Source organism: Drosophila melanogaster, chromosome X, assembly GCF_000001215.4.
Source record: "Drosophila melanogaster chromosome X".
NCBI classification, from domain to species: Eukaryota; Metazoa; Arthropoda; class Insecta; order Diptera; family Drosophilidae; genus Drosophila; species Drosophila melanogaster.
The window spans coordinates 23,236,355-23,307,894 of record NC_004354.4 but is presented as its reverse complement, the minus strand read 5'-3'; the positions used below and the strand labels follow the sequence as shown (position 1 = coordinate 23,307,894).

Sequence of the window (71,540 nt, the reverse complement as noted above, 5' to 3'; positions counted from 1 at the left end):
TTCGAGCCGGATCACCTGGATTTTCAAGTTTGTCCATCAGCGAACAAATTATAAGATAAGTACGAAATTTCCATTCCTTTTAATTGCCGGTCTGCAGCAAAAGGTTCGAAAATCCAATTTCGTTCAATTTGCTGTAAGATTTATTGTCAAATCTAACGGATTTCTCCGACAAAAGGCAATTAAAGAAAAGTACTTATCCATTCTCACGGGCGCCGCCATATTACCCACCGTTCTCCTTTCACCCTCATTCGTGAAAATTTCTAAGTCCAAATTTCCAAATATATTTAAATATTAATCCAGTCCGATAGTGCAAAATTCCAAATGTGAAAAAGTGAAAATAATTTGTACAAAGTTCAGTGAAAATTTCTAAGTCCAAAGCTCTGCCAAAATTGGCAAAAATTCTTCTCTCGTTTCACTGTGTCAAACGCAAGCCAAATTCTTTTCGCAACACATTTTTGCTTTAACTCCGCAGTCCACTTAATACAATTTGCTTTGCTATCGAAGAATACAACAACGAAACAAACAACACATACCCTCTGGCCATTCCAAATAAAATATTAATTAAACATTTACCCGCCAGTTCCATATATATTACATCAACATATACTACATCCATATACATTGCATATATTACATCTACATATATTACATCAACATATACTACATCCATATATATTACATATATTACATCAACATATACTACATCCATATACATTGCATATATTACGTCTACATATACTACATCCATATATATTACATATATTCTATCTACATATATTATATCCACATACATATTGTTTCGCGTCGGCAAATCCAAACCACAAATAAAATTTATTCCAAGTGCCGACGCGGAAAAGGCGTTTTGTTTTCCATCAATTTTTTCCGTAAATTTCCAAATTAATTTCCGAGGAATAAATTAAAAGCGGTTTTTTCTTTTTTTTAACAAATAACTTATTGTTGAAAATATTTATTAAATTATTTAAAATTTTTTTTTTATTGAAAATTTTCAAAAAATTATCCATAAATAAATAATACGACCGCCAAATACAAGTCGTTCACCCGACAAATATTTTTTCCTGTATTGCTTGGATATTAATTTGTGTTTGTTTTAGAAGTACTTACAACGCGGAGAAAAGACTCCAAATCCACCATTCCATTTTCTCCGTTTCCAGTTATAAACAAAAAAAAAAAATAAAATTTTCTTCGTTCTAATAAACATTTTATTTCACCGTGTTCCACATTCCAAGTGTTCCAACCGTAAATAAGGTGGACCTAATTACCATAAATCACAGGTCATTTATACAATTCGCTGTTCACTCCGAGTCACCTGTCCAATTAGTCTAAACTACGGCGTTTCCACTTCGCAATTTCTACACCACTTTCTCACCCATTACATCCTATACGGTCATTTTCCGCTGCTTTTACCGTTCACGGCGGCAAGCTTAAATTTATTAAGTGCAGTCTGAGGAATCTGTCTACTTTTCAAAAGTGTGACCGGGCTCCAAACCCGCTTCCCTTCCATTTCGTATTTCTTCGATTATGCCCATCGGAGACGATAAAAAGAAATTGTCCGCTGACAAACCCAGGTCTATTTTTTCACCACAAGGGCCCAAGAGTCCAAGAATCCCAAGCATTTCGGTGAAAACGCCTGCGCAGATTTCCGACGACTGTGCTACTCCATCCAAAGCCACAGTACAGCGCACAGCTAAAAATATGGCTGCTTCCGATCTAGCGCTAGCCAAATTCATTTCGGTTTCTGACCGCTTAAGCGAATTTGAGGCTCGGATCAACACTCCGGAATCCGCAGCTCCAACCGTCACGATGCTTAGCTTCCGTCGCGACCAAGTCCGAAGCCTATGGGACAAGGTTGAAAAGGAATTCGACCTCTGCTCAGAGTGCCTTGTGTCAGCAGGCGAAGCGGCAGCAAGCAACATGCCTATTCTCAGGGCTAAACACAGTTATTGCTATTCAGTCTATGAATGGTGTGTTGCCCAGCTCGTTGATAAAATCGAGCAGGGCACGTCTCAGTCCATCCCAAACGCGAACGCTGCGCCCCAGGCCTACATTTCCTCTGGCTGTCGGTTGCCTCCATGCGATACAGAAGTTTTCGCAGGCGACTATCATCGCTTGCCGACTTTCCGGGATCTTTTTACAGCCATTTATATCAATAATCCACGGCTGACTCCGGTTGAAAAGTTATTCCATTTAAATGCCAAAACAAGTGGCGACGCGCATGCCATAGTTTCGATTTCGCCTCTCACCAACGAGGGTTTCCGCTCTGCGTGGGAAAGCCTAATAGAGCGTTTCGAAAATAAACGATTGTTGGTAAACAGTAAAATACTGAAAATACTGTTTAATGTGCAGTCGATACCACAGGAATCTGGGGCGGCCTTGAAGTTACTGCAAAGTACTGTTCAAGGTTGCTTGACTGCCTCTAAGACTGTCAGGCATCAACACTGAGAACTGGGACTGCCTGCTGGTATATCTGTGTTCATCCAAGCTCCCGAAGATAACTCGGGAGATATCCCGAAGATAACCGGTCAGCCTACATTAAACGGAAGCAGTTATGCTTAAACTGCTTTGCAAAGGGACATCAGCTTCGTGAGTGCAAAAGCACGCACAATTGTTTTACTTGCCGTGGCCGGCATCACACGTTGTTGCACCGAAACAACCTCTTTTCCAGCAATTCAAGCCCTTCAAATCCTGCAAGGCCAATTTCCGCTAATCAGGCCAATTTCGTTCCAAATTAGCAAGCCGGTGTTCAAATTATTTCGCCACGGGCTCAAGAGCTATCCTTCTTGGCACTGCCATAATCAATATTTCCCATCAGAGGCGACATTCATAACCGAGCGACTGTTCAATCTAATTAGATTGCCCTTCCAGGTGGTTCAAGCCCAAGTCTCGGGCTTAAACCAAACAGTAGCTGCTCAGTCCAAGAAGCTCTGCAGTTTCACCATCCGATCTCCGACTAGGCCCGCGTTGCAGTTGGAGACGACGGCCTATGTCCTCCCTAAACTAGCCGGAAATCTGCCTTCCTACCCAATTCCGCAAAATTTCCTTCGGGATCTTCCCGATTTTCCACTGGCGGATCTAAAATTCTATGAGAGCGCACAAATAGATGTACTTATCGGAGCCGACATCCTGCCTTCGGTGCTTCTGAGTGGAGCAAAAACCAACATCTGTGGCTCTCTCTTGGGGCAAGAGACCATTTTCGGCTGGGTACTAACTGGGCCAGTGTCAGCCTCAGCCCAAAGCAGAATTTCCTCTTTTTCGACACAGATCTCCCAAGCGCACGATAATTCACTGGACAAACTCCTCACAAAATTTTGGGAGGTGGAGGATATACCAACAAAGTTGGTAAAAGAATCCGATTCCATGTGCGAGAAGAATTTCCTTCAAACGACCACGAGAAGCGAGTGCGGCAAATATGTCGTTACTCTACCTTTTCGCGACCCCGAACATATCGGTTCCGGGCTAGGGCATTCTAGGTCTTTCGCGTTGGCTCAGTTCTTAAGAAATGAGCAGCGTCTAAAAAGAGATGAGGCCTTGAAAGCGAGATACGATTCGGTGATCCAGGAATATCTCGACTTAAAGCACATGCGACAAGTTCTTCCTACGAATGATTGCAACGCCTATTATATGCCACATCACGCCGTCTTAAAACCGGAGAGCGTAACTACTAAACTCCGTGTAGTATTCAATGCCTCCAGCCCATCATCGAATGGTACCAGTTTAAATGATATCCTTCATGCTGGCCCTGTCTTACAGTCCGACTTGACCATTCAAATTCTGAAGTGGCGCTATTTCCGATACGTGTTCAACGCCGATATCGAGAAAATGTATCGGCAGATCTGGGTAGATCCGAGACACACTCCATTCCAGCGAATACTTTTCCGTAACAATAGAGGGGATATCAGAGATTTCGAACTGAAAACAGTAACCTTTGGAGTCAATTGCGCGCCTTTCCTGGCGATCCGAGTACTGCAGCAGCTAGCAGCTGACGTAGAACTCAGCCATCCAAAAGCTAGCAATGTCATTCGAAATTTCATGTATGTGGATGATGTTTTAGCCGGAGCGGACTCCACGGAAGAAGCTCAGCTCATGGTGCAAGAGCTCCGAGACGCGCTGAATTCTGCCGGATTTCCATTGAGGAAATGGACCTCCAACCAAAAGGAAGTTTTAGCGGCCATTCAGAGCAACCATCTTTTAAATACTGATTTTCTCGAGATCGATGCAGAAAGTACTGCCAAAACCCTCGGTATTCGCTGGAAGGCAACCTCCGACGAATTCTTCTTCGTCCCGCCAGAGTTGGCTATCGAAACGTCCTTTACAAAACGCCAAGTCCTGTTCCAAATTGCCAAATTGTTCGACCCTGCAGGCTGGTTTTCATGCAGGAGATTTGGCTGCAGGATCTTGGGTGGGACGAAAACATTCCAAATGAGCTTTTTCAGCGATGGCTTAATTTTCTCCAAAGTTATTCGGTTTTAGAGCAGATACGCATTCCACGCTGGCTATCGTTTCATCCAGATTTCAAGGTCGAGCATCATGGCTTTTGCGATGCATCGCAAAAGGCTTATGGGGCGGCAATATATGTCCACGTAGAAGAGGGCAGCACCATTATGGTGCAACTCCTCACCACGAAAACCCGGGTAGCACCAGTCAAAACGGTTTCGCTCCCAAGACTGGAGCTGTGTGGAGCGTTGTTGATTTCCGAAATGGCTGCAGCCATCATTCCGCAGATGCCTACGATTAACTCCGAACTTTACTGTTGGACGGACTCCACGATAGTGCTTGCATGGTTAAGCAAACCAGCGTGTCAGTGGACCACATTTGTAGCCAATAGGGTGACGAAGATCGCCCAGGCCACAAAACCAGAGAATTGGTCTCATGTTCAATCTGAGCATAATCCAGCAGACCTGGCAAGTAGAGGAGTTTTCCTCCAAGATCTAGCCGATAGCCAGTTATGGTGGCACGGACCGACTTGGTTGCAAAATCCACGCAACCAATGGCCAACTCAGGTCGACAACGCTCCGGTGACCGACCTGGAGAAACGTGCTCTAAATGTCCATCTCGCGAAAGCTCCTTCTGAAGAGTTGTTGGCACGTTTCTCCAAGCTAGAGAAAGCTCTACGAGTCCTTGCCTATGTTTATCGCTTCATTCAGCGGTGCAGGAAGCAGACATCTCCATCTGATGTGCATTTGCTGGCCACTGAAATCGCCGCCGCCGAGCGGTTCCTAATTTCGAACACTCAACGCAGAGAATTCCCTGTGGAATATCACTGCCTAAGTGAAAAGCGTCCAGTGCCAAGTTCAAGTGCCATCCTAAGCATGAACCCGTTTCTAGATCCGCAAGGACTGATCAGGGCGTGCGGCCGTGTGGCGGCTTCCGAAAGCCTTCAATACAATAAATGCCATCCAGTGATTCTTCCGTATAACTGCCTGCTTTCTCGCCTCCTTGCGAATTTCACGCATCGCATAACTCTCCATGGTGGTAACCAGTTAATGGTGCGCCTCATCCGGTCGAAATACTGGATTCCGAGAATCAAGAACCTGATGAAAGCAGTGGTAAATTCGTGCAAAGTATGTGTGATCCACAAAAAGCGGTTGCAAAGCCAACTGATGGGTGTCCTGCCCAAAGAAAGAGCATCGTTCTCCCGACCATTCACGTATACTGGCATGGATTACGCCGGTCCGTTCGATATAAAGAACTATACGGGAAGAGCATGTCTTATTACAAAGGGGTATGTGTTAGTTTTTGTTTGTTTCTCCACCAAGGCCATCCACTTAGAGCCTACATCTGACTTAACGACCGAGAAGTTTCTTGCCGCTTTCTCTCGTTTTGTATCCAGAAGAGGGTGTCCACGTCAAGTCCAGTCAGACAATGGCAAAACCTTTGTTGGCGCTGCCACCCTGCTTTCCCGCGATTTCCTTCAAGCCGTAAAAGAGTCGGTGACGAATGCCTATATTCATCAAGAGATGCAATGGCAATTTATTCCTCCGGGAGCACCCCATATGGGAGGCCTTTGGGAAGCAGGCGTAAAAAGCTTCAAGACGCTATTTTACAAATGCACGGCCACACGAAAATACACGTTCGAAGAGCTCTCCACGCTCTTGGCAAAAATAGAAGCGTGCCTTAACTCCAGGCCGCTCTCTCCTATGTCTGAAGATCCGACAGACTTGCTGGCTCTGACGCCAGGGCATTTCCTTTCCTAAGGGGGACCCCTTATGTCCACGGTGGAACCCGAAGTAAAGGGGGAAACGAAATCCCTTCTTAATCGGTGGCAGCATTTAAAGGCTCTCCATCAGCAGTTCCGTGTGCGATGGAAAGAAGAGTACCTCAAAGAACTCCACAAGCGTTCTAAATGGCAGGCCCCGTCCAAAAATCTACGCATCGATGACATGGTCGTCATCAAGGACGACAACTTGCCCTCTAATGAGTGGCGGCTCGGCAGAATTGAGTCTGTTTTCCCAGGAGCTGACGGCAACGTCCGTGTAGTAAACATCCGTACTGCACGTGGAGTTATTAAACGTCCAGTGGCAAAAGTGGTGCTTTTGCCGACGGAGTCTTCCGAATCTCCACAATAATAGGCACTCCTCTCGTCCTTAGTTGTAGTTCACTATCACTAATCATCCGTTATTTTTCATTTCGTTTTCGATCTCCTTTCGACATTCGACTACGCGCAGCATGGCTCCTCGTCAACAAAACGCACGCAGTGCTCGTGCCGTGGAGAGCAGACGTACCCGAGGTATTCAATCCTACCGATGCCGAGTCTGCCGCGGTATCCATCCTCTTCGGAAGTGCGCGAGGTTCCTAAAGCTGAAAAGCGTTTGCGAGCAGTCCTCATTAACAAATACTGCGACAATTGCCTCGCTCACGAGCATTCCACGGGAGACTGCCGAAGCGGTGATCGTTGCAAGAAGTGCGACCGATCCCACCACACGCTGCTCCACATGCACGAGCAGGTTAGCTCGTTGTCGCGGTCGCGAGCGCGCTCGCGTCTCCAACCGGTGCCAACCCGGCAAGCAGCTTCGGCCTCGTCCCAACGTTCCCGTCGGCAAAATCCGCCAACTCAGCGTAGTAGTTCACCGCCACGACGCCCGGAATCGACCACGCCAGGCCCATCGCTCTCGTCGCTGCTGCAACGCCACAGCGTGAACATCCTTCCGACAGCGCTGGTCAAGTTGGATACCGGGACGAAGACCTTCGAGACCGCAGCACTTATCGATCCGTGCACCCCCATGAGCTGCATCGACGGTTCGTTGGCGTCAGCCTTTACGCTTCCGATGACCAATGTTGGCGACAAGAAGGTCTGCACGACGACGATTCGCTCCAGGATCGACGCGAACACTAAGCTGGAGGTCGTGCTCAAGATCGAGCCCAGTATGCGGATCCGCACACCTGTCCGGGCATTGAGCGACACCGTGGTGTCCAAGTTCCGGGACATCATGCTGGCTGATGACCAGTTCCATCGGCCTGCTACGATCTCCATGGTCTTAGGAGCAGATGTTTATCCAAAGGTTATCCAATCCGGATTCCTGACCTTCGACGAGGGAATGCCGGTCGCTCAGAAAACTGTTTTTGGGTGGATCGTGTCCGGTGCCTGCAGCCTGCCGTAGGATGGCTGTGTTGCAGTGATTGCAAGGGGGGCGGAATGTTCAAGTTACGGGGTTTGGACCGTCACCCGCTCTCCGCTCCCTCTTACGCTCTCCGCTCCCTCTTACGCTCTTCCGCTTTTCACCTCAGAGTCTCCAAGGAGTCTCCGCTGCGCTTGGGAGAGCCTTACTAATTAGAATAACCAGGCAGTGTCAAAACTAACCACGCTGAATAAACATACGCCCGGTCGCGCCCGCGCAATTACGAAAAGTCTAGTGTTCGCTTTTCTTCGAGTGTTTCTATTCAGCGTATTTGGAAAATTCCAGGACAGCATCCCCCTACAACCCAACATTTTTGTCCTTCGAGCCGGATCACCTGGATTTTCAAGTTTGTCCATCAGCGAACAAATTATAAGATAAGTACGAAATTTCCATTCCTTTTAATTGCCGGTCTGCAGCAAAAGGTTCGAAAATCCAATTTCGTTCAATTTGCTGTAAGATTTATTGTCAAATCTAACGGATTTCTCCGACAAAAGGCAATTAAAGAAAAGTACTTATCCATTCTCACGGGCGCCGCCATATTACCCACCGTTCCCCTTTCACCCTCATTCGTGAAAATTTCTAAGTCCAAATTTCCAAATATATTTAAATATTAATCCAGTCCGATAGTGCAAAATTCCAAATGTGAAAAAGTGAAAATAATTTGTACAAAGTTCAGTGAAAATTTCTAAGTCCAAAGCTCTGCCAAAATTGGCAAAAATTCTTCTCTCGTTTCACTGTGTCAAACGCAAGCCAAATTCTTTTCGCAACACATTTTTGCTTTAACTCCGCAGTCACTTAATACAATTTGCTTTGCTATCGAAGAATACAACAACGAAACAAACAACACATACCCTCTGGCCATTCCAAATAAAATATTAATTAAACATTTACCCGCCAGTTCCATATATATTACATCAACATATACTACATCCATATACATTGCATATATTACATCTACATATATTACATCAACATATACTACATCCATATATATTACATATATTACATCAACATATACTACATCCATATACATTGCATATATTACGTCTACATATACTACATCCATATATATTACATATATTCTATCTACATATATTATATCCACATACATATTGTTTCGCGTCGGCAAATCCAAACCACAAATAAAATTTATTCCAAGTGCCGACGCGGAAAAGGCGTTTTGTTTTCCATCAATTTTTTCCGTAAATTTCCAAATTAATTTCCGAGGAATAAATTAAAAGCGGTTTTTTCTTTTTTTTAACAAATAACTTATTGTTGAAAATATTTATTAAATTATTTAAAATTTTTTTTTTATTGAAAATTTTCAAAAAATTATCCATAAATAAATAATACGACCGCCAAATACAAGTCGTTCACCCGACAAATATTTTTTCCTGTATTGCTTGGATATTAATTTGTGTTTGTTTTAGAAGTACTTACAACGCGGAGAAAAGACTCCAAATCCACCATTCCATTTTCTCCGTTTCCAGTTATAAACAAAAAAAAAAAATAAAATTTTCTTCGTTCTAATAAACATTTTATTTCACCGTGTTCCACATTCCAAGTGTTCCAACCGTAAATAAGGTGGACCTAATTACCATAAATCACAGGTCATTTATACAATTCGCTGTTCACTCCGAGTCACCTGTCCAATTAGTCTAAACTACGGCGTTTCCACTTCGCAATTTCTACACCACTTTCTCACCCATTACATCCTATACGGTCATTTTCCGCTGCTTTTACCGTTCACGGCGGCAAGCTTAAATTTATTAAGTGCAGTCTGAGGAATCTGTCTACTTTTCAAAAGTGTGACCGGGCTCCAAACCCGCTTCCCTTCCATTTCGTATTTCTTCGATTATGCCCATCGGAGACGATAAAAAGAAATTGTCCGCTGACAAACCCAGGTCTATTTTTTCACCACAAGGGCCCAAGAGTCCAAGAATCCCAAGCATTTCGGTGAAAACGCCTGCGCAGATTTCCGACGACTGTGCTACTCCATCCAAAGCCACAGTACAGCGCACAGCTAAAAATATGGCTGCTTCCGATCTAGCGCTAGCCAAATTCATTTCGGTTTCTGACCGCTTAAGCGAATTTGAGGCTCGGATCAACACTCCGGAATCCGCAGCTCCAACCGTCACGATGCTTAGCTTCCGTCGCGACCAAGTCCGAAGCCTATGGGACAAGGTTGAAAAGGAATTCGACCTCTGCTCAGAGTGCCTTGTGTCAGCAGGCGAAGCGGCAGCAAGCAACATGCCTATTCTCAGGGCTAAACACAGTTATTGCTATTCAGTCTATGAATGGTGTGTTGCCCAGCTCGTTGATAAAATCGAGCAGGGCACGTCTCAGTCCATCCCAAACGCGAACGCTGCGCCCCAGGCCTACATTTCCTCTGGCTGTCGGTTGCCTCCATGCGATACAGAAGTTTTCGCAGGCGACTATCATCGCTTGCCGACTTTCCGGGATCTTTTTACAGCCATTTATATCAATAATCCACGGCTGACTCCGGTTGAAAAGTTATTCCATTTAAATGCCAAAACAAGTGGCGACGCGCATGCCATAGTTTCGATTTCGCCTCTCACCAACGAGGGTTTCCGCTCTGCGTGGGAAAGCCTAATAGAGCGTTTCGAAAATAAACGATTGTTGGTAAACAGTAAAATACTGAAAATACTGTTTAATGTGCAGTCGATACCACAGGAATCTGGGGCGGCCTTGAAGTTACTGCAAAGTACTGTTCAAGGTTGCTTGACTGCCTCTAAGACTGTCAGGCATCAACACTGAGAACTGGGACTGCCTGCTGGTATATCTGTGTTCATCCAAGCTCCCGAAGATAACTCGGGAGATATCCCGAAGATAACCGGTCAGCCTACATTAAACGGAAGCAGTTATGCTTAAACTGCTTTGCAAAGGGACATCAGCTTCGTGAGTGCAAAAGCACGCACAATTGTTTTACTTGCCGTGGCCGGCATCACACGTTGTTGCACCGAAACAACCTCTTTTCCAGCAATTCAAGCCCTTCAAATCCTGCAAGGCCAATTTCCGCTAATCAGGCCAATTTCGTTCCAAATTAGCAAGCCGGTGTTCAAATTATTTCGCCACGGGCTCAAGAGCTATCCTTCTTGGCACTGCCATAATCAATATTTCCCATCAGAGGCGACATTCATAACCGAGCGACTGTTCAATCTAATTAGATTGCCCTTCCAGGTGGTTCAAGCCCAAGTCTCGGGCTTAAACCAAACAGTAGCTGCTCAGTCCAAGAAGCTCTGCAGTTTCACCATCCGATCTCCGACTAGGCCCGCGTTGCAGTTGGAGACGACGGCCTATGTCCTCCCTAAACTAGCCGGAAATCTGCCTTCCTACCCAATTCCGCAAAATTTCCTTCGGGATCTTCCCGATTTTCCACTGGCGGATCTAAAATTCTATGAGAGCGCACAAATAGATGTACTTATCGGAGCCGACATCCTGCCTTCGGTGCTTCTGAGTGGAGCAAAAACCAACATCTGTGGCTCTCTCTTGGGGCAAGAGACCATTTTCGGCTGGGTACTAACTGGGCCAGTGTCAGCCTCAGCCCAAAGCAGAATTTCCTCTTTTTCGACACAGATCTCCCAAGCGCACGATAATTCACTGGACAAACTCCTCACAAAATTTTGGGAGGTGGAGGATATACCAACAAAGTTGGTAAAAGAATCCGATTCCATGTGCGAGAAGAATTTCCTTCAAACGACCACGAGAAGCGAGTGCGGCAAATATGTCGTTACTCTACCTTTTCGCGACCCCGAACATATCGGTTCCGGGCTAGGGCATTCTAGGTCTTTCGCGTTGGCTCAGTTCTTAAGAAATGAGCAGCGTCTAAAAAGAGATGAGGCCTTGAAAGCGAGATACGATTCGGTGATCCAGGAATATCTCGACTTAAAGCACATGCGACAAGTTCTTCCTACGAATGATTGCAACGCCTATTATATGCCACATCACGCCGTCTTAAAACCGGAGAGCGTAACTACTAAACTCCGTGTAGTATTCAATGCCTCCAGCCCATCATCGAATGGTACCAGTTTAAATGATATCCTTCATGCTGGCCCTGTCTTACAGTCCGACTTGACCATTCAAATTCTGAAGTGGCGCTATTTCCGATACGTGTTCAACGCCGATATCGAGAAAATGTATCGGCAGATCTGGGTAGATCCGAGACACACTCCATTCCAGCGAATACTTTTCCGTAACAATAGAGGGGATATCAGAGATTTCGAACTGAAAACAGTAACCTTTGGAGTCAATTGCGCGCCTTTCCTGGCGATCCGAGTACTGCAGCAGCTAGCAGCTGACGTAGAACTCAGCCATCCAAAAGCTAGCAATGTCATTCGAAATTTCATGTATGTGGATGATGTTTTAGCCGGAGCGGACTCCACGGAAGAAGCTCAGCTCATGGTGCAAGAGCTCCGAGACGCGCTGAATTCTGCCGGATTTCCATTGAGGAAATGGACCTCCAACCAAAAGGAAGTTTTAGCGGCCATTCAGAGCAACCATCTTTTAAATACTGATTTTCTCGAGATCGATGCAGAAAGTACTGCCAAAACCCTCGGTATTCGCTGGAAGGCAACCTCCGACGAATTCTTCTTCGTCCCGCCAGAGTTGGCTATCGAAACGTCCTTTACAAAACGCCAAGTCCTGTTCCAAATTGCCAAATTGTTCGACCCTGCAGGCTGGTTTTCATGCAGGAGATTTGGCTGCAGGATCTTGGGTGGGACGAAAACATTCCAAATGAGCTTTTTCAGCGATGGCTTAATTTTCTCCAAAGTTATTCGGTTTTAGAGCAGATACGCATTCCACGCTGGCTATCGTTTCATCCAGATTTCAAGGTCGAGCATCATGGCTTTTGCGATGCATCGCAAAAGGCTTATGGGGCGGCAATATATGTCCACGTAGAAGAGGGCAGCACCATTATGGTGCAACTCCTCACCACGAAAACCCGGGTAGCACCAGTCAAAACGGTTTCGCTCCCAAGACTGGAGCTGTGTGGAGCGTTGTTGATTTCCGAAATGGCTGCAGCCATCATTCCGCAGATGCCTACGATTAACTCCGAACTTTACTGTTGGACGGACTCCACGATAGTGCTTGCATGGTTAAGCAAACCAGCGTGTCAGTGGACCACATTTGTAGCCAATAGGGTGACGAAGATCGCCCAGGCCACAAAACCAGAGAATTGGTCTCATGTTCAATCTGAGCATAATCCAGCAGACCTGGCAAGTAGAGGAGTTTTCCTCCAAGATCTAGCCGATAGCCAGTTATGGTGGCACGGACCGACTTGGTTGCAAAATCCACGCAACCAATGGCCAACTCAGGTCGACAACGCTCCGGTGACCGACCTGGAGAAACGTGCTCTAAATGTCCATCTCGCGAAAGCTCCTTCTGAAGAGTTGTTGGCACGTTTCTCCAAGCTAGAGAAAGCTCTACGAGTCCTTGCCTATGTTTATCGCTTCATTCAGCGGTGCAGGAAGCAGACATCTCCATCTGATGTGCATTTGCTGGCCACTGAAATCGCCGCCGCCGAGCGGTTCCTAATTTCGAACACTCAACGCAGAGAATTCCCTGTGGAATATCACTGCCTAAGTGAAAAGCGTCCAGTGCCAAGTTCAAGTGCCATCCTAAGCATGAACCCGTTTCTAGATCCGCAAGGACTGATCAGGGCGTGCGGCCGTGTGGCGGCTTCCGAAAGCCTTCAATACAATAAATGCCATCCAGTGATTCTTCCGTATAACTGCCTGCTTTCTCGCCTCCTTGCGAATTTCACGCATCGCATAACTCTCCATGGTGGTAACCAGTTAATGGTGCGCCTCATCCGGTCGAAATACTGGATTCCGAGAATCAAGAACCTGATGAAAGCAGTGGTAAATTCGTGCAAAGTATGTGTGATCCACAAAAAGCGGTTGCAAAGCCAACTGATGGGTGTCCTGCCCAAAGAAAGAGCATCGTTCTCCCGACCATTCACGTATACTGGCATGGATTACGCCGGTCCGTTCGATATAAAGAACTATACGGGAAGAGCATGTCTTATTACAAAGGGGTATGTGTTAGTTTTTGTTTGTTTCTCCACCAAGGCCATCCACTTAGAGCCTACATCTGACTTAACGACCGAGAAGTTTCTTGCCGCTTTCTCTCGTTTTGTATCCAGAAGAGGGTGTCCACGTCAAGTCCAGTCAGACAATGGCAAAACCTTTGTTGGCGCTGCCACCCTGCTTTCCCGCGATTTCCTTCAAGCCGTAAAAGAGTCGGTGACGAATGCCTATATTCATCAAGAGATGCAATGGCAATTTATTCCTCCGGGAGCACCCCATATGGGAGGCCTTTGGGAAGCAGGCGTAAAAAGCTTCAAGACGCTATTTTACAAATGCACGGCCACACGAAAATACACGTTCGAAGAGCTCTCCACGCTCTTGGCAAAAATAGAAGCGTGCCTTAACTCCAGGCCGCTCTCTCCTATGTCTGAAGATCCGACAGACTTGCTGGCTCTGACGCCAGGGCATTTCCTTTCCTAAGGGGGACCCCTTATGTCCACGGTGGAACCCGAAGTAAAGGGGGAAACGAAATCCCTTCTTAATCGGTGGCAGCATTTAAAGGCTCTCCATCAGCAGTTCCGTGTGCGATGGAAAGAAGAGTACCTCAAAGAACTCCACAAGCGTTCTAAATGGCAGGCCCCGTCCAAAAATCTACGCATCGATGACATGGTCGTCATCAAGGACGACAACTTGCCCTCTAATGAGTGGCGGCTCGGCAGAATTGAGTCTGTTTTCCCAGGAGCTGACGGCAACGTCCGTGTAGTAAACATCCGTACTGCACGTGGAGTTATTAAACGTCCAGTGGCAAAAGTGGTGCTTTTGCCGACGGAGTCTTCCGAATCTCCACAATAATAGGCGCTCCTCTCGTCCTTAGTTGTAGTTCACTATCACTAATCATCCGTTATTTTTCATTTCGTTTTCGATCTCCTTTCGACATTCGACTACGCGCAGCATGGCTCCTCGTCAACAAAACGCACGCAGTGCTCGTGCCGTGGAGAGCAGACGTACCCGAGGTATTCAATCCTACCGATGCCGAGTCTGCCGCGGTATCCATCCTCTTCGGAAGTGCGCGAGGTTCCTAAAGCTGAAAAGCGTTTGCGAGCAGTCCTCATTAACAAATACTGCGACAATTGCCTCGCTCACGAGCATTCCACGGGAGACTGCCGAAGCGGTGATCGTTGCAAGAAGTGCGACCGATCCCACCACACGCTGCTCCACATGCACGAGCAGGTTAGCTCGTTGTCGCGGTCGCGAGCGCGCTCGCGTCTCCAACCGGTGCCAACCCGGCAAGCAGCTTCGGCCTCGTCCCAACGTTCCCGTCGGCAAAATCCGCCAACTCAGCGTAGTAGTTCACCGCCACGACGCCCGGAATCGACCACGCCAGGCCCATCGCTCTCGTCGCTGCTGCAACGCCACAGCGTGAACATCCTTCCGACAGCGCTGGTCAAGTTGGAGACCGGGACGAAGACCTTCGAGACCGCAGCACTTATCGATCCGTGCACCCCCATGAGCTGCATCGACGGTTCGTTGGCGTCAGCCTTTACGCTTCCGATGACCAATGTTGGCGACAAGAAGGTCTGCACGACGACGATTCGCTCCAGGATCGACGCGAACACTAAGCTGGAGGTCGTGCTCAAGATCGAGCCCAGTATGCGGATCCGCACACCTGTCCGGGCATTGAGCGACACCGTGGTGTCCAAGTTCCGGGACATCATGCTGGCTGATGACCAGTTCCATCGGCCTGCTACGATCTCCATGGTCTTAGGAGCAGATGTTTATCCAAAGGTTATCCAATCCGGATTCCTGACCTTCGACGAGGGAATGCCGGTCGCTCAGAAAACTGTTTTTGGGTGGATCGTGTCCGGTGCCTGCAGCCTGCCGTAGGATGGCTGTGTTGCAGTGATTGCAAGGGGGGCGGAATGTTCAAGTTACGGGGTTTGGACCGTCACCCGCTCTCCGCTCCCTCTTACGCTCTCCGCTCCCTCTTACGCTCTTCCGCTTTTCACCTCAGAGTCTCCAAGGAGTCTCCGCTGCGCTTGGGAGAGCCTTACTAATTAGAATAACCAGGCAGTGTCAAAACTAACCACGCTGAATAAACATACGCCCGGTCGCGCCCGCGCAATTACGAAAAGTCTAGTGTTCCCTTTTCTTCGAGTGTTTCTTTTCAGCATATTTGGAAAAGCCCTACAACCCAACACCATTTTTAACGAACCAACGAAGAATAATAACATAACCAAGACTTTTCTATTTCCGAATCATTAATAAGAGACAATTCTAGATGAAAAATATTTCAATTTTTTATGCTAGACATTTCTCAGTATTATTTGATTGAAAAAGAAAATATTTCTCTTCGTTTTTCACATTCAAATGTGAGATAATGTTTTTCATTTCTTTTTTAATATTATGAATAAAAATCAATATTTTTATCCAATAAATACCATATGCTTATAAAATTTATAAGCAACTTAATTAGCATAGTCTTACAACCCTCAACCATATGTAGTCCAAGCAGCACTCTAAAATTAATTAAAGTACCTAACAGCATGGACTGCGATATGCGTTCAAAATGTCGATGTTCATGTGTCCTGCTGTTCACACGATGACGCACAGTTTGCTGCGTTCTTCATCGACCCATGAGCCGAGTGATCCACCGCTTAGAGTTTTATAATTCATTTTTATATAATGTCAATTATGTTTTTATTGAAAGAAATTAAAAATACACCATTTTACTGGCATATATCAATTCCTTCAATAAATGTATTTTTATACCTAAAATAAATGTTGCGAAATGTTTCATATAAGCATTATGTATCATAATAATCTGGTTGGTTATGGGGTTTGCTATTTTGGGTGACACATACTGCAATTTATATAAAACATTAAACTGATGGATGCCAGGTACAACATTGTTTATTTCAAGATGAACAATACATATTCGCAACGCGAATATACACATACACACAAATTTTAAAAATTAGTTAATATCTACCAATTATATTAACACATATTTCGATTGCCACATTCGAAATTATTTTGTTTATTTTGATTCGACTTCCACTTTCGAATTTTGTTTCTTCGATTTCCATGTTCAAAACATTATTTTTATAGGAAACGCCGTTGTTGTAAGTACTCGCCACAAATACCTTAGGAATGTTAAAATCTTTTTATGAGGTTGCCAAGCCCCACACAATATAAATAAAACCCATCTTCGTTTTATTTTGATTTTAACTTTTGATTCCGTTGAATCATTTTGTTCTTTTTTTATTTTGGTAAATTGTTTTTATTTGTATTATTTCAAATGTTTATTGACGGTAAGGATATTATACAATAATGATCCTTAAGCAGGTTCACCTACAGAAACCCTGTTACGACTTTTACTTCCTCTAAATAATCAAGTTCGTTCAACTTTTGCGAAACAACCGTTTCCGTTTTTATTTCCAACATACTAAATTATTGTATCCACACTTGTACAGTTTTGGTTTAACCAAATATAAGTTAAATCATTTGCATCTTGATGATATATTTAAAATTTATCTCTGTTCATATAACTCTCTGGTAATATATAACATAAAACCAAGCGCACATGATAATATTTCCCAATTTATATGTTATTTTATATTTCTTTCATATAATAATATGAATCCATTTGTATTATACCTTAACGATATAATAATCCAACTTTACCGGCAGGTAATAAACTAATATTTGCCTGCCACCAAAAGTTAACGATAATATATGGAAACGAATTGTTTATTTTCACTTATACATATAATAAATATTCATTTTCATATGTATATGATTTAATTTACTCATATAATTGCCAAAATCATATGAATACATACGTTTTGAACAATATGAGAGGTCGGCAACCACTGCCTTCCTACTATAGTAGTTAATGACGAGGTGTTTGGATACTCTTGATAAAATTCTTTAAAGTTATTATATTGATTATACGATAGGGACAATATCATATGCGTCACTAAATTGATGACGAGGTGTTTGGCTACTCTTGATAAAATTCTTTCAATTCTCTATATTAATTATATGATAGGGACAATATCATATGCGTCACTAAATTGATCAGTCGCGATCGATTACTCGTTGAGTGCAGACGTGCCTACGGACGAGCGCACCGTGTTGTGTATTTTCGAAGTGTTTTTCGCTGTGAAAAGTTTATCCATAATTATTAAAAACGTACAGCCAAGTCCTAGCGTGCGTGTGATTACCGATAGCAAGTTTTTGCGATGTGTTTTCGAGCTGCAAACTGAACTTTTATGTGTTTGCAAAAGTGAAAACATACACACGTGGTCAACCAATCAGCATTCAGAGCCCGGCGAGATCAAGCGTAAGCCTGTTCGCGAACCCAAAAAAGACGAGCTAGACGTCACGCCCAGCACCAGCACAGCCTCGCGACGAAGGTTGGCAAGCAATCTATTTGCCATTCTCTCGAGCGAAGAGGACGACGATGACGACGACGAACAAGGCATCCCAGACGGAGAACCTGGACCTGCTGCCACCAAACCCCCGGACAAACCCAAGCCTACCCCGAGAACTTTCAAGCCACCCCCAATCTTCATCCCGGACGTGACCAACACATCTGCATTGTTGAAGATGATTACGACTCTCGTGGGCCCCAGCAAAGACTTCTCATATAAAACTGAAAAAAACAACAACGTGCGAGTTATGATGCCCGACAAGGAGTCATATACTAAGCTACGTCAGCAACTCGTGGCCCAGAATAAAAGGCATCGCACATTCCAACCCAGAGATGAGAGAGCCTACAGAGTCGTAGTCAAGGGTTTACATCACACCGCTGATCGTGCCGAAATCCAAGAAGAATTGGAAAAACTGGGGCATAAGGTCAGAGACCTCCACAATCCTATTGGGAGGTAAACCAAAGAACCACTTGGGATCTTCTTCGCCAACCTCGAACCTGCTAGCAACAACAAGGAAGTATTCCAGATCAGGAGACTGTGCAGGTCGGTCGTCACCATCGAGCCTCCGCTCAAATTTAATGACGTGCCGCAATGCTTCAGATGCCAAGCCTTCGGACACACCCAGCGCTACTGCTTTCTAGAACACCGCTGTGTAAAATGTGGTGGACATCACGACACACGAGCATGCGCGAAGAAGGAGAACGAGAAGGCATGCTGCCTTCACTGCCAAGCGGACCACCCTGCCTCGTTTAGAGGGTGCCCTGCTTATAAAAAGGCAAAGGCACAGCAAGCCCCCAAACCCAGACCGGCCACCCCTATCAGCAAGCCCTGCACCACCAAGCTCCCAAGTATCTCCAATATGAGCTACAAAGATGCGCTCATGTCTACCCAAGTGCCTCAGCAAAGCAATCCCAACCAAACCCGTCAAACCCCACCTGAAGCTCCGCAACCCAGTAACATGGAACAAATGTTTGCTCGCTTCGAAGGAATGGTCGAAAGGATGATGGAGAAGATGTTCTCGCAAATGACGCAGCTTGTTGCTTCCATCCTCAACGCAAAAGCATGCAAAGCCTAAAAATAGTTATTTGGAATGCTAACGGCCTGCAGAGGAGCAGAGCCAAGGTGTAACACCTCCTAACAACAGATGCCATCGATGTACTACTGGTATCAGAAACCCACTTTTGTCCCAGATCCCATTTAAGCATTAGCAGCTACGATGTTATCCCTGCCAACCATCCATCTGGCAGAGCGCGCGGAGGAGCAGCCATGCTCATCAGGAGTGGCATCCAGTACACGGAGCTACCTGCGTCTCAGGAGGAATGGGCCCAGTGTGCCCTGGCCAGAATCTCCAGCCTACATGGAGACGTCACCGTTGGAGCGGTCTACTTCCCCCCAGACACTCGATTTTCGAGACTCATCTACAAGAGTTTCTCGAGTCCTTTCGACCTCGCTTTATACCAGCCGGTGACTTCAACGCCAAACACTCCTGGTGGGATCAACTGGATCAACCCCAAAGGCGAGTCGCGATCGAACACTCAACGAGTGCAGACGCGCCTGCGGACCGCAAGCAAGAAATTGTTTCGTTTTTCGTCTTTCTTTAGCTCCGTTATTCGCATACCGTTCACCGCGTCGCGAGACATCGCCGCGCGCTCTGATTGGCTCAGCCTGCGTGCCTAACGGACACGCACCAATACTAACACAGACTCGAGCGTGCATGTTATCTGTGTTGTTCACATTTCAGCAATTTTAACACAGCAGCAGCCACGTGAAGTGGTTGGTACACCGACCAACTGTACCCAGCTCCCCGGACCCCCGGCCCATCACCCATCGTCATGGATTGGCAGGGCCAACGCCTGGCCTTCGCGGTACTGCTTGCTCCTTGACACGGACGACGAGTCCAGGGTGTATCGTCCTCGGGCGAGGCAACGCTCGTTCTGGGACCACCTTTGCCGACCACTGACTCCACTGTCCCTCTCGAGCCCGCTACGTCGCTGTCGTCTCCTCTGGAAGTCCACCCGCCGGTCGGTGTGGGTTTTGGATGTTATGGGGTAGGGTGTACCGTCCTCGGGCGAGGCAACGCTCGTCATTGGACCACCTGTACCGAACACTGACTCCGCTGACCCTTACGAACATGCCAGGTTCTTGCCTTCCCTTCTGAAGGTCCTTCTGCCGGCCGGAACGGATTTAGGATGTTATGGTGCAGGGTGTATCGTCCACGGGCGAGGCAACGCTCGGCCTGGCCACTGACTCCACTGATCCTTACGGCACGGCAGATCCTTCTCCTCCACTCCCAGGATCTCTACTTGCTTGTGGTGACCGTCCTTCCGTGTCCTTCGGGCTTCTTGCCGGCCGATGCTTACACTATTCCTTTCCTTCTGTCTTGACCGCGCGTTCTCACTTCCGAACTCCTTCCGTTAACACTCCGACGCTCTGTCTTCTTCCGTGCGCGATCTTGCTGTCTCACTAACTGCCTCGCATCCGTGCTCGCGCCTACCCTGTATAGGACGCAGGGATCCCGTTATTTCCCTTTTTGCGCACGGCCCGCCCGTGTACAAGGTCCACATATTGTGCCGTTAATTCACGGTGCGTCCTCTTTGCGCACGCACCGTTACCGTTCGACCTATTTGCCCTTGGCCCGCTGGAGTCCAAGGTCCAGTGCGGTACCGTTAATTCACGGTCTCTCCGCTTTACCCTGCACCGCGGCTGTTGCTAGGGGAGTGCCCTACACGAGATTTGTGGGGAGTTTTAAGATTCCTCACAGAATATGTCATTGTTCAGATCGATGCCTATACAAAGTTTGTTTATCTGTATCACACCTAAAAGATAGATGCCGAAAGCTGTATCAACGCTATGAAATCTTCCGTATCCTTATTTGAAGTACCAGATCGCATTATCGCCGGCCAGGGCAGATGTTTCAGAGTTTTGCGTATCACAGAAAGTTCAACTTCACTTGATTGCTACCTGAATGAGCCGTGCAAAAGGGCAGGTGGAACGGGCGATGAGCATACTGAAAGATTTGTAGTCAGTGCAGTGCAGTCCAGAATTTGTTTTTTTTTTGGCATAATGTCTAAATTTGTATGTCAATATATCGTCCTTTAGCAATTATTTTCTAATAGAAAATTGAAATTGCTTCACTAAATCGTTTTATGATCTTTTAAAGGTGAAGTGTTAAACAGCTGATTGAGAGTATTCCCGCTAAATTATTTGCTTAGTTTTGCACGTGGTATTATTGTTAATATGCATCCATAAATTATAGTAAAATATGGAAAATAAAAGACAAGGTATGTTGTTTTTAACGAATGTAGTTAATATATGTATTGTACTGTTTTTGTGTTGTGTAACACCCAATTTATGTGTATTTTAACATAAATTTCTAACATGTCCCCCTGTGTTTCGGGGATTATAACTCATTTTATGACGATTTCAGACAAAAGTTAAAAACGTCAGCTTGTACCTTTAACTATTGTCTTTGACGGTGAAGTCATATCTTTTGCCCATTTTTGCTCGTTTTCGTAAAATTTGATTTTATATAGGCAAGTTCGAGTTCAGACATAGCGACCTCCTGGACATTTGGAGGCGTAACAATCGGCAAATAAGTTATGTTTCAGATTACGTTTATTCCGCAAACAACAACAATAATCTGGAATCGAAAAAGACAGAAGAGGTTGACAAAAGAGGTTGCGAATCGAGAATGCAAATTCAATGCAAAAACCAACTCCTCTTTCACCAGATGAAGCTCTAGCTTATCCCCTGGAAAAAACCCGCTGACAAAACAGCAATATAAAAGCACCAGGCTTTTATATAAAAGCCATAACAGCGACATATATCCGCCCTATAATGAAGTGATCGAAGCAAAATTACAGTGCCGACCAGAGGGTATAGAAGTAATGCTCAAGTGCTATAACAAAATCTCTTGGATCATACAGCACAAAGATTAATTAAGTTGCAATCTAATGTTTTCAAGCGATTTCCAGATATATTTAAAATCAAATTAATTTGTAGCTACGGAATTGATGGGACAACTGGTCATAGTGCTTACAAGCAGAAATTTGAAACTGAAGCTCTTGGCACACCAAATTCTGATCAATCTTTATTTGTAACTTCTGTCATACCCATACAAATTATAAATTCGTTTAATCGGCATATCTGGATAAACTGAGCACCGCAGTCCATTCGATTTTACAGGCCTCTAAAAATTGAGTTGATAAAGAAAACTGCTGTCCACATAATGATGGAAAAAAATCAGTTAGATAATCAAATTAATAATCCTACGCCATTCACTTATAAATGTGATAAAACTCGAGACATAGAAGTTACCTATGAATAGATGGAAAAGTCCTAAACGTACTAACAGACACTAAATCTACTCAATGTTGTCCGATCTGTGGAGTCAGCCCAACACAAATGTTGAAAATTACAAATTTAAGTTCAGAAACCTTTGCACCAAAAGTAAGAGCTTTTCAATTTGGGTTAAGTCCCAAAGCATGTTATGAAGATGTACGGAAAATGCCGGATGCAGAAATGCCCAATGAGTTAAACGAGAATATGGGGAAATAGCTGAAATATAGAAATAGTTGAATGATAAGAAAAGCCCGCCAATGAGTTCTTTTGTGAACGAGAGATATCCGTCTAGGTGAAACGATGAATAGAGAGTTATTCGTCTAGGTGAGACGATGAATTGCGAGTTATCCGTCGAGGCAAGACGGTAAATTGCGAGTTATCCGTCGAGGTGAGCCGATGAAGGAGTAATAAAGAGTTATCCGTCTAGCGAGACGAAGAGATATATGTGTCACCTGTTGTTTGTAACAAGAGAGATCCGTCCAGAAGAGACGAGGAGCTTGTATTGAATCGATAATCAAGAGTGTGTAAACTGGCGGAATATCGATACTAGAGATCGATAAATGGTAATGTTAAGACAAGTTGTAAGCGGAGATATTACTGATCGATGAAACTGAATATGAAAATAGAATCAGTTATCTCAGCAGAAATATTATGTAAGTTGTTTTGTTTCTACACAGATTTAAGATGAAATACGCTAAATAAAGTCAAATTAATGAAATAAATCGGTATTGAGTAGTGATGAAAGTATGTGAGCTGATACCCTGGTACATCGGTATCAAAAGCTTACACGGGGACGTGTAAATGTCAGAATGGCCGTGTCGGGGCGAAAATAATGAATATACGTGTTCCTATTTATGGCCAATGTGTGAGGATGAATAGATGAACTATCTATGAACGGGACTCTGCTTAAATAAGAGCGATAGAGCTGTTGCTGAACGGGGCCACTTGGGCTGCTTGGTAGAGTGAGAAAGCGACATAATGAAAGAGAATGCCAAAATTGAGAAGAGAAAAGTGGTAGAGTGAGAGAGTGACATAATGAAAAGGAAATGCCAAAAATGAAGAAGAGTAAAAGCAGCTTGCCGGAAACTGCACATTTTTCGTTGAAAAGCCAAAGCAGACGCAAGTGGACTCGTTGGATGCGCACAGCTGTGCAAATTGAATAGTGTAGATTAATATAAGTGATACCGATATGGATGGACGGACGGACGACGAGGCTACTGATATTAACGACCCGACACATTCACATGATTTTGGCAATTATACGAGTAAATTAAATCTTATACATATGAAAATTAATATTTATTATATGTATAAGTGAAAAATGTTGAAATATTCCCATATTCTCTAAGTATTATAGAGAAAAGCCATTTTAGTGAATGGATATAGTAGTGTAAGCTAGCTGTTTTACGACAGAGGGTTCAAAAACTACCATAGGTAGGCAGTGGTTGCCGACCTCTCATATTGTTCAAAACGTATGTATTCATATGGTTTTGGCAATTATATGAGTAAATTAAATCATATACATATGAAAATTAATATTTATTATATGTATAAGGGAAAAAATAATCATATAATATATATGAATAATGGAAAATTAAGTGTTCATATATTCTCGTAATATATAAGAGAATAGCCCGTATGTTGGGTGGTAAATGGAATTAAAAATACCCGCTTTGAGGACAGCGGGTTCAAAAACGACTATAGGTAGGCAGTGGTTGCCGACCTCGCATTGTTCGAAATATATATTTCGTATTATTATTATATTTGTTACTTATAATAAAGTATATTATTATCCGTACTAATTTGTTTCTTAGTTCTTTTTGAACACGGGACTTGGCTCCGCGGATAATAGGAATATACGCTATTTTAGATAATATCGTTGAAACAAAAGTCAAGTTTCTATTATACATAGAATAACAAATCGTTTCCATATATTATCGTTAATTTTTGGAGGCAGGTAATTTATTACCTGCCTGTAAAGTTGGATTATTATATCGTTACGGTATAATACAAAATGGATTCATATTATCGGTTTTATGTTATATATTACCAGAGAGTTATATGAAAAGAGATACATTTTAAATTTATCATCAAGATGCAAATGACTTAACTTATATTTGTTGAAACAAAAATTGTACAAGTGTGGATACAATAATTTATGTATGTTGGAAATAAAATGATATTTTAAAATGAAATATATGTATATATAAAGACAAAATTATAGAAATATATATTACAATAATTGTATGAACTTCTTGTTATATTGGTAAAACAAGTAGAATTTAAAAATGGAAATACGAATTACTAGTGTTATATAAAAATGGCCGTATTCGAATGGATTTATTTTTATAAATATATTTAAAATTTTTACCCAAAGGCAAAATATTGAATTATATTCAATAATATACAAAAAATGGAATTATATATAAAGTGGAAATCTATAATATTTATATTGCTTATTTCAATTCAAAAAATATGAATGAAATATGAAAAGAAAACATTATTCTGGTTGATCCTGCCAGTAGTTATATGCTTGTCTCAAAGATTAAGCCATGCATGTCTAAGTACACACGAATTAAAAGTGAAACCGCAAAAAGCTCATTATATCAGTTATGGTTCTTTAGATCGTTAACAGTTACTTGGATAACTGTGGTAATTCTAGAGCTAATACATGCAATTAAAACATGAACCTTATGGGACATGTGCTTTTATTAGGCTAAAACCAAGCGATCGCAAGATCGTTATATTGGTTGAACTCTAGATAACATGCAGATCGTATGGTCTTGTACCGACGACAGATCTTTCAAATGTCTGCCCTATCAACTTTTAATGGTAGTATCTAGGACTACCCTGGTTGCAACGGGTAACGGGGAATCAGGGTTCGATTCCGGAGAGGGAGCCTGAGAAACGGATACCACATCTAAGGAAGGCAGCAGGCGCGTAAATTACCCACTCCCAGCTCGGGGAGGTAGTGACGAAAAATAACAATACAGGACTCATATCCGAGGCCCTGTAATTGGAATGAGTACACTTTAAATCCTTTAACAAGGACCAATTGGAGGGCAAGTCTGGTGCCAGCAGCCGCGGTAATTCCAGCTCCAATAGCGTATATTAAAGTTGTTGCGGTTAAAACGTTCGTAGTTGAACTTGTGCTTCATACGGGTAGTACAACTTACAATTGTGGTTAGTACTGTACCTTTATGTATGTAAGCGTATTACCGGTGGAGTTCTTATATGTGATTAAATACTTGTATTTTTTCATATGTTCCTCCTATTTAAAAACCTGCATTAGTGCTCTTAAACGAGTGTTATTGTGGGCCGGTACTATTACTTTGAACAAATTAGAGTGCTTAAAGCAGGCTTCAAATGCCTGAATATTCTGTGCATGGGATAATGAAATAAGACCTCTGTTCTGCTTTCATTGGTTTTCAGATCAAGAGGTAATTATTAATAGAAGCAGTTTGAGGGCTTAAGACTAACTTAAGCGAAAGCATTTGCCAAAGATGTTTTCATTAATCAAGAACGAAAGTTAGAGGTTCGACGGCGATCAGATACCGCCCTTGTTCTAACCAGAAACGATGCCAGCTAGCAATTGGGTGTAGCTACTTTTATGGCTCTCTCAGTCGCTTCCCGGGAAACCAAAGCTTTTGGGCTCCGGGGGAAGTATGGTTGCAAAGCTGAAACTTAAAGGAATTGACGGAAGGGCACCACCAGGAGTGGAGCCTGCGGCTTAATTTGACTCAACACGGGAAAACTTACCAGGTCCGTGTGTAAGACAGATTGATAGCTCTTTCTCGAATCTATGGGTGGTGGCGCATGGCCGTTCTTAGTTCGTGGAGTGATTTGTCTGGTTAATTCCGATAACGAACGAGACTCAAATATATTAAATAGATATCTTCAGGATTATGGTGCTGAAGCTTATGTAGCCTTCATTCATGTTGGCAGTAAAATTCTTATTGTGTTTGAATGTGTTTATGTAAGTGGAGCCGTACCTGTTGGTTTGTCCCATTATAAGGACACTAGCTTCTTAAACAGACAAATTGCGTCTAACAACAATGAGATTTAGCAATAACAGGTCTGTGATGCCCTTAGATGTCCTGGGCTGCACGCGCGCTACAATGAAAGTATCAACGTGTATTTACTAGTCCGAGAGGTCCGGGTAAACCGCTGAACCACTTTCATGCTTGGGATTGTGAACATGAACTTGGAATTCCCAGTAAGTGTGAGTCATTAACTCGCATTGATTACGTCCCTGCCCTTTGTACACACCGCCCGTCGCTACTACCGATTGAATTATTTAGTGAGGTCTCCGGACGTGATCACTGTGACGCCTTGCGTGTTACGGTTGTTTCGCAAAAGTTGACCGAACTTGATTATTTAGAGGAAGTAAAAGTCGTAACAAGGTTTCCGTAGGTGAACCTGCGGAAGGATCATTATTGTATAATATCCTTACCGTTAATAAACATTTGTAATAATACAAATAAAAACAATTTACCAAAATAAAAATATAACAAAATGATTCCACGGAATCAAAAGTTAAAATCAAAATAAAACGAAGATGGGTTTTATTTATATTGTGTGAGGCTTGGCAACCTCACCAAAAGATTTTAACATTCCTAATGGATGTTGTGCGTATTTGTGGCGAGTACTTACAACAACGGCGTTTCCTATAGAAATAATGTTTCGAACATGAAAATCGAAGAAACAAAATTCGAAAGTGGAAGTCGAATCAAAATAAAATAATTTCGCATGTGGTAATCATCGAAATAAGTGTTAATATAATTGGTAGATATTAACTAATTTTTAAAATTTGTGTGTATTTATTACTATACACGCGTTGCGAATATGTATTGTTCATCTTAGTTATGGGCATACGTTGGCTAATGCAACAACCTGAAATAAACAATGTTGTACCTGGCATCCATCAGGTAAATGTTTTATATAAATTGCAGTATGTGTCACCCAAAATAGCAAACCCCATAACCAACCAGATTATTATGATACATAATGCTTATATGAAACTAAGACATTTCGCAACATTTATTTTAGGTATAAAAATACATTTATTGAAGGAATTGATATATGCCAGTAAAATGGTGTATTTTTAATTTCTTTCAACAAAAACATAATTGACATTATATAAAAATGAATTATAAAACTCTAGGCGGTGGATCACTCGGCTCATGGGTCGATGAAGAACGCAGCAAACTGTGCGTCATCGTGTGAACTGCAGGACACATGAACATCGACATTTTGAACGCATATCGCAGTCCATGCTGTTATGTACTTTAATTAATTTTATAAAACTAAAAAATTAAAAATGGATAAATAAAAACTTTGCATACAAGAATTAATAAAAATGTTATAACGAATTTAATTAAATGTTTTATCATTATATATAAAGAATTTATGGCAAGATAAAGTTATATACAACCTCAACTCATATGGGACTACCCCCTGAATTTAAGCATATTAATTAGAGGAGGAAAAGAAAATAAAAAGGCTTTTTTTAAAAGCGGCGAGCGAAAAGAAAACAGTTCAGCACTAAGTCACTTTGTCTATGTGGCAAATGTGAGATGCAGTGTATGGAGCGTCAATATTCTAGTATGAGAAATTAACGATTTAAGTCCTTCTTAAATGAGGCCATTTACCCATAGAGGGTGCCAGGCCCATATAACGTTAATGATTACTAGATGATGTTTCCAAAGAGTCGTGTTGCTTGATAGTGCAGCACTAAGTGGGTGGTAAACTCCATCTAAAACTAAATATAACCATGAGACCGATAGTAAACAAGTACCGTGAGGGAAAGTTGAAAAGAACTCTGAATAGAGAGTTAAACAGTACGTGAAACTGCTTAGAGGTTAAGCCCGATGAACCTGAATATCCGTTATGGACAATTCATCATTAAAATTGTAATATTTAAATAACATTATGAGAATAGTGTGCATTTTTTCCATATAAGGACATTGTAATCTATTAGCGTATACCAAATTTATCATAAAATATAACTTATAGTTTATTCCAATTAAATTGCTTGCATTTTAACACAGAATAAATGTTATTCATTTGATAAAGTGCTGATAGATTTATATGATTACAGTACGTTAATTTTTCGGAATTATATAATGGCATAATTATCATTGATTTTTGTGTTTATTTTATGCACTTGTATGATTAACAATGCGAAAGATTCAGGATACCTTCGGGACCCGTCTTGAAACACGGAGCAAGGAGTCTAACATATGTGCAAGTTATTGGGATATGAACCTAATAGCGTAATTAACTTGACTAATAATGGGATTAGTTTTTTACCGATTTATAGCTAATTAACACAATCCCGGGGCGTTCTATATAGTTATGTATAATGTATATTTATATTATTTACGCCTCTAACTGGAACGTACCTTGAGCATATATGCTGTGACCCGAAAGATGGTGAACTATACTTGATCAGGTTGAAGTCAGGGGAAACCCTGATGGAAGACCGAAATAGTTCTGACGTGCAAATCGATTGTCAGAATTGAGTATAGGGGCGAAAGACCAATCGAACCATCTAGGAGCTGGTTCCTTCCGAAGTTTCCCTCAGGATAGCTGGTGTATTTTAATATTATATAAAATAATCTTATCTGGTAAAGCGAATGATTAGAGGCCTTAGGGTCGAAACGATCTTAACCTATTCTCAAACTTTAAATGGGTAAGAACCTTAACTTTCTTGATATGAAGTTCAAGGTTATGATATAATGTGCCCAGTGGGCCACTTTTGGTAAGCAGAACTGGCGCTGTGGGATGAACCAAACGTAATGTTACGGTGCCCAAATTAACAATTCATGCAGATACCATGAAAGGCGTTGGTTGCTTAAGACAGCAGGACGGTGATCATGGGAACAACTCACCTGCCGAAGCAACTAGCCATTAAAATGGATGGCGCTTAAGTTGTATACCTATACATTACCGCTAAAGTAGATGATTTATATTACTTGTAATATAAATTTTGAAACTTTAGTGAGTAGGAAGGTACAATGGTATGCGTAGAAGTGTTTGGCGTAAGCCTACATGGAGCTGCCATTGGTACAGATCTTGGTGGTAGTAGCAAATAATCGAATGAGACCTTGGAGGACTGAAGTGGAGAAGGGATTCGTGTGAACAGTGGTTGATCACGAGTTAGTCGGTCCTAAGTTCAAGGCGAAAGCCGAAAATTTTCAAGTAAAACAAAAATGCCTAACTATATAAACAAAGCGAATTATAATACACTTGAATAATTTTGAACGAAAGGGAATACAGTTCCAATTCCGTAACCTGTTGAGTATCCGTTTGTTATTAAATATGGGCCTCGTGCTCATCCTGGCAACAGGAACGACCATAAAGAAGCCGTCGAGAGATATCGGAAGAGTTTTCTTTTCTGTTTTATAGCCGTACTACCATGGAAGATGGTGTCGATATAAAGGCAAGATGGAGTGATGAAGAGAAGTGGATGATGGCGAGAAAGGAGGTTGAGCTCACAGCAAATGGATGTAAACACATAAACAAGCAACTAGCGGAGTATTTTGCAAACCGCAGCGTCGAAGCCATCAAAAAGCTAAGACAGAGGGGCGATTATAGAGAGAAAATAGAGCAGATAAGAGGGCAATCAGCTCTCGCCCCGGAAGTTGCTAATCTAACCATAAGGCGCCGCCCTAGTAGAAGTGAGCAAGACCACCAAGTAACAACATCGGAAACAACTCCAATCACTCCCTTCGAACAGTCGAACAGGGAAATTTTGCGGACACTGCGCGGGTATAGCCCCGTAGAATGCCATTCCAAATGGAGAGCCCAAGAGTTGCAAACTATCATTGATAGGGCACATCTCGAGAGAAAGGAAACCACTCTCCAATGCTTATCGCTATATCTCCTGGGAATTTTTCCGGCACAGGGTGTACGACACACGCTGACGAGACCTCCTCGGAGACCTCGGAACAGGAGAGAAAGCAGAAGGCAGCAGTACGCTGTCGTCCAGCGTAACTGGGATAAGCATAAAGGAAGATGCATCAAGTCCTTGCTAAATGGAACTGATGAGTCGGTAATGCCAATTCAAGAAATAATGGTTCCCTACTGGAGAGAAGTAATGACTCAGCCTAGCCCAAGCTCTTGCAGTGGAGAAGTGATACAAATGGATCACTCGCTTGAGAGGGTATGGTCTGCTATTACAGAGCAGGACCTTCGGGCGTCAAGAGTCTCATTATCTTCATCTCCGGGGCATTGACGGGATAACTCCAAAATCTGCCAGGGAGGTGCCATCAGGTATTATGCTGCGCATAATGAACCTAATTCTATGGTGCGGTAATCTACCACACTCTATACGACTGGCCAGAACCGTCTTCATCCCAAAGACGGTGACGGCGAAGCGACCGCAAGACTTTCGTCCAATATCAGTGCCTTCAGTCCTGGTAAGACAGCTAAATGCAATATTGGCAACCCGGCTGAACTCATCAATCAATTGGGACCCGCGCCAGCGTCTTACCAACCGACGGATGTGCCGATAATGCGACGATAGTTGACATAGTCTTAAGGCATAGCCATAAGCACTTTAGATCTTGCTACATCGCAAATTTAGATGTAAGCAAGGCATTTAATTCTTTATCGCATGCATCTATATACGACACCTTACGTGCTTATGGTGCGCCAAAGGGCTTCGTTGACTACGTACAGAATATGTACGAGGGCGGTGGTACCAGTCTCAATGGGGACGGTTGGAGTTCAGAGGAATTCGTCCCTGCTAGAGGAGTGAAGCAGGGTGACCCTTTGTCTCCTATTCTATTTAACTTGGTAATGGACAGGTTACTCAGAACCTTACCCAGCGAAATTGGTGCCAAAGTCGGAAACGCCATGACTAACGCGGCCGCGTTTGCAGATGATTTGGTACTATTTGCGGAAACTCGGATGGGGCTTCAAGTATTGTTGGACAAGACGTTGTACTTTTTATCTATCGTCGGCCTCAAACTTAATGCCGACAAATGTTTTACCGTTGGCATTAAGGGCCAGCCGAAACAAAAGTGTACCGTGTTAGAGGCACAGAGCTTCTACGTACGCTCGAGTGAGATTCCATCACTGAAGCGCACGGACGAGTGGAAGTACTTAGGCATCAACTTCACTGCAACCGGGATGGTTCGATGCAATCCGGGTGAGGACATTGGTCCAAAGCTACAAAGATTGACAAAGGCCCCCCTCAAACCACAACAGAGGTTGTTCGCCTTTCGGACTGTCCTTATCCCACAGCTATACCACAAGTTAGCCCTTGGGAGTGTGGCGATAGGCGTCCTACGAAAAACTGACAAACTTATAAGATACTATGCGCGAAGATGGCCAAATCTTCCGCTGGATGTGCCGATAGCATTTGTTCATGCACCCCCAAAAAGTTAAGGTCTCGGAATTCCATCACTAAGATGGGTAGCTCCAATTTTAAGGCTGAGACGATTGAGTAACATTAAATGGCCTCACCTCACGCAAAACGAGGGAGCCAGCTCTTTCCTCGAAGCCGAAAAACAACGGGCCCGAGACAGATTATTAGCTGAACAAAGTGAATTGTTATCGCGTCCGGCAATAGAAAAATATTGGGCGAACAAGTTGTACCTCTCAGTTGATGGTAGCGGACTCCGTGAAGCGGGCCATTATGGCCCGCAACACGGGTGGGTTAGTCAACCCACGCGTTTATTAACAGGAAAGGAATATATAGACGGTATTCGTCTGCGGATAAATGCCCTTCCCACAAAGTCTCGTACTACAAGGAGAAGGCACGAATTGGAACGACAGTGTCGTGCAGGATGTGATGCTCCCGAAACAACAAACCAATGCAAAAATGTTACCGCTCGCATAGGAGGCGGGTAGCTAGACACAACTGCGTAGTAAATCGTAGCAGGGACTTAGGGAGAGAGAGATGACTTGGTCATTGTTTAACCATGTCTACAGTGCGAATCAGGCCTCAATAAACCAGACCTGGTGGCACTACGACAAAATCACATTGATGTGATCGACATACAAATTGTGACAGACGGACACTTTATGGATGATGCGCACCAGCGCAAAATCAATAGATACGACAGACCGGACATACGAACTGAATTGCGTCGCAGATTCGAAGCCGCAGGTGACATTGAATTCCATTCTGCCACCCTGAACTGGAGGGGGATCTGGAGTGGTCAATCCGTTAAAAGATTGATAGCGAAGGGTCTCCTCAGCAAATATGATAGTCATATCATTAGCGTCCAGGTTATGAGAGGCAGTCTCGGTTGTTTTAAACAGTTCATGTACCTGAGCGGGTTTTCCCGAGATTGGACTTAGCTAAAACGTTTGGTTCAAAAAATTTGCTTGCTGTCTTGGCATAACATCAAAAATGCATAAACATCGTAAAATAATTGTTATAATAAAATGGCTATGACGATGGTTTTAGTACGTCGGCGTTGCGGAACTTCGGTTCAGATAGAGCAACGAATCGTGCATGCTAGGAAAACTGACCACAAACAGTGTTGGCAGACCTAGTATCTTTCGATTATTTCCATACCTCCGCGATCAAAAAAAAAAAAAAAAAAAAAAAAATAGCCAAATGCCTCGACATCTAATTAGTGACGCGCATGAATGGATTAACGACGGACGTGTTTTCGTTGCGCTCGTGGACATATTGCGAAGAACTTAGTTTTCCGTATGTGGAAGTAAGCTAATAGGTAATTTGGTGTTTTCGCGATTCAAAAACAAGCGGGTTGGAAGTAATTAACAATAAATTATTGGAAATTTTCCACTCCGCACGTGTTGCGAGGCGAGCTTGCGGGTGAGCTTTTCGAACAGCTGTGAGAAGCTTATTGGTGGTAGTCACTGCTAAGGTTTGTGTCTTGTGACAGCTTAGTGCACTCTACCAATAGGTGGAGCTCTACCACCATAGCAACTAGCCCGTGTCAGTGAGCATACGATTGCTGGATTCGACAAAAGGAGGAGCCACCATCGGAGCAATGCCGATGGAGAGCGACAGCAGCGTGAGTGCCTTGAGCGGAAGCAGTGCCTCAAGGAAATCAAGACGAGGCAGGCGTAGAGGCCATCTGGCCTCCAAGAGCTCGGCGCCAACGCAGGCGAAACTGGTTGCCCTGGCCTCGAATGGAGTGCCAGAACCCGTTGGTGTGCTGGAGGAAGCGTTTTCATCGCTGGAGGATGCCCGGGCGGCTACGTCAAGCGCTGCCATCGATGCTGCCCCACCCGCTGCTGTCCCCGCTGTTGATCTCACTGTTGCCCCTGCTGTTTCCACTGCCGCTAAAATCGCTGCCACCACTGCCACCGCTGCCGCCCGTGCTGGGCAAACAGCCATGATGGCAGAGCTGTCGGCCACCCAGCGCATAGTGCGAAGCAGTTTCCGCAGCCTAGGAAGTGCGGACACGGAAGAGCTCTCGTGTGCCATCAATCGCTATGATGAGCTGGTGATGGCGTTAATGCTCCGGTGTGGAGAACTGGAGACGCGGCTCGCTATGCCACCACCGCCGCCGCCGCCGTCCAAGGCGAACACTACTGCCGCCAATGCTCCCCAGATGCCTCAGGTTGCACCCATCGCTGCCCCGCGGACCACCAAGGTTCGTGAGACGTGGTCAGCGGTGGTGAAGTGCGACGACCCTGCGCTATCGGGGAAAGCCATAGCTGAAAAGGTGCGAACGATGGTTGCACCCTCCCTCGGAGTCAGAGTACATGAGGTACATGAGCTCCGTCGAGGTGGTGGTCATCATCATTGATCATTCGTACTCCTTCAGTTGGAGAGCTGCAGAAGGTGATGGCATCGAAAAGATTCGCTGAAGTTGGGCTGAATGTGGCACGGAACGCGGCCGAGAAGCCGAAGGTCGTAGCCTATGACGTTGACACAGCCATCGGCCCAGAAGAGTTCATGCAGGAGCTTCACGAAAACAACTTCGATAGCGAAATGACTCTGGCCCAGTTTAAAAAGTCGGTGCACCTGGTGACCAAGGCGTGGTCGGCAACTGACGGTGCCACTGTAAACGACCGGGCGATGGCGAAACTTGATGTAGGACGTGTTTACATTAAGTGGTTTTCGTTCCGATGCCGATCACAGGTCCGCATCTATGCCTGCCACAGATGCGTGGGTTTCGACCACAAGGTCAGTGAATGCAGGCAAAAGGACAGTGTTTGCCGCCAGTGCGGGCAACAAGGCCACACCGCGGCAAAGTGCCAAAGCCCGATGGACTGCCGGAACTGCCGTCACAGAGGGCAACCTTCGGGGCATTATATGCTCTCGAATGCTTGCCCGATATACGGAGCGTTGCTAGCGAGGGTGCAAGCTAGACATTAATGTTTAGCTTCATCCAAGCGAACTGTGGCAGAGGCAGAGCTGCGACCATCGAGCTCGGAGTCCGACTCAGGAGATCGGATCTAATGTTTGCTCTGGTGCAGGAGCCGTATCTTGGCGGGGATGAAATGGATGTGCTGCCTGAAGGAATGCGGGTTTTCACCGACCGGCGAGGGAAGGCAGCCATCCTAGTGGATCATCAGGAAGCCATCTGCATGCCAGTGGAAACCCTCACCACAGATTATGGCGTATGTCTGGTCGTTAAAGGGAGTTTTGGCTCAATCTTCCTTTGCGCCGCATACTGCCAGTTCGATGCACCTCTGGAACCGTACCTCCGGTACATGGATGCGGTCCTGCTGCAGGCCAGCAGAACCCCCGCAATCCTGGGCCTCGACGCGAATGCAGTGTCCCCCATGTGGGTTAGCAAACTCTCTCGTCATGCCGAGGGGCAAGCTAACTACAGACGGGGTGAGCTGCTGTCAGAGTGGATGCTGGAGGCAAGAGTCGCCGCCCTAAACCAGTCAACAGAGGTGTACACGTTCGATAATCACAGAGCTACTAGTGATATCGACGTGACAATCGTCAATGAGGCAGCATCTATGTGGGCCACATATGAGTGGAGAGTGGCTGAGTGCATACGCGGATGACTTGCTGCTTCTCGTCGAGGGAATTTCCTGAGCTGTGCTAGAGGAAAAGGGAGCGCAACTAATGTCCATCGTAGAAACGTGGGGAGCGGAAGTTGGCGTTGCCGTCTCGACCAGCAAGACAGTAATCATGCTGCTGAAAGGTGCCTTGAGACGTGCGCCTACGGTAAGGTTTGCTGGAGCGAACCTTCCGTATGTGCGTAGCTGTCGGTACCTTGGCATCACGGTCAGTGAAGGAATGAAATTCCTCACGCACATAGCTTCGCTTCGCCAGCGGATGACCGAAGTCGTTGGAGCATTGGCGCGTGTGCTTCGAGCCGACTGGGGCTTAAGTCCTCGAGCCAGGCGGACCATATATGACGGACTCATGGCACCTTGTGGGCTGTTTGGTGCCCCGGTATGGTATGACACCGCGGAACAAGTAGCTGCCCAGAGGCGACTAGCCTCCTGCCAGAGGCTAATCCTGCTTGGATGCCTTTCGGTATGCCGAACAGTGTCCGCAGTGGCACTGCAGGTACTTGGTGGAGCTCCCCCGCTTGATCTGGCTGCTAAGTTATTAGCGGTCAAATACAAGCTAAAACGTGGATTCCCGCTGGAGGAGATCGACTGGCTTTACGGCGAGGACATTGAGTGTCTAAGCTGGGAGCAGAGGAAGACTCGCCTAGAGGAGTGTTTAATCCAGAGTTGGCAGAACAGATGGGACGACGACAGCGAACCAGGACGGGTGACGCATAGGTTTATCCCAAACGTCACTCTTGCCTATCGGGATTCAAGTTTTGGATTCTCGATGAGGACGTCTTTCCTGCTTACAGGGCACGGGTCGTTCAATGCATTTTTGCACGGGAGAGCCCTCAGCGATACCACTGCTTGCGCATGTGGAGATCCATATGAGGACTGGATGCACATTTTGTGCGCTTGCCCCCAATTTGCAGATCTGCGGGCCCTAGATGGACTTGGGATGCAGCGCCTTGGCGAAAACTGGATCTTCGAGAGAATCCTGGAGATGATCAAGAGAAGACTCAACGGCTAGCAATGTTCGCGGAGGAAGTGTTCCTAAGGAGGAGGGGCGTCAGTAGAGATTTTAGGTAGATCTCGCTCCTCAGCAAGGGGGAGTGCTTGCCCGGCAAGCAAGTACTCGAATTGCCACCGGGGTGGTCGCTATGTACATAGCTATAGATTCTAGTCCGGGACGCTTGTCTGGCGTATCCAGACACATGCACCATATGCTCACTTGTGGGTGTATAGGGTGCCGTGGTTGTTATCCCTTCAGTGTGGAACACGCCACGTAAAACAAGTTCGGAGGGATCCGAAAAGCATACATTGTCCCTATCTACTATCTAGCGAAACCACAGCCAAGGGAACGGGCTTGGAATAATTAGCGGGGAAAGAAGACCCTTTTGAGCTTGACTCTAATCTGGCAGTGTAAGGAGACATAAGAGGTGTAGAATAAGTGGGAGATATTAGACCTCGGTTTGGTATCGTCAATGAAATACCACTACTCTTATTGTTTTCTTACTTACTTGATTAAGTGGAACGTGTATCATTTCCTAGCCATTATACGGATATATTTATTATATCTTATGGTATTGGGTTTTGATGCAAGCTTCTTGATCAAAGTATCACGAGTTTTTTATATAATCGCAAACAAATTCTTTAATAAAACGATGCATTTATGTATGAAGTGGAGTGGGCGGAATTGTTTGTTGTTGCGGCTAATTCCTCCAGAAATGAAACGTCCCGGATCGCCTTCAATTGGTTGCACTTTATTCTCGCTCTTGTAAATTAAGACTAACTTAAACCTAACATCGGAAATACCGCGGGACCGCGGAGTGGTGAAGACCTTGCGGGAAGGGAGGAGAGCGAGAGGAGAGAAGGAGAGCGCGAGCAGCGGTGCTTGCGAGCCGTGGAGGAGCTTTGAGTACAAGCATTGGCCGCTTACACTGCCGCTCAACTGTTTGCGCCCTTCTGGCGTGAACATTCTCCCCCCCCCCCCCCCCTTGCGTAGGCAAAGGTATCCCTGGCCCGCTAGACAGCAGGATCGGCCTCTTCATTCCGTGCACGCTCCAGAAACGGTCCATCCGAACACCGTGTTCTGCGCGACGGGCAACCCATCCTCAATTTTTAGGAACCCCGGTTGGATCAAATTGGCATATACATCTGATCCCAACACGAGGGAGATGGAGGCCGGCCGGTGAAAGCGCTCGTCCGCGAGACGAACACCGTCAAACTTGGCCCTGGCGGCGTCGCTCAGAGCTCGGATGGGTGTCCGGATCCTTAGGCTGGGTCCGATCTTCAGGACGACGTTGAGTCGGAAGGTGCTTGTACGGGTCCGGAGTGTCACCGAGCAGACCTCGTCGTCTTCCAGCCGGATGATGGGCAGCCGGAACGCAGCCGCCAACGACCGGTCGATGCTGCTCACCGGCATGCATGGGTCGATCATGGCCCCGGTCTCGAAGGTCTTCGAGCCCGTGTCCAGCACGACGATGGCTGTAGGCAGGATGGGGACAGCCTGCTGCTGCCCCGTTGCCACCGCCGGAGACGCGATGAAGGCCTTCGGACGCGGGCGATTGTTGGCGCCTGGGGCTGGTGGCGGAGTGCGGGAAATCCAGACTGGACGAGGTGCAGCGGGATGGCGCTGTCTGCGCGTCGGAGCTGGTAGCGCTGCCGGGGTCGGAGCGGGGAGGACCTCGTGCATGTGGAGTAGAGTGTGGTGGTCTCCTCCACACTTCTTGCATCCCTCTTGGCTGCGGCAGTCTCCTCCTGAGTGCTGATGGGCGAGGCAGTTCGAGCAATACTTATTAATAAGTACTGCCCGAAGGCGCTTTTCAGCGCTCAGTTTGTGGAACCTCTTGCACTTTCGAAGAGGATGGATTCCAGAGCAGACTCGGCAGCGGTAGGATTTAATACCTCGAGTACGTCTGCTCTCCAACGACTGGGTGGCACGAGGACGAGGAGCCATTATTGGAAGAAGTGAGTAAGTCTGCCAATAAAAGAAATGAAAAAGCTTAGTATGAGCCGACTACTATTTGGGCCCCGGAATGGGGGAAGTGCCCTAATCCCTAAGAACGGAGGACTCTTTGTCCTCCATCGGTAGCAGAATAACTTTGTGGACAGGGCGTTTTATTGTGCCGCGAGACGTACGGATCTCAACGACTCGAATACGATCGTCGGCTCCTGGAAAGGCAGAAACGATTCTGCCGAGCCGCCATTCGTTCGGTGGTAGATTGTCCTCCTTGACAACTACCATATCGTCGGCTTGGAGGTTCCTGGTCGGAAATTGCCATTTGTTTCGTTTATGGAGTTCTTTAAGATACTCCTCTTTCCACCGTGCACTAAACTGCTGATGTTGTGCCTTGAGGTGTTGCCATCGATTTATTATCGACTTGGCTTCGCCCTTTATCTCGGGTTCCGCCGTGGAAAGCAACGGCCCTCCAATAAGGAAATGGCCTGGTGTGAGGGCCAGCAAATCTGAGGGATCTTCGGACATAGGGGAGAGGGGTCTAGAGTTGTGGCAAGCCTCAATCTTAGCGAGAAGCGTCGCCAGCTCCTCAAATGTATATTTGCGGACTGACGTCGATTTAAGGAACAGGGTTTTGAAGCTTTTCACCCCTGCTTCCCACAAACCCCCCATATGTGGAGCCCCTGGTGGGATGAACCGCCATACGAGTCCCTGATGGCTATATGCATCAGTCACGGACTCTTTGATGGCTTGGAGAAAGTCCCTGGAAATCAAAGTTGCCGCCCCCACAAAGGTCTTACCATTATCCGAATGGACCCGCTGAGGACAACCGCGCCTCGCTACGAAACGAGCAAAGGCCGCTAGAAATTTCTCGGTTGTTAGATCGGAAGTGGGTTCCAAATGGATAGCCTTCGTGGAAAAGCACACAAACACACAAACATATCCCTTCGTTATGAGACACGCTCTCCCTGTATAATTTTTTATTTCGAAAGGGCCGGCATAGTCGATACCCGTGTAGGTGAACGCCCTCGAGAAGGAGACTCTATCTGACGGGAAATCGCCCATCAGCTGTGTTTGGAGTCTCTTCTTGTAAATCGTGCAAATCTTACACGGATTGACCACAGCCTTCACCAGATTCTTGACTTTAGGAATCCAATACTTCGATCGGATCAGGCGTACGATCAATTGACTACCGCCATGAAGAGTAATCTGGTGAGTAAATTGTACGATGAGGCGCGACCGTCTACAGTCATAGGGGAGAATAATCGGATGGCGTTCATCATATTGCAGGGTTTTGGAGGCAGTGAGACGGCCGCACGCCCTTAAAAGGCCGTGTTGGTCAATGAACGGGAACAAATTCACCAAAGGACTTGACACTGGAAGAGGCCTTCTCTCGGTCAGATGCTGAAGCTCTTGGCCATATGCTCTGCGCTGCGCAATGGAGGCCAGAGTTCGTTCTGCCTCTCGCATCTCTTCACTTGTGGGGCGTGAATTGGGCAAGAACGAACCTTTGCGGCAGCGTTTAAGGAAACGTTGAACATAGACCAAAACTCGCAGGGCCTTGTCCAATTTGGAGAAACGTTCGAGAAAGTCGACGGACGGGGCCTTGACAAAGTGCACTTTGACCGCGCGCTGCTCTAGCTCTGTCACTGGAAGAGTGTCGCTTTGTGCTGGCCATAGCTCTCGGGGCCCTTGCAGCCACTCTGGTCCGTGCCACCAGAGATGGTTTTCTGCCAATTCATGTAGGGATACGCCTCGACTGGCTAGATCGGCGGAGTTTTGTTCTGAGCGAACGTGTGCCCAACAGTCGACTGGCGTCGCCTGCGTGATCTTGGCAGCTCTGTTGGCCACAAATGTGGTCCAGTTGCACGCAGGCTTTCGTAGCCAGGCTAAGACGATTGTGGAATCTGTCCAGCAGCGGATATCTGAACTGGCGGAGGGCATGTGCGGAAGGATTGCTGTCACCATTTCGGTTAACAGCACGGCACCACAGAGCTCTAGCCGAGGAAGGGAGACGGTTTTTACCGGGGCCACTCGTGTTTTGGCTGTAAGCAGGCGAGTCAGGATCTTTTGCCCCATCTCGACGCGGATGTATATAGCCGCTCCATAGGCTCTCTGAGACGCGTCACAGAAACCGTGGTGCTCTATGATTACCTCAGGCTGGTACCAGATCCATCTCGGAACGCGGATCTGGTTGAGGTCGGAATACTCGTCTAAAAACGATTGCCACCGCTGACTCATTTCAGTGGGAAGCTTATCGTCCCAGCCTAAGTCTTGCAACCAAATCTCCTGCATGAACATTTTTGAACGGATTATGAACGGCGCGAGCCACCCGGCAGGATCGAACAACCTAGCGATTTGGGATAAAACTTCTCGCTTTGTATAGGAGGGTTCCACAACTATTTCGGGGGGAACGAAATAGAATTCGTCGGACTTTGCCCTCCACCGAATACCGAGCGTCTTGGCCGTGCTTTCGGCATCGATGTCGAGGAACTCGCTATGAAGGAGGTGTTCGGCCGGCCGTCTTTAAGGACGCTTTTGTCGTTCGAGGTCCACTTTCTTAGCGGAAACCCGGAGGCACTTAGGGCTGCTTGCAACTCTCTAATCGAATTTTGGGCTTCGTTTACGGAATTCGCCCCTGCCAAGACGTCGTCGACGTACATGTGCTGCTGAATGATGCGGCTGGCATTTGGAAATGGCACTTGGATATCCTCCGCCAGCTGTTGCAAGACTTGAATGGCGAGGAAGGGGGAGCAGTTGACCCCGAAGCTAACTGTTTTTAGTTCAAAGTCTCGGATATCTCCTTCCTTGTTTCGGAACAGAATTCTTTGAAACGGGGTATGTTTTGGATCGACCCAGATCTGACGATACATTTTCGTAATGTCTGCACTGAAGACGTATTGAAAATAACGCCATTTCAGGACCTGGATCGTTAGATCGGATTGTAGGACTGGACCGAGCGAATCAGGGTCGCCTATTTGGTGCACCTGGGTCGTGAAGGATGCGACCCGTTCTGGCTTACCCTTGGAAATCGGCCCCGTTAGCACCCACCCGAAAATAGTTTCTTGGCCCAGGAGCGAGCCGCAAATATTTTGTCGGGTGCCATCCATCATTATGGATGGTAGAATGTCAGCCCCGATCAGTACATCAATTTGAGAGCTCTCAAAAAAGGTGGGATCTGCCCAGCGGAGTGCGGGCAGGTCCTTCAAAGAATTCCGAGGGATCGGATAGGAGGGCAGTTTGCCTGAGAGCTCCGGAAGGACGTACGCTTCAGTGTCTAACTGTAGACCTGGCTAAGTAGGAGAGCGAATCCCGAAGTGACACAGCTTCGAGGATTTCGCGGAGACCGAATGATTTAACCCGGAGACTTGGGTCTGGGTGTTGCGGAATGGCAACTTGATGAGGTTGAACAGGCGTTCTGAAATGAATGTCGCCTCGGATCCCGAGTCGATTAAGGCTCGGGCTCGGTAATTCGTCCCCAAATGGCACACGTCAATGATCGCTGTGCTCAGTAGGACGGCTGAAGTGCCAGACGCGAAAAAAGTTTGCACCGCTGCGGTGCTTGCCGATGCATTTCTGCTAGAGGGTCTCGACGGTTGCTGTGTAGGGGGCGAGGTTGAGGAACTCGCATTTTCGGAATTTGGGGGGCTGCGATGCAGCAGCGTGTGGTGCCTGCCCTTACATGTAAAGCAGCTGTGTGTGCTTGTGCAGTCACGTAGCTGGTGACCTCTGGCAAAACAATTCAGACATAGCTGCTTCTTTTTTATATAGCCGGAGCGCGAGTCAACAGACATTTGAAGAAAACGCGGGCACAATCTTACCGGATGGTTCTCCTTATAACATAAGTCACACCCTTTCTGTTTGGAGCTGACCTTTGTCTCGAAGGATTGAAGAAGCCTTTTTGGAACTGCCTGAGTCGGTTTCATATTTTCGATGGCTTCCAATGTCCGATACCTTTCGCTCAGGAAGGCATTCATTTCTTCCCAAGCTGGGATCTCGGATTTGGCAGTTAGCGACTGTTCCCATAAGGACAGGGTCTGCTTGGGCAGTCTGCTCGCGCAAAGGAAAACTAAGAGACAATCCCAGTTTTCTGTGGATACCTGGGAATGCGCTAGTGCTGTTAAACACCCCTGAATCGTGGATTGTAGCTCTTTTAGAGCATGACCAGATTCTTGCGAAATTGAACTCAAGTTAAAAAGGAGCTTGAGCTGGCTGTTGACTAAAAGTCGCTTGTTTTGGAACCGATCTCGCAGCGCCTCCCACGCCGAAGCAAACCCATCATTCGTGAGAGGAGATTTCGCCACGATGGCTTTTGCTTCGCCACTTGTTTTCGTAAGGAGGTGGAATAGCTTCTCGACCGGAGTCAACCTGGGGTTGTTTACGTAAATTGCCGTGAATAGGTCCCGGAAAGTGGGCCATCGGAGGTAGTCGCCATCGAAGACTTCCGTGTCGCATGGAGGTAAGCGGCAGCCGGACGAAATTAGCGGCTGAGAGGGTGCTTGCGCGACTTGAGGCGTTGCTCTGTCGATTGTTTCGCCAATTTGTGCTGCACATGACTCGTATACTGAGTAGCAGTAGTCATATTTGGCCTGGAGAATAGGCACTGTGTCGAGGGATCCTTCTTGGGCCATTAGGTCAGAGCATGTTTCGTACTCTCTTTCCACTTTGTCCCATAAGGCTCGCACCTGTTGCAGACGGACTTGTAACGTGTGTAGGGACGGAGAGGCTTGATCAGGAGTGTTGATCTTCGCTTCGAAGAGGCTTACGCGATCGCTGACGGCGATGAATTTATGCAACGCTGCGGTTGCGGGCGTTGGCTGCTCAGAGGATGCCATTTTCTTTGTGGTAGAGCGTGTGACGCGGAGGAAATCAGTCCCGACAGCGGAGGGACTCTCGGATTTTCTCGATAGAGAAGACTCACTAGACGCTCGCGTCACTGGTCGGGAAATGACCAACCTAGGAGTTGTCTTCGAACTGGTCGATGGCAAAACCTTTGCTTTCGGAGTGGGAGTCGCGGTTTTGACCCTGGGACTAACGGACTTGGGTGCTGGCTTACCGCGAGTGGATAGCGGAGATTGCAGGTTGAACTTTTGTTCTTTTCCAGGTGCGGGTGTCTTTTTCTTGTCTCCCTCTAGGGGCATGCTCAGCTATGCCCTAGGAGAAGGAAGTCAAGAAGGCCTGCACGCCGCAAAAAATGTGGAATTGAAAAAGAACCAGACAGCTTAAATAAAGCACAACATAATAATATAAATAATAGCTACCAGATGGTGTCTGGGTAATAGCCAATAATTTATAAAAAATCGCTACCGACTGGAAATCCCGAAAAAAATAGCTAATATATAGAAAATAGCTATAAATTGGAATTTATGGAAAAATAGCTAAAAAAAAATAGCTATCGAATAGAGTTCGGATGATAGCTAATAATTTATAAAAATCGCTACCGACTGGAAATCCCGAAAAAAATAGCTAATATATAGAAAATAGCTATAAATTGGAATTTATGGAAAAATAGCTAAAAAAAATAGCTATCGAATAGAGTTCGGATGATAGCTAATAATTTATAAAAATAGCTACCGGATTTAGGACCACAACGAAAAAAAAAAAAACCAACAAACACGCCAAAAAGCCAAGTTGGGAGGCTGATAAATTTGGGTGGAATAGGGTATTCTCTCGTCGCTATGCGCCGGTTTTTTGTCAGGGCAATAAAGAACAAAGAAGAGACGAAAGAGCTTGCACTTGGCAAGCCTATGTAAGTCGCGACTGTGTGTATGTATGTATGTATTATTTGGAGTTTAATAGGGGATGTGCAATATGTATTTATGTATGGAGAAACATATATATGAAATGTAATCTCGGAAGAAAAAGTCAGGGTTTATTTTATTCTGTATGTCGAGATTTGTGTTTTATTTTGAGCCAAGAGATATAATTTGTTCTCAGTTCGGCTTCGATATTATTTATGATTTTTGGTAATATATTTCATTTGTGTATTAAATTGGTTAAATCTATGGAGTGATTCTTATATATGTATGTGGATGTAAATTTTATTGGAATATATGTGGATATGTATGGATATGTATATATATGGGTATGTATAATTTTATGTGTATGTAAAATTTTGCTGAATATATGTATATGTATATTTGATTTAATTTAATTGAATTTGTGGTTTGTATATTTTATTGCGGCAAAAAAAAAACAGCAGTTTAGCAGCGGACGTTAATAGTGAATTTTGGACAGTGTTTAAAAAAATGTATGTATATATATGTATATGCGCTTGGATACCAGCGGATCACCGTGAGACGAATTAGGGGGCCGGTATTGGCAAAGTGCTTGTTTATGCACTTAAAAAAAGAAGTAATCACGGTGGCTGGGCGCATGTACTTACATATTTTCACTTAATTTTCACTTTTCACTTGATACGGATGGACGGAAAGAATAAACGCCGTTGGAAAAACGAGAATGGCGACCACGGACAGAATAGGATTTAATGCCGTACTTATCTTGATTTTTCCGCAAGGAGCGCTGGCAGAATCAGGATGTATCGCGGACTCGAAAAATCCGGCTCGAAGGACCATGAAGTGGAGTGGGCGGAATTGTTTGTTGTTGCGGCTAATTCCTCCAGAAATGAAACGTCCGGGATCGCCTTCAATTGGTTGCACTTTATTCTCGCTCTTGTAAATTAAGACTAACTTAAACCTAACATCGGAAATACCGCGGGACCGCGGAGTGGTGAAGACCTTGCGGGAAGGGAGGAGAGCGAGAGGAGAGAAGGAGAGCGCGAGCAGCGGTGCTTGCGAGCCGTGGAGGAGCTTTGAGTACAAGCATTGGCCGCTTACACTGCCGCTCAAATTTGATTTGATTTGAAAATTTGGTATAACTCCAATTACTCAGGTATGATCCAATTCAAGGACATTGCCAGGTAGGGAGTTTGACTGGGGCGGTACATCTCTCAAATAATAACGGAGGTGTCCCAAGGCCAGCTCAGTGCGGACAGAAACCACACATAGAGCAAAAGGGCAAATGCTGACTTGATCTCAGTGTTCAGTACACACAGGGACAGCAAAAGCTCGGCCTATCGATCCTTTTGGTTTAAAGAGTTTTTAACAAGAGGTGTCAGAAAAGTTACCATAGGGATAACTGGCTTGTGGCGGCCAAGCGTTCATAGCGACGTCGCTTTTTGATCCTTCGATGTCGGCTCTTCCTATCATTGTAAAATTCACCAAGCGTTGGAATGTTCACCCATGCAAGGGAACGTGAGCTGGGTTTAGACCGTCGTGAGACAGGTTAGTTTTACCCTACTAATGACAAAACGTTGTTGCGACAGCATTCCTGCGTAGTACGAGAGGAACCGCAGGTACGAACCAATGGCACAATACTTGTTCGAGCGAACAGTGGTATGACGCTACGTCCGTTGGATTATGCCTGAACGCCTCTAAGGTCGTCTCCGTGCTGGACTGCAATGATAAATAAGGGGCAATTTGCATTGTATGCCTTCTAAACCATTTAAAGTTTATAATTTACTTTATAAACGACAATGGATGTGATGCCAATGTAATTTGTAACATAGTAAATTGGGAGGATCTTCGATCACCTGATGCCGCGCTAGTTACATATAAAAGCATTATTTAATACAATGACAAAGCCTAGAATCAATTGTAAACGACTTTTGTAACAGGCAAGGTGTTGTAAGTGGTTGAGCAGCTGCCATACTGCGATCCACTGAAGCTTATCCTTTGCTTGATGATTCGATATAAAATAAATGGTTGCCAAACAGCTCGTCATCAATTTAGTGACGCATATGATATTGTCCCTATCATATAATTAATATAAAGAATTTAAAGAATTTTATCAGGAGTAGCCAAACACCTCGTCATCAATTTAGTGACGCATATGATATTGTCCCTATCATATAATTAATATAAAGAATTTAAAGAATTTTATCAGGAGTAGCCAAACACCTCGTCATCAATTTAGTGACGCATATGATATTGTCCCTATCATATAATTAATATAAAGAATTTAAAGAATTTAAAGAATTTTATCAAGAGTAGCCAAACACCTCGTCATGAATTTAGTTTTTTTTTTTTTTTTTTTTTTGGTGTAGCCTTTTATTTATTATTTAAAATCTGTCCTAGTGGACAATAATTAAATTTTATGGAGGGAAACATTAACGTAAGGGGAGTACATCGAGTGTACTTGGGTAGGGGTTAAGTATGATTAAGTATGTTGAGTAAGGTCAAGCGGGTGCGTTCTCTGCAGGCGTCTTAGGGATTGGCTATTGTCCAGAAGGTTGACGGCCAGGTGGTTGTGGTGGTTCTCCAGTCTGCTAGCATATCTCACACTGTGTCTATAGATCTCGTCGTCTACCCATGGAATCCCGAGCTCCTCGTGGATGGCGGAATTTTCGTGGTAGGGATGGGCGTTGGAGACTATTCTCAAACATCTGTTTTGGAATCGCTGGATCTTCCTTCTATGCGAAGTGCTTGCAGTGCCCAACAGCTGAATTCCGTACGTCCAGATTGGCTTGAGAATAGTCTTGTAGACGAGAATCTTTAGTTTCTCTCGCAGTTTGGACTTTTTACCGATGAGCCAGTAGAGTTGCTTAAGGCGTATGTTGGCCTGTATACGCTTTCTGTTGATGTGGGGGCCCCAAGTCAGCCTTCTGTCCAGGGTCAGCCCTAAGTATTTGGGGGTGCTGGAGGTAGGGATGGTGTCGCCGTCAAGTGAGACCGGGGGGCATTCTCCTCTGCGCAGAGAGAAGGTTGTGTGGGAGGATTTATCAGCGTTGACCACGATGTTCCAGCGTTTCAGCCATGGATCCAATGCATCCAGTTGCCTCTGGATGATGGCTGATGCTCGTTGAGGGTTTGTTGCGGTGGCAAGGAACGCCGTGTCATCTGCATAGGTGGCTGCTGTGAGGTAACATGAGGGTATGATAGGGAGGTCTGCTGTAAACAGGGTGTAGAGGATGGGACCAAGGACGCTGCCTTGAGGTACTCCGGCTCGTATAGGCCTTGTCGTGCTGGTTGAGGAACCGCATCGCACTTGGAACTCTCTTCCCTCAGTATACGATTTGAGTAGGGCATAGTGGAAACTGGTAAGGTGGGACTTGAGTTTGTAGAGGAGTCCAGGATGCCACACTCTGTCGAACGCCTGCTTGACATCCAGGAAGACGGCCGAACAGTAGCTTTTGTTCTCGAATGCGTGCTACGAGCCGGTGGCATTGCTCGGGTGTTCCGTGGGATCGCCTGAAGCCAAACTGGTGATCAGGGATCAGTCCAGCCTCGTCCAGTACTGGCAACACTCTGCGCAGAAATACTCTTTCGAGTATTTTTGAGAGGATTGCCAGCAGACTAATCGGTCTATATGAGGCTAGATTGGCATCAGGTTTTCCAGGTTTGAGGATGAGAATGACTTCTGCACGTTTCCATGATCTCGGGAAGTACCCTAGTGAGAAGCACCTGTTGTATATGTTGGCCAGCAACTGGGAACAGGGAAGTGGCAGCATTTCAAGGGATGTGGCATCGGTGCGATCCAGTCCTGGGGATTTGCTAGCCTTTAGGGAGGCGATCTCCTGCGCAACCTCTTCTGGGGTGACGGGCTCTATTGGCAGGCTAGGAGGACATGGACTCTCTAGGAACCTGGTGGTGGAAGCACGCTCTTCGCCAGTGCATCTGTCGAATGTGGTGAATGCAATCTGGAGGTGATCTGCAAACGCTTCAGCTCTTTCGGCTTCAGAGCGGCACCAAGAGGCGTCCGCTTTGCGCACCGGCGACGCCTTTTTTGCAGGCCTCCTGATATGACGCTTGACATGCCACAGATTATGTTGCGGGTCACCAGGTTCCAGCTCCTCAAGGAATCTGTCGAAGGAGTCTTGCCGTAGGGTACACAGCTTGTCCTTGAGTTCCTTGGTGGCTCTGTTGAGTGCTGCCTTGTCCCTTGGGTTGCGCGAGGAGAACCAGATTCTCCTGAGGCGCCTTTTTTCCGCTACGTAGGCCGCAATTTCTGGAGACCAGAGGTGAAGGTCTCTCCCAATAGCTCTCGGGGTCGTTGGAGGAGGAAAACTGGCAAACTCAGCAGCATTGTGCATCTCCTTGGTGAGAGTCCTGATCGCCGCATCGATTTTGCTTGGAGTGGAGAGTGGAGGATCCGGGTGCAGGGAGGACAGCATCCAGAGTGTGAACTTGGAGGCGTCAGTGTGCTTCCCGGTGAGTCTTCTGGGCAACTCTTTTTTGAGGACGGGGATGTTGTGAAGCATTTTTATAGCGCTGTGGACGGATAGCAGCTTGTTATAGTTGGAGCAAGTTAGTCTGTCTTGCCCTATGCCTTTGGAGATGGCAAAGTTCAGGAGGTCGGGCAGCAAGGAAGGGTTTGTAGGCCAGTGGGTAGGCTCACCAGAGGAGTGGCAATCCAGTCTTCTGCTCTGCAGGAATCTGTAGAGCGTTCTGCCTTTGGGGTTGATGGAGCGGGACCCCCACCAGGAGTGTTTGGCGTTGAAGTCACCAGCTGCTATAAAGCGAGGTCCAAAGGACTCAAAAAAATCTTGTAGGTGAGTCTCGGTGATCGAGTGTCTAGGGGGGAAGTAGACCGCTCCAACGGTGAGGTCTCCATGTAGGCTGGAGATTCTGGCCAGGGCACACTGGGCCCATTCCTCCTGAAACGCAGGTAGCTCCGTGTACTGGATGCCACTCCTGATGAGCATGGCTGCTCCTCCGCGCGCTCTGCCAGATGGATGGTTGGCAGGGATAACATCGTAGCCGCTAATGCTAAAATGGGATCTGGGACAAAAGTGGGTTTCTGATACCAGTAGTACATCGATGGCATCTGTTTTTAGGAGGTGTTCCACCTCGGCTCTGCTCCTCTGCAGGCCGCTAGCATTCCAAATAACTATTTTTAGGCTTTGCATGCTTTTTCGTTGAGGATGGAAGCAACAAGCTGCGTCATTTGCGAGAACATCTTCTCCATCATCCTTTCGACCATTCCTTCGAAGCGAGCAAACATTTGTTCCATGTTACTGGGTTGCGGAGCTTCAGGTGGGGTTGGACGGGTTTGGTTGGGATTGGTTTGCTGAGGCACTTGGGTAGACATGAGCGCATCTTTGTAGCTCATATTGGAGATACTTGGGAGCTTGGTGGTGCAGGGCTTGCTGATAGGGGTGGCCGGTCTGGGTTTGGGGGCTTGCTGTGCCTTTGCCTTTTTATAAGCAGGGCACCCTCTAAACGAGGCAGGGTGGTCCGCTTGGCAGTGAAGGCAGCATGCCTTCTCGTTCTCCTTCTTCGCGCATGCTCGTGTGTCGTGATGTCCACCACATTTTACACAGCGGTGTTCTAGAAAGCAGTAGCGCTGGGTGTGTCCGAAGGCTTGGCATCTGAAGCATTGCGGCACGTCATTAAATTTGAGCGGAGGCTCGATGGTGACGACCGACCTGCACAGTCTCCTGATCTGGAATACTTCCTTGTTGTTGCTAGCAGGTTCGAGGTTGGCGAAGAAGATCCCAAGTGGTTCTTTGGTTTACCTCCCAATAGGATTGTGGAGGTCTCTGACCTTATGCCCCAGTTTTTCCAATTCTTCTTGGATTTCGGCACGATCAGCGGTGTGATGTAAACCCTTGACTACGACTCTGTAGGCTCTCTCATCTCTGGGTTGGAATGTGTTTTATTCTGGGCCACGAGTTGCTGACGTAGCTTAGTATATGACTCCTTGTCGGGCATCATAACTCACACGTTGTTGTTTTTTTCAGTTTTATATGAGAAGTCTTTGCTGGGGCCCACGAGAGTCGTAATCATCTTCAACAATGCAGATATGTTGGTCACGTCCGGGATGAAGATTGGGGGTGGCTTGAAAGTTCTCGGGGTAGGCTTGGGTTTGTCCGGGGGTTTGGTGGCAGCAGGTCCAGGTTCTCCGTCTGGGATGCCTTGTTCGTCGTCGTCCTCTTCGCTCGAGAGAATGGCAAACAGATTGTTTGCCAACCTTCGTCGCGAGGCTGTGCTGGTGCTGGGCGTGACGTCTAGCTCGTCTTTTTTGGGTTCGCGTGCAGGCTTACTCTTGATCTCTCCGGACTCTGAATGCGAGGTGCTGGAGGCGCTGCTCGGACTGGATTCCCTTGCTCTGAGAGCCTTCTTGCTGGGCCTGTTGGTGCGGGGGCAGGCCTGCCAATCCACGATGAGGGGTAATTGGTCGAAGGGGGGGGGGGGAGCTGGGTACAGTTGGTCGTATTACCAACCACTGCACGTGGCTGGCCCGAGTGTATTGGTGCGTGTCCGTTAGGCACGCGGGCTGAGCCAGTGCGCGCGGCGATGTCTCGCGGCGCAGTGAACGGTATGCGAATAACGGAGCTCAAGAAAGTCGAAAAATTTCTGGATATAGTAGTGTTCTACGACCAAAAAAAAAAAAAGAACTGAGAAACAGATTTGTACGGATAATAATATACTTTATTATAAGTAACCAATATAATCATAATACGAAATATATATTTCGAACAATTCCATTCCATTCCATTTCCATTTACCACCCAACATACGAGCTATTCTCTTATATATTACGAGAATATATGAACACTTTATTTTCCATTATTCATATATATTATATGATTATTTTTTCCCCTATATACATAAAATAAATATTCATTTTCATATGTATATGATTTAATTTACTCATATAATTGCCAAAATCATATGAATACATACGTTTTGAACAATATGAGAGGTCGGCAACCACTGCCTACATATTATAGTAGTTAATGACGAGGTGTTTGGCTACTCTTGATAAAATTCTTTAAAGTTATATTGATTATACGATAGGGACAATATCATATGCGTCACTAAATTGATGACGAGGTGTTTGGCTACTCTTGATAAAATTCTTTATATTAATTATATGATAGGGACAATATCATATGCGTCACTAAATTGATACCAGTGCGTAAAGCAGACTGCTCCTGGTGTCGGTCTGAGGCAGAAAGAGCCGAAGCTTTTGCTGACCACCTTCACTCTGCCTTCACTCCGTTTGACCGATGCACAGCTGCAGAGCAAGCTGACACCATCAGAGCTGTTGAAAGCCCATGTGCTCCAGGACCTGCAATTCATCCCGTCGCACCAGAGGAGATCGCGCAGGAAATTGCCTCGCTCAGAAACGGCAAGTCTCCCGGCCCTGATCGCATCGACGCTACTGCGTTAAAAATGTTGCCCACATTCTGCTCACAGCTGCTTGCCAACATTTTTAACAGCATTGTATATCTCATCTGTGAGAGTTTTGATTGCCGCATCGATGTTGCTTGGAGTGTAGAGTGGAGGATCCGGGTGCAGGGAGGACAGCATCCAGAGTGTGAACTTGGAGGCGTCAGTGTGCTTCCCGGTGAGTCTTCTGGGCAACTCTTTTTTGAGGACGGGGATGTTGAGAAGCATTTTTATAGCGCTGTGGACGGATAGCAGCTTGTTATAGTTGGAGCAAGTTAGTCTGTCTTGCCCTATGCCTTTGGAGATGGCAAAGTCCAGGAGGTCGGGCAGCAAGGAAGGGTTTGTAGGCCAGTGGGTAGGCTCACCAGAGGAGTGGCAATCCAGTCTTCTGCTCTGCAGGAATCTGTAGAGCGTTCTGCCTTTGGGGTTGATGGAGCGGGACCCCCACCAGGAGTGTTTGGCGTTGAAGTCACCAGCTGCTATAAAGCGAGGTCCAAAGGACTCAAAAAAATCTTGTAGGTGAGTCTCGGTGATCGAGTGTCTAGGGGGGAAGTAGACCGCTCCAACGGTGAGGTCTCCATGTAGGCTGGAGATTCTGGCCAGGGCACACCGGGCCCATTCCTCCTGAAACGCAGGTAGCTCCGTGTACTGGATGCCACTCCTGATGAGCATGGCTGCTCCTCCGCGCGCTCTGCCAGATGGATGGTTGGCAGGGATAACATCGTAGCCGCTAATGCTAAAATGGGATCTGGGACAAAAGTGGGTTTCTGATACCAGTAGTACATCGATGGCATCTGTTTTTAGGAGGTGTTCCACCTCGGCTCTGCTCCTCTGCAGGCCGCTAGCATTCCAAATAACTATTTTTAGGCTTTGCATGCTTTTTCGTTGAGGATGGAAGCAACAAGCTGCGTCATTTGCGAGAACATCTTCTCCATCATCCTATCGACCATTCCTTCGAAGCGAGCAAACATTTGTTCCATGTTACTGGGTTGCGGAGCTTCAGGTGGGGTTGGACGGGTTTGGTTGGGATTGGTTTGCTGAGGCACTTGGGTAGACATGAGCGCATCTTTGTAGCTCATATTGGAGATACTTGGGAGCTTGGTGGTGCAGGGCTTGCTGATAGGGGTGGCCGGTCTGGGTTTGGGGGCTTGCTGTGCCTTTGCCTTTTTATAAGCAGGGCACCCTCTAAACGAGGCAGGGTGGTCCGCTTGGCAGTGAAGGCAGCATGCCTTCTCGTTCTCCTTCTTCGCGCATGCTCGTGTGTCGTGATGTCCACCACATTTTACACAGCGGTGTTCTAGAAAGCAGTAGCGCTGGGTGTGTCCGAAGGCTTGGCATCTGAAGCATTGCGGCACGTCATTAAATTTGAGCGGAGGCTCGATGGTGACGACCGACCTGCACAGTCTCCTGATCTGGAATACTTCCTTGTTGTTGCTAGCAGGTTCGAGGTTGGCGAAGAAGATCCCAAGTGGTTCTTTGGTTTACCTCCCAATAGGATTGTGGAGGTCTCTGACCTTATGCCCCAGTTTTTCCAATTCTTCTTGGATTTCGGCACGATCAGCGGTGTGATGTAAACCCTTGACTACGACTCTGTAGGCTCTCTCATCTCTGGGTTGGAATGTGTTTTATTCTGGGCCACGAGTTGCTGACGTAGCTTAGTATATGACTCCTTGTCGGGCATCATAACTCGCACGTTGTTGTTTTTTTCAGTTTTATATGAGAAGTCTTTGCTGGGGCCCACGAGAGTCGTAATCATCTTCAACAATGCAGATATGTTGGTCACGTCCGGGATGAAGATTGGGGGTGGCTTGAAAGTTCTCGGGGTAGGCTTGGGTTTGTCCGGGGGTTTGGTGGCAGCAGGTCCAGGTTCTCCGTCTGGGATGCCTTGTTCGTCGTCGTCCTCTTCGCTCGAGAGAATGGCAAGGCTGTGCTGGTCGTCGCGAGGCTGTGCTGGTGCTGGGCGTGACGTCTAGCTCGTCTTTTTTGGGTTCGCGTGCAGGCTTACGCTTGATCTCTCCGGACTCTGAATGCGAGGTGCTGGAGGCGCTGCTCGGACTGGATTCCCTTGCTCTGAGAGCCTTCTTGCTGGGCCTGTTGGTGCGGGGGCAGGCCTGCCAATCCACGATGAGGGGTAATTGGTCGAAGGGGGGGGGGGAGCTGGGTACAGTTGGTCGTATTACCAACCACTGCACGTGGCTGGCCCGAGTGTATTGGTGCGTGTCCGTTAGGCACGCGGGCTGAGCCAGTGCGCGCGGCGATGTCTCGCGGCGCAGTGAACGGTATGCGAATAACGGAGCTCAAGAAAGTCGAAAAATTTCTGGATATAGTAGTGTTCTACGACCAAAAAAAAAAAAGAACTGAGAAACAGATTTGTACGGATAATAATATACTTTATTATAAGTAACCAATATAATCATAATACGAAATATATATTTCGAACAATTCCATTACATTCCATTTCCATTTACCACCCAACATACGAGCTATTCTCTTATATATTACGAGAATATATGAACACTTTATTTTCCATTATTCATATATATTATATGATTATTTTTTCCCCTATATACATATAATAAATATTCATTTTCATATGTATATGATTTAATTTACTCATATAATTGCCAAAATCATATGAATACATACGTTTTGAACAATATGAGAGGTCGGCAACCACTGCCTACCTATAGTAGTTTTTGAACCCTCTGTCGTAGAACAGCTAGCTTACACTACTATATCCATTCACTAAAATGGCTTTTCTCTATAATACTTAGAGAATATGGGAATATTTCAAAATTTTTTACTTATACATATAATGAATATTCATTTTCATATGTATATGATTTAATTTACTCATATAATTGCCAAAATCATATGAGTACATACGTTTTGAACAATATGAGAGGACGGCAACCACTGCCTACCTATAGTAGTTTTTGAACCCTCTGTCGTAGAACAGCTGGCTTACACTACTATATCCATTCACTAAAATGGCTTTTCTCTATAATACTTAGAGAATATGGGAATATTTCAACATTTTTCACTTATACATATAATAAATATTCATTTTCATATGTATATGATTTAATTTACTCATATAATTGCCAAAATCATATGAATACATACGTTTTGAACAATATGAGAGGTCGGCAACCACTGCCTACATATTATAGTAGTTAATGACGAGGTGTTTGGCTACTCTTGATAAAATTCTTTAAAGTTATATTGATTATACGATAGGGACAATATCATATGCGTCACTAAATTGATGACGAGGTGTTTGGCTACTCTTGATAAAATTCTTTATATTAATTATATGATAGGGACAATATCATATGCGTCACTAAATTGATACCAGTGCGTAAAGCAGACTGCTCCTGGTGTCGGTCTGAGGCAGAAAGAGCCGAAGCTTTTGCTGACCACCTTCACTCTGCCTTCACTCCGTTTGACCGATGCACAGCTGCAGAGCAAGCTGACACCATCAGAGCTGTTGAAAGCCCATGTGCTCCAGGACCTGCAATTCAGCCCGTCGCACCAGAGGAGATCGCGCAGGAAATTGCCTCGCTCAGAAACGGCAAGTCTCCCGGCCCTGATCGCATCGACGCTACTGCGTTAAAAATGTTGCCCACATTCTGCTCACAGCTGCTTGCCAACATTTTTAACAGCATTGTATATCTCATCTGTGAGAGTTTTGATTGCCGCATCGATGTTGCTTGGAGTGTAGAGTGGAGGATCCGGGTGCAGGGAGGACAGCATCCAGAGTGTGAACTTGGAGGCGTCAGTGTGCTTCCCGGTGAGTCTTCTGGGCAACTCTTTTTTGAGGACGGGGATGTTGAGAAGCATTTTTATAGCGCTGTGGACGGATAGCAGCTTGTTATAGTTGGAGCAAGTTAGTCTGTCTTGCCCTATGCCTTTGGAGATGGCAAAGTCCAGGAGGTCGGGCAGCAAGGAAGGGTTTGTAGGCCAGTGGGTAGGCTCACCAGAGGAGTGGCAATCCAGTCTTCTGCTCTGCAGGAATCTGTAGAGCGTTCTGCCTTTGGGGTTGATGGAGCGGGACCCCCACCAGGAGTGTTTGGCGTTGAAGTCACCAGCTGCTATAAAGCGAGGTCCAAAGGACTCAAAAAAATCTTGTAGGTGAGTCTCGGTGATCGAGTGTCTAGGGGGGAAGTAGACCGCTCCAACGGTGAGGTCTCCATGTAGGCTGGAGATTCTGGCCAGGGCACACCGGGCCCATTCCTCCTGAAACGCAGGTAGCTCCGTGTACTGGATGCCACTCCTGATGAGCATGGCTGCTCCTCCGCGCGCTCTGCCAGATGGATGGTTGGCAGGGATAACATCGTAGCCGCTAATGCTAAAATGGGATCTGGGACAAAAGTGGGTTTCTGATACCAGTAGTACATCGATGGCATCTGTTTTTAGGAGGTGTTCCACCTCGGCTCTGCTCCTCTGCAGGCCGCTAGCATTCCAAATAACTATTTTTAGGCTTTGCATGCTTTTTCGTTGAGGATGGAAGCAACAAGCTGCGTCATTTGCGAGAACATCTTCTCCATCATCCTTTCGACCATTCCTTCGAAGCGAGCAAACATTTGTTCCATGTTACTGGGTTGCGGAGCTTCAGGTGGGGTTGGACGGGTTTGGTTGGGATTGGTTTGCTGAGGCACTTGGGTAGACATGAGCGCATCTTTGTAGCTCATATTGGAGATACTTGGGAGCTTGGTGGTGCAGGGCTTGCTGATAGGGGTGGCCGGTCTGGGTTTGGGGGCTTGCTGTGCCTTTGCCTTTTTATAAGCAGGGCACCCTCTAAACGAGGCAGGGTGGTCCGCTTGGCAGTGAAGGCAGCATGCCTTCTCGTTCTCCTTCTTCGCGCATGCTCGTGTGTCGTGATGTCCACCACATTTTACACAGCGGTGTTCTAGAAAGCAGTAGCGCTGGGTGTGTCCGAAGGCTTGGCATCTGAAGCATTGCGGCACGTCATTAAATTTGAGCGGAGGCTCGATGGTGACGACCGACCTGCACAGTCTCCTGATCTGGAATACTTCCTTGTTGTTGGTAGCAGGTTCGAGGTTGGCGAAGAAGATCCCAAGTGGTTCTTTGGTTTACCTCCCAATAGGATTGTGGAGGTCTCTGCCCTTATGCCCCAGTTTTTCCAATTCTTCTTGGATTTCGGCACGATCAGCGGTGTGATGTAAACCCTTGACTACGACTCTGTAGGCTCTCTCATCTCTGGGTTGGAATGTGTTTTATTCTGGGCCACGAGTTGCTGACGTAGCTTAGTATATGACTCCTTGTCGGGCATCATAACTCGCACGTTGTTGTTTTTTTCAGTTTTATATGAGAAGTCTTTGCTGGGGCCCACGAGAGTCGTAATCATCTTCAACAATGCAGATATGTTGGTCACGTCCGGGATGAAGATTGGGGGTGGCTTGAAAGTTCTCGGGGTAGGCTTGGGTTTGTCCGGGGGTTTGGTGGCAGCAGGTCCAGGTTCTCCGTCTGGGATGCCTTGTTCGTCGTCGTCCTCTTCGCTCGAGAGAATGGCAAACAGATTGTTTGCCAACCTTCGTCGCGAGGCTGTGCTGGTGCTGGGCGTGACGTCTAGCTCGTCTTTTTTGGGTTCGCGTGCAGGCTTACGCTTGATCTCTCCGGACTCTGAATGCGAGGTGCTGGAGGCGCTGCTCGGACTGGATTCCCTTGCTCTGAGAGCCTTCTTGCTGGGCCTGTTGGTGCGGGGGCAGGCCTGCCAATCCACGATGAGGGGTAATTGGTCGAAGGGGGGGGGGGGAGCTGGGTACAGTTGGTCGTATTACCAACCACTGCACGTGGCTGGCCCGAGTGTATTGGTGCGTGTCCGTTAGGCACGCGGGCTGAGCCAGTGCGCGCGGCGATGTCTCGCGGCGCAGTGAACGGTATGCGAATAACGGAGCTCAAGAAAGTCGAAAAATTTCTGGATATAGTAGTGTTCTACGACCAAAAAAAAAAAAAGAACTGAGAAACAGATTTGTACGGATAATAATATACTTTATTATAAGTAACCAATATAATCATAATACGAAATATATATTTCGAACAATTCCATTCCATTCCATTTCCATTTACCACCCAACATACGAGCTATTCTCTTATATATTACGAGAATATATGAACACTTTATTTTCCATTATTCATATATATTATATGATTATTTTTTCCCCTATATACATATAATAAATATTCATTTTCATATGTATATGATTTAATTTACTCATATAATTGCCAAAATCATATGAATACATACGTTTTGAACAATATGAGAGGTCGGCAACCACTGCCTACCTATAGTAGTTTTTGAACCCTCTGTCGTAGAACAGCTGGCTTACACTACTATATCCATTCACTAAAATGGCTTTTCTCTATAATACTTAGAGTATATGGGAATATTTCAACATTTTTCACTTATACATATAATAAATATTCATTTTCATATGTATATGATTTAATTTACTCATATAATTGCCAAAATCATATGAATACATACGTTTTGAACAATATGAGAGGTCGGCAACCACTGCCTACATATTATAGTAGTTAATGACGAGGTGTTTGGCTACTCTTGATAAAATTCTTTAAAGTTATATTGATTATACGATAGGGACAATATCATATGCGTCACTAAATTGATGACGAGGTGTTTGGCTACTCTTGATAAAATTCTTTATATTAATTATATGATAGGGACAATATCATATGCGTCACTAAATTGATACCAGTGCGTAAAGCAGACTGCTCCTGGTGTCGGTCTGAGGCAGAAAGAGCCGAAGCTTTTGCTGACCACCTTCACTCTGCCTTCACTCCGTTTGACCGATGCACAGCTGCAGAGCAAGCTGACACCATCAGAGCTGTTGAAAGCCCATGTGCTCCAGGACCTGCAATTCAGCCCGTCGCACCAGAGGAGATCGCGCAGGAAATTGCCTCGCTCAGAAACGGCAAGTCTCCCGGCCCTGATCGCATCGACGCTACTGCGTTAAAAATGTTGCCCACATTCTGCTCACAGCTGCTTGCCAACATTTTTAACAGCATTGTATATCTCATCTGTGAGAGTTTTGATTGCCGCATCGATGTTGCTTGGAGTGTAGAGTGGAGGATCCGGGTGCAGGGAGGACAGCATCCAGAGTGTGAACTTGGAGGCGTCAGTGTGCTTCCCGGTGAGTCTTCTGGGCAACTCTTTTTTGAGGACGGGGATGTTGAGAAGCATTTTTATAGCGCTGTGGACGGATAGCAGCTTGTTATAGTTGGAGCAAGTTAGTCTGTCTTGCCCTATGCCTTTGGAGATGGCAAAGTCCAGGAGGTCGGGCAGCAAGGAAGGGTTTGTAGGCCAGTGGGTAGGCTCACCAGAGGAGTGGCAATCCAGTCTTCTGCTCTGCAGGAATCTGTAGAGCGTTCTGCCTTTGGGGTTGATGGAGCGGGACCCCCACCAGGAGTGTTTGGCGTTGAAGTCACCAGCTGCTATAAAGCGAGGTCCAAAGGACTCAAAAAAATCTTGTAGGTGAGTCTCGGTGATCGAGTGTCTAGGGGGGAAGTAGACCGCTCCAACGGTGAGGTCTCCATGTAGGCTGGAGATTCTGGCCAGGGCACACTGGGCCCATTCCTCCTGAAACGCAGGTAGCTCCGTGTACTGGATGCCACTCCTGATGAGCATGGCTGCTCCTCCGCGCGCTCTGCCAGATGGATGGTTGGCAGGGATAACATCGTAGCCGCTAATGCTAAAATGGGATCTGGGACAAAAGTGGGTTTCTGATACCAGTAGTACATCGATGGCATCTGTTTTTAGGAGGTGTTCCACCTCGGCTCTGCTCCTCTGCAGGCCGCTAGCATTCCAAATAACTATTTTTAGGCTTTGCATGCTTTTTCGTTGAGGATGGAAGCAACAAGCTGCGTCATTTGCGAGAACATCTTCTCCATCATCCTTTCGACCATTCCTTCGAAGCGAGCAAACATTTGTTCCATGTTACTGGGTTGCGGAGCTTCAGGTGGGGTTGGACGGGTTTGGTTGGGATTGGTTTGCTGAGGCACTTGGGTAGACATGAGCGCATCTTTGTAGCTCATATTGGAGATACTTGGGAGCTTGGTGGTGCAGGGCTTGCTGATAGGGGTGGCCGGTCTGGGTTTGGGGGCTTGCTGTGCCTTTGCCTTTTTATAAGCAGGGCACCCTCTAAACGAGGCAGGGTGGTCCGCTTGGCAGTGAAGGCAGCATGCCTTCTCGTTCTCCTTCTTCGCGCATGCTCGTGTGTCGTGATGTCCACCACATTTTACACAGCGGTGTTCTAGAAAGCAGTAGCGCTGGGTGTGTCCGAAGGCTTGGCATCTGAAGCATTGCGGCACGTCATTAAATTTGAGCGGAGGCTCGATGGTGACGACCGACCTGCACAGTCTCCTGATCTGGAATACTTCCTTGTTGTTGGTAGCAGGTTCGAGGTTGGCGAAGAAGATCCCAAGTGGTTCTTTGGTTTACCTCCCAATAGGATTGTGGAGGTCTCTGCCCTTATGCCCCAGTTTTTCCAATTCTTCTTGGATTTCGGCACGATCAGCGGTGTGATGTAAACCCTTGACTACGACTCTGTAGGCTCTCTCATCTCTGGGTTGGAATGTGTTTTATTCTGGGCCACGAGTTGCTGACGTAGCTTAGTATATGACTCCTTGTCGGGCATCATAACTCGCACGTTGTTGTTTTTTTCAGTTTTATATGAGAAGTCTTTGCTGGGGCCCACGAGAGTCGTAATCATCTTCAACAATGCAGATATGTTGGTCACGTCCGGGATGAAGATTGGGGGTGGCTTGAAAGTTCTCGGGGTAGGCTTGGGTTTGTCCGGGGGTTTGGTGGCAGCAGGTCCAGGTTCTCCGTCTGGGATGCCTTGTTCGTCGTCGTCCTCTTCGCTCGAGAGAATGGCAAACAGATTGTTTGCCAACCTTCGTCGCGAGGCTGTGCTGGTGCTGGGCGTGACGTCTAGCTCGTCTTTTTTGGGTTCGCGTGCAGGCTTACGCTTGATCTCTCCGGACTCTGAATGCGAGGTGCTGGAGGCGCTGCTCGGACTGGATTCCCTTGCTCTGAGAGCCTTCTTGCTGGGCCTGTTGGTGCGGGGGCAGGCCTGCCAATCCACGATGAGGGGTAATTGGTCGAAGGGGGGGGGGGGAGCTGGGTACAGTTGGTCGTATTACCAACCACTGCACGTGGCTGGCCCGAGTGTATTGGTGCGTGTCCGTTAGGCACGCGGGCTGAGCCAGTGCGCGCGGCGATGTCTCGCGGCGCAGTGAACGGTATGCGAATAACGGAGCTCAAGAAAGTCGAAAAATTTCTGGATATAGTAGTGTTCTACGACCAAAAAAAAAAAAAGAACTGAGAAACAGATTTGTACGGATAATAATATACTTTATTATAAGTAACCAATATAATCATAATACGAAATATATATTTCGAACAATTCCATTCCATTCCATTTCCATTTACCACCCAACATACGAGCTATTCTCTTATATATTACGAGAATATATGAACACTTTATTTTCCATTATTCATATATATTATATGATTATTTTTTCCCCTATATACATATAATAAATATTCATTTTCATATGTATATGATTTAATTTACTCATATAATTGCCAAAATCATATGAATACATACGTTTTGAACAATATGAGAGGTCGGCAACCACTGCCTACCTATAGTAGTTTTTGAACCCTCTGTCGTAGAACAGCTGGCTTACACTACTATATCCATTCACTAAAATGGCTTTTCTCTATAATACTTAGAGTATATGGGAATATTTCAACATTTTTCACTTATACATATAATAAATATTCATTTTCATATGTATATGATTTAATTTACTCATATAATTGCCAAAATCATATGAATACATACGTTTTGAACAATATGAGAGGTCGGCAACCACTGCCTACATATTATAGTAGTTAATGACGAGGTGTTTGGCTACTCTTGATAAAATTCTTTAAAGTTATATTGATTATACGATAGGGACAATATCATATGCGTCACTAAATTGATGACGAGGTGTTTGGCTACTCTTGATAAAATTCTTTATATTAATTATATGATAGGGACAATATCATATGCGTCACTAAATTGATACCAGTGCGTAAAGCAGACTGCTCCTGGTGTCGGTCTGAGGCAGAAAGAGCCGAAGCTTTTGCTGACCACCTTCACTCTGCCTTCACTCCGTTTGACCGATGCACAGCTGCAGAGCAAGCTGACACCATCAGAGCTGTTGAAAGCCCATGTGCTCCAGGACCTGCAATTCAGCCCGTCGCACCAGAGGAGATCGCGCAGGAAATTGCCTCGCTCAGAAACGGCAAGTCTCCCGGCCCTGATCGCATCGACGCTACTGCGTTAAAAATGTTGCCCACATTCTGCTCACAGCTGCTTGCCAACATTTTTAACAGCATTGTATATCTCATCTGTGAGAGTTTTGATTGCCGCATCGATGTTGCTTGGAGTGTAGAGTGGAGGATCCGGGTGCAGGGAGGACAGCATCCAGAGTGTGAACTTGGAGGCGTCAGTGTGCTTCCCGGTGAGTCTTCTGGGCAACTCTTTTTTGAGGACGGGGATGTTGAGAAGCATTTTTATAGCGCTGTGGACGGATAGCAGCTTGTTATAGTTGGAGCAAGTTAGTCTGTCTTGCCCTATGCCTTTGGAGATGGCAAAGTCCAGGAGGTCGGGCAGCAAGGAAGGGTTTGTAGGCCAGTGGGTAGGCTCACCAGAGGAGTGGCAATCCAGTCTTCTGCTCTGCAGGAATCTGTAGAGCGTTCTGCCTTTGGGGTTGATGGAGCGGGACCCCCACCAGGAGTGTTTGGCGTTGAAGTCACCAGCTGCTATAAAGCGAGGTCCAAAGGACTCAAAAAAATCTTGTAGGTGAGTCTCGGTGATCGAGTGTCTAGGGGGGAAGTAGACCGCTCCAACGGTGAGGTCTCCATGTAGGCTGGAGATTCTGGCCAGGGCACACCGGGCCCATTCCTCCTGAAACGCAGGTAGCTCCGTGTACTGGATGCCACTCCTGATGAGCATGGCTGCTCCTCCGCGCGCTCTGCCAGATGGATGGTTGGCAGGGATAACATCGTAGCCGCTAATGCTAAAATGGGATCTGGGACAAAAGTGGGTTTCTGATACCAGTAGTACATCGATGGCATCTGTTTTTAGGAGGTGTTCCACCTCGGCTCTGCTCCTCTGCAGGCCGCTAGCATTCCAAATAACTATTTTTAGGCTTTGCATGCTTTTTCGTTGAGGATGGAAGCAACAAGCTGCGTCATTTGCGAGAACATCTTCTCCATCATCCTTTCGACCATTCCTTCGAAGCGAGCAAACATTTGTTCCATGTTACTGGGTTGCGGAGCTTCAGGTGGGGTTGGACGGGTTTGGTTGGGATTGGTTTGCTGAGGCACTTGGGTAGACATGAGCGCATCTTTGTAGCTCATATTGGAGATACTTGGGAGCTTGGTGGTGCAGGGCTTGCTGATAGGGGTGGCCGGTCTGGGTTTGGGGGCTTGCTGTGCCTTTGCCTTTTTATAAGCAGGGCACCCTCTAAACGAGGCAGGGTGGTCCGCTTGGCAGTGAAGGCAGCATGCCTTCTCGTTCTCCTTCTTCGCGCATGCTCGTGTGTCGTGATGTCCACCACATTTTACACAGCGGTGTTCTAGAAAGCAGTAGCGCTGGGTGTGTCCGAAGGCTTGGCATCTGAAGCATTGCGGCACGTCATTAAATTTGAGCGGAGGCTCGATGGTGACGACCGACCTGCACAGTCTCCTGATCTGGAATACTTCCTTGTTGTTGGTAGCAGGTTCGAGGTTGGCGAAGAAGATCCCAAGTGGTTCTTTGGTTTACCTCCCAATAGGATTGTGGAGGTCTCTGACCTTATGCCCCAGTTTTTCCAATTCTTCTTGGATTTCGGCACGATCAGCGGTGTGATGTAAACCCTTGACTACGACTCTGTAGGCTCTCTCATCTCTGGGTTGGAATGTGTTTTATTCTGGGCCACGAGTTGCTGACGTAGCTTAGTATATGACTCCTTGTCGGGCATCATAACTCGCACGTTGTTGTTTTTTTCAGTTTTATATGAGAAGTCTTTGCTGGGGCCCACGAGAGTCGTAATCATCTTCAACAATGCAGATATGTTGGTCACGTCCGGGATGAAGATTGGGGGTGGCTTGAAAGTTCTCGGGGTAGGCTTGGGTTTGTCCGGGGGTTTGGTGGCAGCAGGTCCAGGTTCTCCGTCTGGGATGCCTTGTTCGTCGTCGTCCTCTTCGCTCGAGAGAATGGCAAACAGATTGTTTGCCAACCTTCGTCGCGAGGCTGTGCTGGTGCTGGGCGTGACGTCTAGCTCGTCTTTTTTGGGTTCGCGTGCAGGCTTACGCTTGATCTCTCCGGACTCTGAATGCGAGGTGCTGGAGGCGCTGCTCGGACTGGATTCCCTTGCTCTGAGAGCCTTCTTGCTGGGCCTGTTGGTGCGGGGGCAGGCCTGCCAATCCACGATGAGGGGTAATTGGTCGAAGGGGGGGGGGGGGAGCTGGGTACAGTTGGTCGTATTACCAACCACTGCACGTGGCTGGCCCGAGTGTATTGGTGCGTGTCCGTTAGGCACGCGGGCTGAGCCAGTGCGCGCGGCGATGTCTCGCGGCGCAGTGAACGGTATGCGAATAACGGAGCTCAAGAAAGTCGAAAAATTTCTGGATATAGTAGTGTTCTACGACCAAAAAAAAAAAAAGAACTGAGAAACAGATTTGTACGGATAATAATATACTTTATTATAAGTAACCAATATAATCATAATACGAAATATATATTTCGAACAATTCCATTCCATTCCATTTCCATTTACCACCCAACATACGAGCTATTCTCTTATATATTACGAGAATATATGAACACTTTATTTTCCATTATTCATATATATTATATGATTATTTTTTCCCCTATATACATATAATAAATATTCATTTTCATATGTATATGATTTAATTTACTCATATAATTGCCAAAATCATATGAATACATACGTTTTGAACAATATGAGAGGTCGGCAACCACTGCCTACCTATAGTAGTTTTTGAACCCTCTGTCGTAGAACAGCTGGCTTACACTACTATATCCATTCACTAAAATGGCTTTTCTCTATAATACTTAGAGTATATGGGAATATTTCAACATTTTTCACTTATACATATAATAAATATTCATTTTCATATGTATATGATTTAATTTACTCATATAATTGCCAAAATCATATGAATACATACGTTTTGAACAATATGAGAGGTCGGCAACCACTGCCTACATATTATAGTAGTTAATGACGAGGTGTTTGGCTACTCTTGATAAAATTCTTTAAAGTTATATTGATTATACGATAGGGACAATATCATATGCGTCACTAAATTGATGACGAGGTGTTTGGCTACTCTTGATAAAATTCTTTATATTAATTATATGATAGGGACAATATCATATGCGTCACTAAATTGATACCAGTGCGTAAAGCAGACTGCTCCTGGTGTCGGTCTGAGGCAGAAAGAGCCGAAGCTTTTGCTGACCACCTTCACTCTGCCTTCACTCCGTTTGACCGATGCACAGCTGCAGAGCAAGCTGACACCATCAGAGCTGTTGAAAGCCCATGTGCTCCAGGACCTGCAATTCAGCCCGTCGCACCAGAGGAGATCGCGCAGGAAATTGCCTCGCTCAGAAACGGCAAGTCTCCCGGCCCTGATCGCATCGACGCTACTGCGTTAAAAATGTTGCCCACATTCTGCTCACAGCTGCTTGCCAACATTTTTAACAGCTGCTTCCGGCTAGGGTATTTCCCAAAACAATGGAAACGCGCCGAAGTGATTACCATCCCCAAGCCCGGCAAACCTGAAGCCAATCTTGCCTCCTATCGTCCGATAAGTCTGCTGGCAATCCTCTCCAAAATACTCGAAAGAGTATTTCTGCGCAGAGTGCTGCCAGTACTGGATGAGGCTGGTTTGATCCCCGATCACCAGTTTGGCTTCAGGCGCTCCCACGGAACACCAGAGCAATGCCACCGGCTTGTAGAGCAAATTTTGGAGGTCTTCGAAAGGAAGCAATACTGCTGCGCCTTCATGCTGGATGTGAAGCAGGCCTTCGACAAAGTCTGGCACCCTGGACTCCACTATAAAATCAAGACTCACCTTCCCGGATCCCACTTCGCCTTCCTCAAATCATTCACTGAGGGTAGAGAGTTCCAAGTTCGCTGCGGAACAGCGACCAGCACGCCTAGGCCGATAAGAGCCGGAGTACCCTAAGGCAGCGTTCTTGAACCAATACTGTACACACTCTACACAGCAGACCTTCACACCCTCCCGGAGCCTAACAGTGGCCACATATGCCGATGACACCGCCTTCCTAGCCTCCGCCTCAGACCCCCAAGAAGCATCAGCCATCATTCAAAGCCAGCTGGATGCCCTCGACCCATGGTTGAAACGATGGAACATTGCCGTGAACGCAGATAAATCCTCCCAAACCACTTTCTCCCTGCGCAAAGGAGACTGCCCCCCAGTCACGCTCAACGGGAAAACTATTCCAACCTCAAGCTCCCCGAAATACCTTGGATTGACTCTAGACCGGGTCTCACTTGGCACACCAGGCTGACCTGCGCCTCAAGCAACTCCACTGGCTCATCGGGAAAAGGTCCAAACTTAGGGAAAACCTAAAACTCCTCCTGTACAAGGCCATCCTGAAGCCAATTTGGACTTATGGGATTCAGCTGTGGGGCACTGCCAGCGTCTCAAACCGCAACCGCATACAGCGCTTTCAGAACAAGTGCCTGAGGCTAATCGCTGACGCTCACCCATACCATCCGTTATCCACAAGGAGCTTGGAATGCCATGGGTAGCAGAGGAGATCTCCCGCTTCAGCGAGAGATACGCTAAAAGACTGGACAACCACCCTAACCATCTGGCTATTAACCTCCTGGATAACAGTGAAACCATCAGACGCCTCCAGAGGAAACACCCGCTTGATCTCCCCCACCTATAACCCACAACAATAAACCCCCGACCAATCTACAACTTTGTAATCCCTTAAGTTAATGCCCGCCCCCCCCCCCCCCCCACCCAAACATTTAATTATTGTCCACATGGACAGATTTTAAATTTATAAATAGATCGTTAAAATCGATAAAATTCTTTAAATTCTTTATATTAATTATATGATAGGGACAATATCATATGCGTCACTAAATTGATGACGAGGTGTTTGGCTACTCCTGATAAAATTCTTTAAATTCTTTATATTAATTATATGATAGGGACAATATCATATGCGTCACTAAATTGATGACGAGCTGTTTGGCAACCATTTATTTTATATCGAATCATCAAGCAAAGGATAAGCTTCAGTGGATCGCAGTATGGCAGCTGCTCAACCACTTACAACACCTTGCCTGTTACAAAAGTCGTTTACAATTGATTCTAGGCTTTGTCATTGTATTAAATAATGCTTTTATATGTAACTAGCGCGGCATCAGGTGATCGAAGATCCTCCCAATTTACTATGTTACAAATTACATTGGCATCACATCCATTGTCGTTTATAAAGTAAATTATAAACTTTAAATGGTTTAGAAGGCATACAATGCAAATTGCCCCTTATTTATCATTGCAGTCCAGCACGGAGACGACCTTAGAGGCGTTCAGGCATAATCCAACGGACGTAGCGTCATACCACTGTTCGCTCGAACAAGTATTGTGCCATTGGTTCGTACCTGCGGTTCCTCTCGTACTACGCAGGAATGCTGTCGCAACAACGTTTTGTCATTAGTAGGGTAAAACTAACCTGTCTCACGACGGTCTAAACCCAGCTCACGTTCCCTTGCATGGGTGAACATTCCAACGCTTGGTGAATTTTGCTTCACAATGATAGGAAGAGCCGACATCGAAGGATCAAAAAGCGACGTCGCTATGAACGCTTGGCCGCCACAAGCCAGTTATCCCTATGGTAACTTTTCTGACACCTCTTGTTAAAAACTCTTTAAACCAAAAGGATCGATAGGCCGAGCTTTTGCTGTCCCTGTGTGTACTGAACACCGAGATCAAGTCAGCATTTGCCCGTTTGCTCTATGTGTGGTTTCTGTCCGCACTGAGCTGGCCTTGGGACACCTCCGTTATTATTTGAGAGACTTACCGCCCCAGTCAAACTCCCTACCTGGCAATGTCCTTGAATTGGATCATACCTGAGTAATTGGAGTTATACCAAATTTTCAAATCAAAAATACATAAATGCATCGTTTTATTAAAGAATTTGTTTGCGATTATATAACAAACTCGTGATACTTTGATCAAGAAGCTTGCATCAAAACCCAATACCATAAGATATAATAAATATATCCGTATAATAGCTAGGAAATGATACACGTTCCATTTAATCAAGTAAGTAAGGAAACAATAAGAGTAGTGGTATTTCATTGACGATAGCAAACCGAGGTCTAATATCTCCCACTTATTCTTCACCTCTTATGTCTCCTTACACTGCCAGATTAGAGTCAAGCTCAAAAGGGTCTTCTTTCCCCGCTAATTATTCCAAGCCCGTTCCCTTGGCTGTGGTTTCGCTAGATAGTAGATAGGGACAATGTATGCTTTTCGGATCCCTCCGAACTTGTTTTACGTGGCGTGTTCCACACTGAAGGGATTACAACCACGGCACCCTATACACCCACAAGTGAGCATATGGTGCATGTGTCTGAATACGTCAGACAAGCGTCCCGGGCTAGAAGCTATAGCTATGTACATAGCGACCACCCCGGTAGCAATTCGAGTACTTGCTTGCCGGGCAAGCACTCCCCCTTGCTGAGGAGCGAGATCTACCTAAAATCTCTACTGATCTCTGGGTCTCAGCACCCGAGTTTTGCGCAACCAGCACCGTAACTCAAACGTCGAGCATGAAGGCTCTACCCGCGATATGGGTACCAACCACAGCCACCACGATACTCCCACCAGGGGGCCTACCTCAATGAGCAGTCTTGGATAGCTGCTCAACCCGTGGTACCGAAAAGAGGCTTGGTGGGCCTCCCCCTTTTGCTCCGACAAGCATGGTTAGAGGAACCTATCGCTGTATTAGTCGTCTCTTACGACAAGCAACAGCGGACTGTGGTAGTATTCTCGCCCGCTAACCACACGGCAAAGATGTTGAGCTAAACGCCCCTCCTCCTCAGGAACACTTCCTCCGCGAACATTGCCAGCCGTTGAGTCTTCTCTTGATCATCCAGGATTCTCTCGAAGATCCAGTTTTCGCCAAGGCGCTGCACTTCAAGTCCATCTAGGTCCCGCAGATCTGCATATAGGGGGCAAGCGCACAAAATGTGCATCCAGTCCTCATATGGATCTCCACATGAGCAAGCAGTGGTATCGCTGAGGGCTCTCCCGTGCAAAAATGCATTGAACGACCCGTGCCCTGTAAGCAGGAAAGACGTCCTCATCGAGAATCCAAAACTTGAATCCCGATAGGCAAGAGTGACGTATGGGATAAACCTATGCGTCACCCGTCCTGGTTCGCTGTCGTCGTCCCATCTGTTCTGCCAACTCTGGATTAAACACTCCTCTAGGCGAGTCTTCCTCTGCTCCCAGCTTAGACACGCAATGTCCTCGCCGTAAAGCCAGTCGTTCTCCTCCAGCGGGAATCCACGTTTTAGCTTGTATTTGACCGCTAATAACTTAGCAGCCAGATCAAGCGGGGGAGCTCCACCAAGTACCTGCAGTGCCACTGTGGACACTGTTCGGCATACCGAAAGGCATCCAAGCAGGATTAGCCTCTGGCAGGTGGCTAGTCGCCTCTGGGCAGCTACTTGTTCCGCGGTGTCATACCATACCGGGGCACCAAACAGCACACAAGGTGCCATGAGTCCGTCATATATGGTCCGCCTGGCTCGAGGACTGAAGCCCCAGTCGGCTCGAAGCACACGCGCCAATGCTCCAACGACTCCGGTCATCCGCTGGCGAAGCGAAGCTATGTGCGTGAGAAATTTTTCATTCCTTCACTGACCGTGATGCCAAGATACCGACAGCTACGCACATACGAAAGGTTCGCTCCAGCAAACCTCACCGTAGGCGCACGTCTCAAGGCACCTTTCAGCAGCATGATTACTGTCTTGCTGGTCGAGACGGCAACGCCAACTTCCGCTCCCCACGTTTCTACGATGGACATTAGTTGCGCTCCTTTTTCCTTTAGCACAGCTCGGGAATTTCCCTCGACGAGAAGCAGCAAGTCATCCGCGTATGCACTCAGCTGGCAATACGGCTGGAGACGCTGAAGCAGTACATCCATAAGTATGTCCCAGATAAATTGGCCGCTGATTGATCCCTGCGGGCAGCCTCTAGTTACCGGTACATCCACAGTACCGGAACTGCTTCGGATCACTGCTCTTCGGCCGGAGAATAAGCTCTGCCACAAGCCCATTTCCCGGCATCCCAAGTCGGCTAGTCGGCAGAGTGCAGCACTCCATTCGACGTTGTCGAATGCTCCTTTGAAGTCCACGAATGTGCCGAGCACGTATTGCGCCGGGCTGGCGCCAACACTGCTCTTCACGTGCCTCCAAGCATCCTCCACATATCGTCCTTGGCGAATTCCAAATTGCCATCTGCAGCCTTCCGGAAGAACTTCTCTCACACGATTCACCATGATGGCCTCGAGCACCTTACCAAAGACTGGTAGCAAGCATATTCCTCTATTTGAGGAGGGCTCACACTTGTCCTTATCTGGCCCTTTGAGCAGCGAGACGACTCGTGGGCACTTCCACTCGGCTGGAAAGTATCCCAATCGGATGCATCGGGAAAACAATGATGCTAGGTGCTCAGGTATGGCGCGCCAGACTGCCTTGCAGATAGTGCCATTGATGCCGTCCAACCCGGGAGAGCGTCTGCTCTTCAACCGGGCAACACATGCATCAACCTCGAATACTTCGAGGGCCGGTGGGACTTCCTCCGCGATGGCAGTCGGTGCTTCGGACTCCGCAACTGGGAAGAAATTGAGGAGGAGCACTCGTGCGCAGTCACCCCAATCAGTGATCAGCTCGCCATTCACGCTGAGGCACCCAATCTCCGTGCACTTTCTGCGGCCTCGGCAAATCTTGTAGACGCGCCCCCATGGGTCGTCGTGATCTCCCACGAAGCGTTTCCAGTCATCCATCTTCGCCCTCCCAATGAGCTTCTTGTAGTTGGCTGAGGCACGCCTCAGCTCGACCACTACAAGCTCTACAGCGGCATAGTCATCTCGACGCCTTCCATCTTGGAGCAGGCGACGAAGTCTTCGGACTTCGCGCCTTGCAGCGCAGAGGTCGGCAGTCCACCAACGTGCTCTTCTGCTGGGCGATCGAGTCAACTTCCTTCCCAGCGCAATATCACATACACTATGTACTATACTGCGCAGGGTCGAAACTTGCTGGTCCAACGGCGACTCTGAAAAGTTTTCCGGAAGTTCGGCTGTTCTACTCACCATTTCCTCCTGGAACAATCGCCAACGTGCATTACAGAAGTTCCAGGACGGCACAGGAGCTATGCTCTCAACTGCGCGCGCGGTAGTTGGTTCGGCCACAACAGTAATGATGTTGTGGTCACTCAATTCCCACTCGTCCACTCTCCACTCATATGTGGCCCACATAGATGCTGCCTCATTGACGATTGTCACGTCGATATCACTTGTAGCTCTGTGATTATCGAACGTGTACACCTCTGTTGACTGGTTTAGGGCGGCGACTCTTGTCTCCAGCATTCACTCTGACAGCAGCTCACCCCGTCTGTAGTTAGCTTGCCCCTCGGCATGACGAGAGATTTTGCTAAGCCACATGGGGGACACTGCATTCGCGTCGAGGCCCAGGATTGCGGGGGTTCTGCTGGCCTGCAGCAGGACCGCATCCATGTACCGGAGGTACGGTTCCAGAGGTGCATCGAGCTGGCAGTATGCGGCGCAAAGGAAGATTAAGCCAAAACTCCCTTTAAC

General features: G+C 46.4%; 3 non-coding genes, 6 pseudogenes and 1 further gene across 10 annotated transcripts, besides 2 other annotated features; 6 read left to right on the top strand and 4 right to left on the bottom strand.

Moving 5' to 3' along the window:
- Positions 1-16,165: 16,165 nt before the first annotated feature.
- Positions 16,166-16,195, bottom strand: 2SrRNA:CR45864 (2S ribosomal RNA:CR45864). The gene has a single exon (NR_133545.1). It is a non-coding gene; the product is annotated as a 2S ribosomal RNA (ribosomal RNA).
- A 28-nt stretch (positions 16,196-16,223) lies between these two features.
- Positions 16,224-16,346, bottom strand: 5.8SrRNA-Psi:CR45863 (5.8S ribosomal RNA pseudogene:CR45863; annotated as a pseudogene; the record flags this gene model as incomplete). The annotated part of the gene is given in 1 exon segment: positions 16,224-16,346. The product of its transcript is annotated as a 5.8S ribosomal RNA pseudogene (ribosomal RNA).
- A 30-nt stretch (positions 16,347-16,376) lies between these two features.
- On the bottom strand, positions 16,377-16,445 carry mir-10404-4 (mir-10404-4 stem loop). The gene has a single exon (NR_163217.1). It is a non-coding gene; the product is annotated as a mir-10404-4 precursor RNA (primary transcript).
- A 7,718-nt stretch (positions 16,446-24,163) lies between these two features.
- Positions 24,164-29,888, top strand: pre-rRNA:CR45856 (ribosomal RNA primary transcript:CR45856). The gene has a single exon (NR_156773.1). The product of NR_156773.1 is annotated as a pre-ribosomal RNA (primary transcript).
- Positions 24,964-26,897, top strand: 18SrRNA-Psi:CR45861 (18S ribosomal RNA pseudogene:CR45861; annotated as a pseudogene). The gene is given in 1 exon segment: positions 24,964-26,897. The product of its transcript is annotated as an 18S ribosomal RNA pseudogene (ribosomal RNA).
- On the top strand, positions 27,618-27,740 carry 5.8SrRNA:CR40454 (the record flags this gene model as incomplete). Its single annotated transcript, NR_133544.1, has 1 exon — positions 27,618-27,740. It is a non-coding gene; the product is annotated as a 5.8S ribosomal RNA (ribosomal RNA).
- On the top strand, positions 27,885-29,888 carry 28SrRNA-Psi:CR45862 (28S ribosomal RNA pseudogene:CR45862; annotated as a pseudogene; the record flags this gene model as incomplete). The annotated part of the gene is given in 1 exon segment: positions 27,885-29,888. The product of its transcript is annotated as a 28S ribosomal RNA pseudogene (ribosomal RNA).
- A 3,193-nt stretch (positions 29,889-33,081) lies between these two features.
- Positions 33,082-36,736: a mobile genetic element.
- Positions 36,737-37,093, top strand: 28SrRNA-Psi:CR45860 (28S ribosomal RNA pseudogene:CR45860; annotated as a pseudogene; the record flags this gene model as incomplete). Its single annotated transcript is given in 1 exon segment — positions 36,737-37,093. The product of its transcript is annotated as a 28S ribosomal RNA pseudogene (ribosomal RNA).
- Positions 37,094-45,228: 8,135 nt separating this feature from the next.
- On the top strand, positions 45,229-46,123 carry 28SrRNA-Psi:CR41609 (28S ribosomal RNA pseudogene:CR41609; annotated as a pseudogene; the record flags this gene model as incomplete). The annotated part of the gene is given in 1 exon segment: positions 45,229-46,123. The product of its transcript is annotated as a 28S ribosomal RNA pseudogene (ribosomal RNA).
- Positions 46,124-66,919: 20,796 nt separating this feature from the next.
- 28SrRNA-Psi:CR40741 (28S ribosomal RNA pseudogene:CR40741) lies at positions 66,920-68,177 on the bottom strand (annotated as a pseudogene; the record flags this gene model as incomplete). The annotated part of the gene is given in 1 exon segment: positions 66,920-68,177. The product of its transcript is annotated as a 28S ribosomal RNA pseudogene (ribosomal RNA).
- Positions 68,178-71,540: part of a mobile genetic element that runs on past the window's edge.